The sequence below is a fragment of the Erythrolamprus reginae genome, chromosome 2 (genome assembly GCF_031021105.1).
Source record: "Erythrolamprus reginae isolate rEryReg1 chromosome 2, rEryReg1.hap1, whole genome shotgun sequence".
In the NCBI taxonomy this organism is placed as follows: domain Eukaryota; kingdom Metazoa; phylum Chordata; class Lepidosauria; order Squamata; family Dipsadidae; genus Erythrolamprus; species Erythrolamprus reginae.
The window spans coordinates 256695311-256757775 of NC_091951.1; the positions used below are offsets into that span (position 1 = coordinate 256695311).

The window sequence follows — 62465 nt, forward strand, 5'->3', positions numbered from 1 at the left end:
ATGTAAGGCTGCTGTGGACAGACTTTCTGTGATTTTAATTTCAATTTGATAAGCTTATAATTATTAGCTATAGATATTGTCTAACATAATGTGACTTTAGGATATCTTTGTTAGTTACCTTGAGTTTGGAGTAGGAAAAAATCTAAATATAAATGCATTTACAATGCCAAAATAATATTATGAAATGGCTGGGAGATATGAATCCCTTGGGGTATCTATCTGTTATCTTTTATCGCTGACAATGTTTTGCTAAAACATTCAGATTTTGAACAACACATTCTGTTCGGCCTCCCAAGAGTAATGAAAGAAGCTCTCAGCAAATCTGTTCCAGCATTTTAAAATGAAACTGATTCTCAAAATTATTATTTTGTATTATTTTTACAATTCACTTTGTAATTTTGATTCCTACAGACATTCAAACTAGATTGCAGCTAACACATATAATTTCCTTGAGCTATTTAGAGGGTACCCATCTATAATTCACTTAGGAAATAAATAACAAGTGGTCTGCATAGCTCAATGGAGAATCATTATTGCAAGTGGATGACAAATGAAACCCAGGGCTGAAAACCAACAAAACCAATTAGCGAAGATGATTATAACCTTGTATCCTCATACCGACTTAATTCATTCCTAGAGCTGCAACGAATGCGTTAGATAAGGAAAATAACATTTATGTGTTCTCATATATATATTTCAGTGCTAATGAATGCCATAGCTGTTTGCAAGAGCAATATCAAGGCATTAGAGTCTTTGGTTATAGAAATGCCACCATGTTGTAACAGGCTTTCAGATTATAGCTGTTAGGAATTGTTAATATTATTATTATTATTATTATTATTATTATTATTATTATTATTGAAATTTATGTGCTACCTCTCTCCAAAGATTCGGGGTGGCTTACAGCATATAAGAACACTATTTATTTATTATTTATTTATTTATTTTATTATTTGGATTTGTATGCCGCCCCTCTCCGAAGACTCGGGGCGGCTCACAACAAGTGAAAAACAATCCAATACAATCCAATTAATTAAAATATTACAAGTTTAAGAGAATCCCCAATACTAACATACACACATACAAGCATACCATATATAACTTCAACGTGCCCAGGGGGAGATATTTAGTTTCCCCATGCCTGACGGCAAAGGTGGGTTTTGAGGAGTTTACGGAAGGCAGGAAGAGTAGGGGCAGTTCTGATCTCCGGGGGGAGTTGGTTCCAGAGGGCCGGTGCCGCCACAGAGAAGGCTCTCCCCCTGGGGCCCGCCAACCGGCATTGTTTAGTTGACGGGACCCGGAGGAGGCCCACTCTGTGGGACCGAATCGGTCGCTGGGATTTGTGCGGCAGAAGGCGGTCTCGGAGATATTCTGGTCCAGTGCCATGAAGGGCTTTAAAGGTCATAACCAACACTTTGAATTGTGACCAGAAACTGATCGGCAGCCAATGCAGACTGCGGAGTGATGGTGAAACATGGGCATACCTGGGTAAGCCCATGACTGCTCTCGCAGCTGCATTCTGCACGATCTGAAGTTTCCGAACACTTTTCAAAGGTAGCCCCATGTAGAGAGCATTACAGTAGTCGAACCTCGAGGTGATGAGGGCATGAGTGACTGTGAGTAATGAGTCCCGGTCCAGATAGGGCCGCAACTGGTGCACCAGGCGAACCTGGGCAAACGCCCCCCTCGCCACAGCCGAAAGGTGGTTCTCTAATGTCAGCTGTGGATCGAGGAGGACGCCCAAGTTGCGGACCCTCTCTGAGGGGGTCAATGATTCCCCCCCCAGGGTAATGGACGGACAGATGGGATTGTCCTTGGGAGGCAAAACCCACAGCCACTCCGTCTTATCCGGGTTGAGCTTGAGTCTGTTGACACCCATCCAGGCCCCAACAGCCTCCAGGCACCGGCACATCACTTCCGCCGCTTCGTTGACTGGGCATGGGGTGGAGATGTAAAGCTGGGTATCATCGGCATATTGATGATACCTCACCCCATGTCCTTGGATGATCTCACCCAGCGGTTTCATGTAGATGTTAAATAGCAAGGGGGAGAGGACCGACCCCTGGGGTACTCCACAAGGGAGAGACCTCGGAGTCGACCTCTGACCCCCCACTAACACCGACTGCGACCGGCCAGAGAGGTAGGAGGAGAACCACTGAAGCACAGTGCCTCCCACCCCCAACCCCTCCAACCGGTGCAGAAGGATACCATGGTCGATGGTATCGAAAGCCGCTGAGAGATCGAGGAGCACCAGGACAGAGGATAAACCCCTGTCCCGGGCCCGCCAGAGATCATCCATCAACGCGACCAAAGCGGTTTCCGTGCTGTAACCGGGCCTGAAGCCCGACTGCTGGGGACCTAGATAATCGGCTTCTTCCAAGGACCGCTGGAGCTGGAGTGCCACCACCTTCTCGACAACCTTCCCCATGAAGGGAAGGTTGGAGACTGGACGATAGTTGTTAAGTACTGCTGGGTCCAGGGAAGGCTTCTTGAGGAGGGGGCGCACAAGCGCTTCTTTATAGAGTGATGGAAAAACTCCCCTCCCCAAGGAAGCGTTGGTAATCTCCTGGGCCCAGCTCCGTGTCACCTCCCTGCTGGCCGAGACCAACCAGGAGGGACACGGATCCAGTAAACAGGTGGCGGAACTCACAGCTCCAATGGCCTTGTCCACTTCATCAGGTGTCACCAGATCAAACTCTTCCCAGACAGGTGGACAAGTACGTGCCCCAGTCACCTCGACTGACTCGTTGTCAGCCGACTCTGTTTTACAATTGGAGTCGAGGTCGGCCCGGATCTGAGCGACTTTATCAGCGAAAAACGTGTTAAACTCCTCGGCACTACTCTGCAAGGGCTCCCCAACTCCCCCCTGGTTAAGAAGGGAGCGGGTCACCCTAAACAGAGCGGCCGGGCGGGATTCCGCTGATGCAATCAAGGCGGCATGGTACGCGCATCTTGCCGCCTTGAGCGCCACTTTGTAAGTCTTAATAAAAGCTCTTACAAGTGTTCGATCAGATTCAGACCTACTCTTCCTCCATCGCTTCTCTAGACGTCTCTTTTGGCGTTTCAACTCCCGGAGCTCCTCGTTGAACCATGGAGCTCTACGGGGTCTAGCGCCACGGAGAGGTCGCAAAGGCGCAATCCGGTCGAGAGCCTCCGCAGCAGCCGTATTCCAGGCCTCCGCAAGAGACTCTGCCGAACTGTGGATGAGTGCCTCTGGAATAACCCCAAGCGCCGTCTGGAAACCCTCTGGATCCATTAGGCGTCTGGGGCGGAACATCTTCATTGGTTCCGCCTCCCTGCGGGGAAGGATTGGAGCCAGGAAGTCAAGCCGTAGTAGAAAATGGTCTGACCATGACAAAGGCACTGTTTCTAAGCCCCTTAGTCTCAGACCATTGCTCAGTTGCTCAGAAAGGAATACCATGTCAGGTGCGTGCCCCCCCTCATGAGTTGGACCCCGTACTACTTGAGTCAGGTCCATGGCTGTCATGGTGGCCATGAACTCCTGTGCCAACCCCGAGGTTTCGCCGAGTGACGGCAGGTTGAAGTCCCCCAAGACAATGAGTCTGGGGAACTCCACCGCCAACCCGGCTACCTCCTCGAGTAGCACAGGCAGGGCTTTTGACACGCAGCTGGGAGGCAGGTACATGAGAAATAAGCCCACCTGAACCCCTAAGTCCAACCTCATCAAGAGTGACTCGCAACCCGCAATTTCCGGAGCAATGAGTCCACGTAGGCAAAGGCTCTCCCTGGCTATAATAGCCACTCCTCCCCCCCTTCCCTGGGGTCGAGGTTGATGCCATATCTGAAACCCAGCTGGGCAAATTTCGGAGAGAGGAACACCTCCCTCCGGGCCCAGCCAGGTTTCAGTGATACATGCCAGGTCGGCCTCCTCATCCAGGATCAAATCCCGGATGAGGAGAGCTTTATTTACCACCGACCTGGCATTAAGGAGCAGCAACCTGAGTCCAGGGCCAGAGTTACACTCATCACCAGTACCCAAGATTGGGCTCACAGAGTTGGAACAAGGGACCGTTATTAAGCAACGGTCTCTCGTTCCCCTGGAACGGCTAACTCTGTGACCCCCGCCATATCTGCCTCTCCCCAGCAACACAGGGATATTCCGGCCCTCTGCCACCCCAGAGATCAGTGCCCCTTCCTCCCCTGCCTCCCGAGCGTCAGGTGGGCCAATTCTGTCACTCATACTACTGTCACTCATCCCATCCATACCATATTCCCACCCACCCCAACCATCACACTCATACTCATTCATTCCATATACAGCATTGAATCTACTCCAGTCATCCATTAATTAGAAACCCCCCCCAATATTAAAAGAGGATTAAATTAATAATAGATAAAAATGCTGATAGAATATAGCACAGTATAATACATATAAATAGAATAAAAAGTTCACAAGATTAATAATTGATAAAATAGTATAAAATGTTAAAAAATGGTATAAATCAGTTCTTAATATTAATTATTAGCTAATCGTCGGTTAATCAATCGGCCCAGGTGTAGTGTCTTTATAGGTCTTCAATATAACTTAGATCTTTAAAAAGTCTTAAAAAGCTGTTGTTGTTTTTTCCAGCCGGTCCGCTAGGGGGCATGGGTCTTCTGTAAAGTGCATAGACGTGCATAGAAACCAGGGGGGGGGAGAGGGGGGGGGAGGGGAGGGACAAACAAGATAGTCGTTTGCAAAGTTAGTATAAGCAATGTCCCTGGCCAATTGGCCATATTGGTCCCAGGCAACCAGTCAACCAGTCCCAGGCAACCAGTCCCATCCTTCTCACTCTCCTCCATGGTTTATTGTCCAGCAAGCCCGTCTCCACAGTCTTTCCCACCTACTCCTCCCTTGGCACCAGCAGCTCTCACCTGCTGGTGCCATGCAGGAAGGGGGGGGGCGGGGAGGTTGTTATTCCAAATATACCCCGCCAGCAGTTATCCTCCACTGGAGCAGGTCGCTCTTCGTCACCTCCATTTCCCCTGCTCTCTCTCTGCCTCGACGCTGGTCACTCTCACTCACCAGGTCGAGGGGGGGGGGTGTCGGTTCATCAGTGCCCCCACACTCCACGTTCCACGTTCTTTCAACACGTTCTTTCAACACCATCCACTTTCCTCCTTTCCTCCTTCTCCGCTGTTTCTTAATTTTTACGCAAGGCACCGCCGCCATCTCCCGCGTCCCAATCAGCCACCTCTCGACGCTGCGGTCTTTTCCGGTGTCTACAGCACCCTCCGGCCCCCACCATCTCCGGCCCCCACCATCTCGGTGCGGTCTGCTCCCCTCTGTCAGGCCGAGTCGGGGGGCTCAGCCCGACAGTCGCTCTGTATCTTCTCGGCTGCTCTCTTCCCTCCGATGTCAAAGACTCTGCGCGCGTCGCCGCCGCCATCTTCCGCGTCCCAGCTGGTTCCGCGTCCCAGCTGGTCGCTCCGCAGACACTCACGCGCCTCTGCCCCCAGCCTCAGAGCTCTGCAGTTGGGGATACAGTCGGGGATACAGCAGCAACAGCGACAACAGACAACCCTCCATCCTGGACCAACATTTCCGACGATACCCCGTTGTTCAAGGGAGCGGCGGACCCACCATCTCCCCACCGCTCGAACCGGAACCGAAATATAATTAATTAAAATTAGAATTAAGAATTACATTTAAAAAGCTAAAAAGCCTATTAACACACACACATAACCATTCAAACAAACTCACTATACATTCATTGGCCAATGACCCCACGCTTGGTGGCATAGATGAGTCTTTAGACTCTTATGGAAGGTGAGGGGGGGGGCAACACGAATCTCTGGGGGGATCTGATTCTTGAAAGCAATCCATCTATGGGAAGATATATACTTGATACAAGATCCTTCCACTGCTCCTGCAAAGGCTATTATGGATAGTCCTTGACTTATGACTATTCATTTAACATGGACTCCCCCCCCCTTTGAGAGGCCCCCTGCCCGGCATAATGACTATAATGGGCAGAGCCAAGCCATTGCTGGCTAATAACAGCAATATCTTAAGAACTATTATTGTGGCCTCAATTGTGTTCATAAGTTGAGGACTACCTGCATTGGTTTGCAACTGCTGTTGTCTCTAAAACTGGTCTGCTGAGGGCCATGAGAGTAATAATATTTAGATTAAAAATGAGTAATTTATGGATGGCTTGAAGCCACTGTTTCCTTTCTGATGATCTCATTAGAGCATTCTTCTATTATATCCCTTACACATTATGCTTCTTAAATTTTTATTTTAATTATTTTTGTCCCCCCTTTATAATATTTTATAAATAACCCAAAAGTGGCATTCCCTGCCACAATCAATCAGGATTTTGGTGGCTTTACAAGAATACACAATGTAAGGGCCCAGAAGTTTCCGTGAACCACTGAGATCTCAAAGAGAGTGAGACTCAAGACGAGGCTTGCAAAAAAAAGCAGATTTTATTTGTGGCCATATATTTTTATTTATTTATTTATTCGATTTTTATGCCGCCCTTCTCCTTAGACTCAGGGCGGCTTACAACATGTTAGCAATAACACTTTTTAACAGAGTCAGCATATTGCCCCCACAATCCAGGTCCTCATTTTACCCACCTCGGAAGGATGGAAGGCTGAGTCAGCCTTGAGCTGGTGATGAGATTTGAACCGCTGACCTACAGATCTACAGTCACCTTCAGTGATCTGCAGTACAGCACTCTACCTGCTGCACCACCCCGGCAAAGACATACAGACACGATGCATGTAAGGAACAGGAAGGAATTGGGGAACGTATGGCATCCTTTTATACCTTCAGCTTGGTACCCAATTCTGGCCCCTGGCCCATGCCTTCCTTTGGCAGTGCAGCAATGAACAGAGGTGTTGAGTGCTTAGCAACAGAAGGGCTGAATGCTTAGCAACATAGATTGCCAACCTATGACATAACCCTGCCAACCCATGACATAATCCACTTTTTGAGATATCCATCAGGCACAGAGTTGTGCAGAAAAACAGTACAGCAGAAGTTAGGTCACTGGTACCAGTGTTTCCCCAAAATAAGACTGGGTCTCATTTTCTTTTGGGCCCCAAAGTAAGTACTAGGGCTTATTTTCATGGGGTGTCTTATTTTTCCCCCATGTATGGGAGGTCCATTTCTTCTGCTTATTTATTTATTTATTTATTTGTTTGTTTGTTTGTTTGTTTGTTTGTTTGTTTGATTTGTATGCCGTCCCTCTCCGTGGACTCGGGGCGGCTAACAACAGTGATAAAAACAGAATGTAAAAATCCAATACTAAAACAGCTAAAAACCCTTGTTATAAAACCAATCATACATACAAACATACCATGCATAAATTGTAGAAGCCTAGGGGGAAAGATTATCTTAGTTCCCCCATGCCTAACGGCAGAGGTGGGTTTTGAGGAGCTTACGAAAGGCAAGGAGGGTGGGGACTATTCTAATCTCAGGGGGGAGTTGGTTCCAGAGGGCCGGGGCCGCCACAGAGAAGGCTCTTCCCCTGGGCCCCGCCAACCGACATTGTTTAGTTGACGGGACCCGGAGAAGGCCCACTCTGTGGGACCTAACTGGTCGCTGGGATTCGTGCGGCAGAAGGCGGTCCCTGAGATAATCTGGCCCAGTGCCATGAAGGGCTTTGTAGGTCATAACCAACACTTTGAATTGTGACCAGAAACTGATCGGCAACCTCACAACATGGCAGGAGGTCACGTGGCATGCCAGTTCCACTTCCAGGAGGCAAGGGGTGGAGCTATCCCATGTGCCCCACACTTGTTTACCCCAGGGCCCCACAGTTAGGCCACCCATGCCCCAACACCTGCATCGCTTCGCAGAAGCGGCTTCAACAGAAGTGGCTCCCATCCTGCAGGCCCCCGGGTGTCTAGCCCGCTTCTTCTGCCTGCTTGCCCGCTGCAATGCAGCAGGAGGCCGAGCAATGTTCCAGTGCTGTGGCCTTGAGGTGAGATGGAGGTGGGTGGAGCTTCCCCAAGCGCTCCACACTGGCTTACCTCAGGGCCCTGCAGCAAGGCCATTCACTCTTTGACAGCTGCCTTGCCTCATGGCCACTGCACCAGCACACCACTTAGCCTCCTGCTTCATTCTGGCCATAAGCAAGGAAAAATGGGCTCCTGCTGCACATGGGAACTGGTAGTGCCCCCATGAGGTAGCTGTTGGGGCATGGATGGCATGGCTGCAGGGACCCTGAGGTAAGTCAGTGTGGGGCATATGGGGCAGGTCCATTACCACCCCACCTTGCCTTGTGGTTGCAGCACTGGGAGCAACCAGACAGAATAGATGGCCGGCCAACTGTGTAGGCTCTTAAGTAGGGCTTATTTTGGGGCAGGGCTTATTTTCAGGGAGGGTATATGCGTCTTCACTATCAAGTCATAAATTGACAAGTATTGTTCGTCTAGCATTTATTACAGGTTCTTCAGGACTGCTGATAAAACAATCTGACCACCAACGTGGGGTTACTGGGTTGGAGAATCAAATCAGTCAGGTAATGGCCAGTAACTGGATCAAATACCGCACTGCACATTATTACAGCAGTTTGTAATATTGAAAGACAGTGTGGAGTAATGGTTAAGGAATCAGGCTAGAAATCGGGAGACTGGGTTTTAGTCCCACTTAGGACAAAACCAACTGGTTGACCTGAGACTAGTCACGTTCTCTCAGTTCTAGGAAGATTGTCTCCTGATAAACCTGGCCAAGAAAGTTGCAGGGACATGTCCAAGGAAGTCTCCAAGAATTAAACATGATTGCACAGAAGAAGAAGAAAAATGGGGATATAGAACTGCAAGTGTTTGGGTGACCACAAGATGGCAGCAAAAAGATGCAGAAAACACTATTGTTTAGCGCAATCTACAATAGTAGTCATACAGATTTTTGCAATCCCCCAAAACTGGTAGTTTTGCAAAAACACACACACACACACATTTTGAAGTTCTCCGTTTCTCCATTAATATTTAGAAAATGGAATAATATAGTTGGAAGAAATTTTTGAAGCTTCTGGTTCTTCTTCGGAATCTCTTCTTTACTACTATTCATTCAGTCATCTCACTGCAATTAACCTGTTTTTCTTCTTGATGTTAATTTAGTTGATTTCATTAACCCATATTTTCTGCATTATTATGACACACCGAAATATAAACTAACTGCCACTTTGCACCAACATATTATTTGTTTAATGTGCCTTATTTTTTTTTCTTCTGGGTTCTTTTAAACTATATACAAAAACAACACAATAGAAGTCTGATTTATATTTTTCCTGAAGCATCAGATCTTCACATTTTAATGATATGCTGTAAGATTATTTTCACAGACTAATTGTTTCTCTCTACAATAAACCCTTATAAAGAATTGCAGGCAAACACCTAATTATATTTATTATAGAAAGCATATATAAACTTAACTATACTTTTTAAAGGAAACAATGGCTAGATGTAATTGAGTAATCAAGGAACAAATGTGGAAGCATTTAAACTTCTTGGTCTTGAATAATTTCTGAAACCCAATCAGGAACTCACTCTCTGTGACAAACTACAAAAATGTTCCAGGCTCCAAATGTTGCCAAACATGTACAACAACAAAAAGTGTTGTTATAGCAATATTTCTCAACCTCTGCAATTTTAAGACATGTGGATTTCAAACTTCCAGAATTTGATAACCAGCACATGCTGGCTGGGGAAATTCTGAGAGTTGAAATCCATATACCGTATCTTAAAGTTGTTGAGGTTGACAAACATTATGACGGAGGATGCCAAAAGAGGATTCAATCATTCATATCATACAATTACAGTGATACCTTGTCTTACAAACTTAATTGGTTCCAGGACGAGGTTCTTACGGTGAAAAGTTTGTAAGACGAAACAATGTTTCCCATAGGAATCAATGGAAATGCGATTGCAAGCCCAAAATTCACCCCTTTTGCCAGCCGAAGCGCGTTTTAGTGCTGCTGGGATTCCCCTGAGGCTCCCCTCCATGCGAAACCCCACCTCCGGACTTCCATTGCCAGCGAAGTGCCCGTTTTTGCGCTGCTGGGATTCCCCTGCAGCATCACAAAAACACAGAAGTCCGGAGGTGGGGTTTCCCATGGAGGGGTGCCTCAGGGGAATCCCAGCAGTGCAAAAATGGGTGCTTCGCTGGCAACGGAAGTTCAGAGGCAGGGCATCCCAGCAGCGGCGGTGGGTTTGTAAGGTGAAAATAGTTTGTAAGAAGAGGCAAAAAAATCTTAAACCCCGGGTTTGTATCTCGAAAAGTTTGTATGACGAGGCGTTTGTAACATGAGGTATCACTGTATTGTATTTATTTATAGCCAGCCTTTATCGTTTTTATAAAAATATATAATTATAAATTATAATTTATGTGAACATAAAATGTCATATAAAAAGAGGGGGAGAGAGAAGAGGGAGGGAGGGAGGAAGAGAAAAATTAAAAAATGGAGGGAGAGAATGAGAGAGACAAAAAGAGAGAAGCAATTGAGAGACAGGAGGATAGAGAGAGAGTGAGAAAGAGATGAGAGAGGGGAGAGAGGGAGAAAGAAAGAGATACAGGGAAGATGAGAGAGAGAAAGAAATTGGGGAGAAAGAGAAAGATGAGAGGGAGGGAGAGGGAGAATGTGTGTGTGTGTGTGTGTGTGAGAGAGAGAGAGAGAGAGAGAGAGAGAGACCTGTTTCCCATAGAAAACATGGGGAGCCACAAAACCTGGGCGGGCTGGTGGGGGTGTCATGTGGGAGTGATTGATGTTGAGTTGGCCATGCCCAAGCCTTTGAGTATGTAAGGTTGCAGACCCCTGATATAAACCAATAGGGTATTGTGATTGGTTTTCTATGTTTCATACTAAATTGTATCTAGTATCTAGAGAAAGTTTTTAAAAACATAGATCAATTCTATATTTATTCTTTGGAATGCAAGTTTTAGCTTTCAAACTATCTACTAAAGTTACAACATAGCTCTTCAGTTTGATAGAATTATTCCCAAGTAATAATGTGAAAGAGAGCAAGCTTTTAAATGTTATGTTTATTTTCACCTTACGTTCAATAAAAATTCCATTTATTTTGCAAGCAGAAATATAAGATTTGCTGTCTATTATATCAAAAGCAGTGACTTTGTTCAGTGATGGAAGTATGAATATATTGATTGGTACAAAGAAGCCAGTCTGAATCTATATCAAGCAAATGCATTTTTTTTTAAAAAAAAAGTATGAGAAGCGAGTTGTTAAATCCATTTCTTTCTTCTTGGATATTGGAAAGATGTTATGTTTTGATGACAGCAACTAAGAACATATTATAAAGGAAGAATTTCCCTGCAGCCAGACTTTTAACACATATTACACTCCTTTTGATTTATTTTTAAACCTATCTTTTACCCAACAATTTGTATTATTTAAGAACCTTTACCTTCCAGAATTAAGTTAGATATTATTCTGAGCAAAAGGGCAATATTTGTATGCTTTACAGCAGGGTTTTATTTTTGTCACAGGATTTTTGTGGGCTCAGAGACATAAACCAATTCACAACACACAAAAAAGCTAGTCATTTTCCCCCCTTCTGTATAAGCAGGGGTGGGCTACTGCCCAGACGGGGAGGGATGCAGTGGGGTAGCGAAAATGGAGCTCTACCTCAGGACACCCAATTTGCACTGAAAGATGTTGAAAGAAAATGCATAAACCACGCGCACAGTGTGGTAGTAAAAATTTTGGTAGCCCATCACTGTGTATAAGTAAGTCCTCAACTTATGAGGGTTCACTTATTGACCATCTGAAGTTACAAAGGCACTGAAAAAAGAGGACTTATGATCATTTTTCACACTTACGACCGTTGCTGCATTCCAAGGCTCATGTGATCAAAATTCAGACGCTTAGCAATTCGTTCATATTTAAGCTTGTTGCAGTGTCCTGGTATTCTGACAAGCTCTCTACATGGGGCTACCTTTGAAAAGTGTTCGGAAACTTCAGATCATGCAGAATGCGGCCGCGAGAGCTATCGTGGGGCTTCCTAGATTCGCCCACGTTTCTACAACACTCCGTGGCTTGCACTGGCTGCTGATCAGTTTCCAGTCACAATTCAAAGTGTTGGTAATGACCTTTAAAGCCCTTCATGGCATTGGACCAGAATACCTCCGAAACTGCCTTCTACCGCATGAATCCCAGCGGCCGATAAGATCCCACAGAGTTGGCCTTCTCTGGGTCCTGTCGACCAAACAATGTCGTTTGGCGGGCCCCAGGGGAAGAGCCTTCTCTGTGGCGGCCCTGGCCCTCTGGAATCAACTCCCTCCGGAGATTAGAACGGCCCCAACTCTCCTTGTCTTTCGCAAGTTACTCAAGACCCACCTATATCACCAGGCATGGGGGAAATAAGACATCTCCCCCAGGCTTTCTTATATTTTGTTTGGTATGTATGTGCTGTATGGTTTTTAATTGTTGGGGTTTTTTAATGTAATTTTATTATTAGATTTGTTTCATTATTATACTGTTTTTTATTACTGTTGTGAGCCGCCCCGAGTCTTCGGAGAGGGGCGGCATACAAATCTAATAAATAATAATAAATAAAGTCAATGGGGAAGCCAGATTCAATTAGCAAATGTGAATAAGTTATCAACTGCAATTGTTTGCTTCACAAATGCATCAAGAAAAGTGATAAAATGGGACAAAATTCACTTAACAAATGTCCTACATAGCAGCATATATTTTTTTGGCTCAATTGTGGTCAAAAGTTGAGGACTACCTTTATTAGTACAAGCAAAAAAACATTTAGCTCTGCGTTATATTTTCAGGTCTGGGAAAACAATTTTGTCTATATAATTCTTTTCTCTCCCGCTTTCTAATAAGTACCACAGAAGGCAAGAAACTACTTTTACTTATGTGTAGAGGTAATCAGGGGTTGGTTCCTTCCGGTTCAGACCAGATAGCCCAAACTGTTAGCGATCCACTGGTGATGTCTTTTTTTGCGTGAATTTTTCACAACTTTTCCTGGTTTTTGATGGCTTCGCCTCTTCTGCGGCTTGAAAAAGAGCCCTCCCATCTGTTCTGGTCCAACTAAGGCAATCCACAAATCTTTTCCCAAAACGTTGATCTTCAAACAATAAATCCTTTATTCTCTCTTACACAGAAAAATAGTAGCAAATGATTTCAAGCAGAGTTGCGAGATCATGCACAGAGAAATGCTTTTACAATGCTTATTCCATGCTCAGAAACTGAAGAAATGGGCTACAATTCTCTCTCTAAGCGAAGGATTCTTATCAGTGTTCCAAAAAAAAGCTCTACTCGGTTTTCTAATAAATCTAAATTAGCACAATCTGTCATGGTTTATCAAAAGCTTACTTTTTCCGGGCTATAAATCACACCATATTCCAATTACGCAGGTTGTCCGAAAGCACCGTCTTTTCTGCTTTAATGCAGGAAGTGACATGTCACCTATTTACACAATTAACAACTGCAGATTCAGAACTTTTTCCCCAAAAAACTCTTTTCTTCTTTTTGCGAATTTCTTGAACCTAGGATTAACCCATAGGCTGTCAGCTTGCCTTCTGACAAGCTTCTTAAATCAGGGTAAGGTAAACCTTGGTTTCCTAGTCCTCAGAATCTGATACTTCCTGAGGCTGACATGGGACACTCACAACATCGTCCATCCCTGGGTTAATACTGATTTTTATTCCTTTTCCCAAAGCCCAGTTGATCAGCTCCTGTGTTTGGGGGCTGATTCCAGCTACTGAGCATGCACAAAATCCAAATTGGATAAGGGAATGCAAACGGAGCACGCATGTGCATGTAAAGCATGGCGATACAAACCGCAGCAAGGTAAGTAGGAACCTACCCTTGGAGGTAGTCCTCAACTTATGAACACTATTGAGTCTGGAATTATGGTCATAAGTCATTGCAGTCTTTAAGTGAGACCGGCCACATGATCAACTCGCTGAATAACCACAATCCCAGCTCTCCCCATTGTGGTTGTTAAGGACTTTGCAGATTGAAAAGAAGAGCACTGGGTGCCTCAGGGGATGTTGGGAGACCTAGCACACATGGCCTCCATCAAGCTTTTGGGGGCCTCCCTCACCCCTCACCTCCCATGTACACCACTCCACTGGGTCCCACACAATTCGCCCTCCTCCATCACATCTTGCTCTGACAGTTATCTTTTCAAGATCACCTCCCCAATTGAGTGCCCAGCCCCATGTGTGATATGCAACTTTTTCTGTAATGACCAATTTTCCACGGTGGTTCCTTCTACAGCTTATGACTCTTAGCATTTTGCAGCTAATTAATTTTGCAGACAGAAGATGTCTAACTCCCACAGGAAGAAGATTAATTAATAGTTGAAGAACAGCACCCAATTTATTTTCTCTGAAGAACTGTGAAGCTCACTAAAGATCACAGCTATTCAATAATTGATTTTGAAGGACACACACACACACACACACACACACACACACAGGGTCTCCCTTCTCCGGCTCCAGTTCCAAAGGTCAGCCTATTGGCATGGATTCCATGTTATGAATCACTCAGTTAGTCTCTGCTTCTTATTAAAAGCCCAAAGTGGAAAAGAGGATAAAGCAAGCTGGAAATTTTCACTAACTGGCCAATAATTATTGAGACTGTTTGGTCAATAGATCAGGAGCTTTTAATAAAATAGACCGAGACTAAGAGCTTTCATTTTTCTTCTTTGACCATAAGATGTAAACTCCACATAGGACAACTTCTATAAACACCTGAAAGTTTACTTACTTACATACACAAACACACACATACACACTGCTAAAAAAAATAAAGGGAACACTTAAATAACACAATAAAATTCCAAGTAAATCAAACTTCTGTGAAATCAAACTGTCCACTTAGGAAACAACACTGATTGACGATCAATTTCACATGCTGTTGTGCCCATTCAACTTTGTACAGAACGAAGTATTCAATTAGAATATTTCATTCATTCAGATCTAGGATGTGTTATTGGAGTGTTGAGTGTTCCCTAACAGTATATATATTTAGTCAGTCAAGTATGCATTGGTAGTATACAAAGATATAACAAGGTTTATATACATGATACTAATAAGAGAGAAACAGTAGGACAGGGGTCGGACGGCACATTCGTGCACTTTTGCACATCCCTTATTGACCTCTTAGGAATCGAGTGAGGTCAACAGTGGAGTCTAAGGGTAAATTTTGGGGGGTTAGGTGATGGTCCTACAGAGTCAGGTAATGAGTTATCTACTCGTTTACTACAGTCGTATTTCCTACAGTCGAGTTTGGAACGGTTTTAAGTTTGTATCTGTTATGTGCTCATGTATTGTTGTGGTTGAAGCTGAAGTAGTCATCGACAGGAAGGACGTTGCTGGGCTATGGGCTATGCTTAGGTCGCGTTTAAGGTTATGATTGTTTAAGGAATGTCTGGTGAGATCTGAAAAAGCCGGAAGTTTTCAAGGTCATTTCCCTGGAAGAATGCCCACACGTGAAGTGACTGTTTCCCAAAACATCTCTCTTAAAATTGATTGGGCAATGAGAGATCAGCAATGGGAAATGCCTGGGAGGGGTAAGTTAACTAGTTCTGGGTTGAATTACTGTATTTCACTTGACCTTTAGTAAACTGAACCTTTCTCAACAAATGGAGCCAAGGACTGTTACTGCTTAAAGCAAAGCTGGTGGGGGAATTCTGGGAGTTGAAGTCCACAAGGCTTAAAGTTGCCAAGGTTGGAGACCCATGGCTTAAAGTTTCCAGCTGAGGCGGGATTGGCAACCAGAGAACTTGCTGCATATAGATGGCAATGTCCATAAGAGGTCTAATTTTCCTGATAAAAGCAAGAAAAATAATACAAAATGTCTTAAAAACTACACAAATTATACTACTTATACGCATGACAGAATGATGCGGAATTCTACTCTTAGATTTGTTTTTTGTTTTGCTTTAATTTTTACTCAGTTGAAACCATTGGTGGGCTGCAACTGGTTTAACAATCGGTTCGGTGATTGCGCACTTTGTGTGCTTGTGCATCTAATGCCCTTGCGCACAGCATTCAAAATACAGCCATTTGAAGCTCAGCTGCTTACCTTTTAAGGCAGACCCGGGAAGTAGAACAGCAGAGGTGTAGAAATCAGCTGTGCTGCATGAATCAGTTGAGCCAGAAAGAAGGAAATAGAGGACAGGATAGTTTTTCCGGCCTCGGGTTCTTAAGTAGAAAATGGTTCTTAAGAACAGGCAAAAAAAAAATCTTGAACACCCGGATTTTGTCTAGAAAAGTTCTTAAGTAGAGGCATTCTTAAGTAGAGGTACCACTGTACGTACTTGACAAAACAAATAAATAAATAATAATAATAAATGTGTGTGCATGCACGTGCATGCATGAGATTTGGCTTCTGCGCATGCACAACAAGCAAAATTGCATGCAAAAACATTCTTGTGCATGAGATTTTCCTGATTTTTGGCATTTTTTTTTGCTTCTGCCCATGCATGGAAGCAAACAAATCATTGAAAATAGGTGAAATCTTGCACGTGAGAGCATCCTCGTGTGAGATTTCGCTTGCTGCGCATGCACAGAAGCCGAATCTTGCACCGACGGAGGCCTGCGTGAGTGTGGCTTGATGGTCATGTGACTGGGTAGGAGTGGCTTGCCAGCCATGTGACCAGGTGGGAGTGGCTTGAACAATCATCATTCAAGTGTTAAGTCCTCGATTTACAGCCTCACTAGTGTCGCTCTCTGGGGTGACAATTTGCTTCACGTTTCCCATGCTCTCCTTTTATTTATTTATTTATTTATTTTATTTATTCATTTGTCCAATACACAAGTACACAGGAAGAAAGATAGACATGTGATAATATAAATGAGGGTGAGAGTGAACTTAGAGGAGAGGATATATGAAAGGAAGAGAATATATAAGATAGGTGGAAGAAAGGAAAGGCAATTGGACAGGGGACAAAAGGCACATCAGTGCACTTATGTATGCCCCTTACTGGCCTCTTAGGAACCTGGAGAGGTCAATCGTGGAGAGTCTAAGGGAGAAGTGTTGGGGGTTAGGGGTTGACACAATTGAGTGTGGTAATGAGTTCCACGCTTCGATAACTCGATTGTTGAAATCATATTTTTTACAGTCAAGTTTGGAGCGGTTCGTATTGAGTTTGAATCTGTTGCGTGCTCTTGTGTTATTGCAGTTGAAGCTGAAGTAGTCATTGACTGGTAGGACATTGCAGCATATGATCTTGTGGGCAATACTCAAATCGTGTTGTAGGCGCCGTAGTTTTAGGCTTTCTAGGCCCAGGATTGTTAGTCTATTTTCGTAGGATATTCTGTATCGAATGGAGGAGTGAAGGGCTCTTCTGGTGAAATATCTTTGGACATTTTCAAGGGTGTTGATGTCTGAGATGTGGTATGGGTTCCAGACAAATGAGCAATAGTCTAGGATGGGTCTGGCAAAAGTTTTGTAGGCTCTTGTGAGTAGTGTGAGATTGCCTGAGCAGAAGGGTCACTCCCTACCTCAGCTAGGCGAACGGGTGCCAATGAGCTGTTGAGAAAAGATGGGGGGGCCCCTGCAACTCCTGCCGGTGCTGGTCTCCCTGCCACTTTCCAAGGAGGAGGAGAATGGGAGGGTGGGATGGTTAGCTGGAGCTGGGCAAAAATCTTCATTTATGTTGTGAGCCACCCCAAGTCCTCAGAGAGAGGCGGCATACAAATCCAATAAATAAATAAATAAATTTCCACGGGTGGAACTGCATTCCACCCCGTCCTGCCTGCTGCCCACCCCTGCCGGTAGCGGACAATAAGTGGAACCCCCGCCTGGATAGAATGACTTCCTTATTTAGAATGTAATTGTAATCAGGGGTGGGCTACTGTCCAGATGTGGGGGACGCAGTGGGGTAGCGAAAATGGAGCTCCACCCCAGAACACCCAATTTGCACTGAAAGATGTTGAAACAAAATGTATAAGCCACACCCACAGTGTGGTAGTAAACATTTTGGTAGCCCATCGCTGATTGTAATTGTAGATGTTCTACCAGAAAGGGAAGCAATGCTATTATAGTTAGAAGCTTCAATAACTGCTGAGTGCTCATTTTGGGTCCAATTTTCTGTCTGTGAGAGTTACATGGGCTGAATTGTTCCTTTGCTTCTGAACACTCTCTAGCAGTATCTCATGTTATGATAGCACTTTGTGCTCAGCAGTAAATAGAAGCTGCAGTTTCCCTAAAGATCTATTACAAAAGCAGTCAGTGGGGAAAATGAATATGGGATAGAAGATAACATAAGGAAAGATTGAAGTCTATATCTATATTCTATGAAGGAGGCGGCCAATGTACTGCTGGCATGTGAGGCCTGTGTAATTCTTGGAACTGAAAAGAATAGAAAAAAAATCTGATTATTTCAGATGAATTCCCACCAGGTTTTATGCATCAGTTTTTATAATTTACCCGTATCTCAACAATATCCAGGACAGTTGTGAAGCATATGCCTTAAAATAATAATAATTCTATGAATTTCAGATGATTTGAAATAACAATGCACTTCAGAAGTTCCTGCATGAAGTGCTAGGTGGATTTTCTTGGTCTAATGAGACATAAATATGACGAGTCTGTATTTAAAATTCTGAATGTTTTCAGGAGGCAGTTTTAAGGTATGAATTCTGCAATAAATTGTAAAACTATATGCCCGCATGAAGAATCCTACTCTTCTTACGTGTGGTGTTCTGATAAATAGCATACAATGCAGGATAAATTTTTACTCTGAAATAGCTTCCCTGTGACTTTGATAGGAGAAAGAGTTATATTCTTTGCAGTTGCTAGGATGCAAAGTACATTTCCATAAAATGTTAGAATGCAGGTGTTACACGTCTTTAGTCCTGCCTAATTCGGCTGTGTTTTTTTTTTTCCTTTCCAGACCAGCTCCAAGTAAGCAACGCAGGCATCAGCACAAGAGCTGCTGAAAATTGTTCACCTCTTGCTTGGAACTGGCCTTAAAGGGGAAACTCCAGCCTGCTATTCCTGCCATCCCACCCCTTTGCCCATTGCAGCGGCAGTTCTCACCCTGCCACTTCCCCGGCGGCTGCGGTAAGTGGTAAGAGGCGTGTTGACCGGGGATGCTCTCTTAGAAGAAGTCTAAGGCACCAACATTTGCTGGCGAGGAGCAGTAACAGCAGCAGATCATTTGCACTGGCAAAGTTTGCTTCCAGGAGGCTTTAACGCCCCAAAATGGGCCAGGGGGCATGTGGGGGTGGCACAAGTGTGGGAAAGCATGCATATTTTGGAGCCAATCATGCGTGCATGAGCCGGTGGGGTGCACATTGTAATGTGGGTGCCAGCATGCATGGGTGCTATCTTGGGTGCACACACACACACACACACTTTTGGCATGCAATCAGACAAAAAGGGCCGACATGGTGCAGTGGTTAGAATGTAGCACTGCAGGCTACTTCAGCTAACTGCTAACTGTAGTTCAGCAGTTCAAATCTCACCACCGGCTCAAGGTTGACTCAGCTTTCCATCCTTCCGAGGTGGGTAAAATGAGGACCCGGATTGTTGGGGGCAATAGGCTGATTCTGTAAAACGCTTAGAGCGGGATGTAAAAGCACTATATAAGTCTAAATGCTATTTTTATAGCTACTGTATTGCTAAAAAGGTTTGCCATCACTGCCTTATATAGTACAGAATCCCAATATACTGTACCTTCTTCAGATAAGCAAATCACTTTTTAAAGATTGGTTCTATGCCAATTCTTTCTCTTAGGGTCTCATTTCTGATTTTATCCCTTCTGATCATTCCAACAACTTTTCTCAAACGTCTCATGGGAAAATAAAGTCATTGTGTTACTATACTTATTCTATAGGGAGTCTAATCCTAAACGGCCTCAGTTGAAAGGCTATAATGAACATACCATGAAAAATCATAAGTAACAGCTACCATTTCCACACCGAGAGACAAATGTATAAGTGAAAGCTTTATCACTGTGTTAACAGATTCATCAAAAGCATTCCTAAAATAAATCCAATTCATCTCCATCTGCAGGTGACTGTTCAACAAATGATGCTTCCTTCCTTCCCTTTCCCATGTTGACTGATTTGCATGGTGGCTCCGTAATAGCATCTAATTTCCATATAGATTAAAAATTACCTTGAAGCCTATTTACACCCTGATGAGCCAAAGACAATACAACAAAATGCTGATATATGAGTTTTATCAAGTCTATGTTGCATAAAATATTAGAAATGTCTTACGTGTCCAACTGTTCTTCTGCGGGTCACCCATACAATTTGCTCCTCCAAAGGTGTTGGTGGTGGTGATAGGCACTATCTTAAAGTAGTGGTGGAGCCTGTGTCCTAGTGGGATTGTGGGGTTTATGTGCTTTGAGGAAGATGAAAGTTATTCCAGAGTTCATCATACTGGGCAGATCTCATTAGAGGAGTCAGATTGCAGAATGTCTCTCCCATAAACAACAAGTCATGAGTTACAGAAACCCATATCTTGGGCGTCCTCCTCGATCCACAGCTCACATTAGAGAAACACCTTTCAGCTGTGGCAAGGGGGGCGTTCGCCCAGGTTCGCCTTGTGCACCAGTTGCGACCCTACTTGGACCGGGAGTCACTGCTCACAGTCACTCATGCCCTCATCACCTCGCGGCTTGACTACTGTAACGCTCTCTACATGGGGCTACCTTTGAAAAGTGTTCGGAAACTTCAGATCGTGCAGAATGCAGCTGCGAGAGCAATCATGGGCTTTCCCAAATATGCCCATGTTACACCAACACTCCGCAGTCTGCATTGGTTGCCGATCAGTTTCCGGTCACAATTCAAAGTGTTGGTTATGACCTATAAAGCCCTTCATGGCACCGGACCAGACTATCTCAGGGACCGCCTTCTGCTGCATGAATCCCAGCGACCAGTTAGGTCCCACAGAGTGGATCTTCTCCAGGTCCTGTCAACTAAACAATGTCGCTTGGCAGGACCCAGGGGAAGAGCCTTCTCTGTGGCGGCCCCGGCTCTCTGGAACCAACTCCCCCCAGAGATTAGAATTGCTCCCACCCTCCTTGCCTTTCCTAAGCTACTTAAAACCCACCTCTGCCGTCAGGCATGAGGGAATTGAGATCCTCTTTCCCCCTAGGCCTTTACAATTCTATGCATGGTATGTATGTATGTATGTATGTATGTCTGGTTTTTATATTAATGGGTTTTTAATCATTTTTAGTATTAGATTACTATTGTACACTGTTTTATTGTTGCTGTTAGCCACTCCGAGTCTCCGGAGAGGGGCGGCATACAAATCCAGTAGATAGATAGATAGATAGATAGATAGATAGATAGATAGATGGATGGATGGATGGATGGATGGATGGATGGATGGATGGATGGATGGATGGATGGATGGATGGACGGACGGACGGACGGACGGATAGATAGATAAAAAAACAAATAAATAAGCAAATAAATAAAATAAATAAATAAATAAATAAATAAATAAATAAATAAATAAATAAATAAATAAATAAATAAATAAATAAATAAATATCGGATCAACTGGAACCATGCAAGGCATTGGAATTCCTGGACATCTGGTGACAAATAGAGAGATAGAATTCTTTATTGACCAAGTGAGATTGGACACACAAGGAATTTGTCTTTGGTGCATATGCTCTCCGTATACATAAAATAAAATATACATTTATCATGAACCATGAGGTACAACACTTAATGATTGTCATAGGGTACAAATAAGCAATCAGAAAACAATCAATATTAATATAAACTGTAAGGATACAAACAACAAGTTACAGTCCTACAGTCATAAGTGGGAGGAAATGGGTGATAGGAATGATGAGAAGACTAATAGTAATAGTAATGCAGCCTTAGTGAATAGTTTGATGGTGGTGAGATCAGTGTTCTCTCTAAATTTTTTTTGGGGTGGGCGGAAAAGTATAGTGTCTGAGCGGCAGTCCCTTCGGGACTGGGCGACACAGAAATAATAATAAAATTTCCCTCTCGGCTTCTGGGCAGGTTTGGAAAACTCTGAGTTAATGATGATTTTTAAGTGAGCGATTGCTCACCTGCTCAGCTTAGAGGGAACTATGGGTGAGATAATTATTTGTTTAAAGGTGCTACAGGACTCAAGATAGTTAGCTGAAAAACCAGGGGCAGCAGCTGCAGGAATACGAGAGGAAAGAAAAGTACAGTGGTACCTCGAGATACGAGTTTAATTCGTTCCGGACCTGCGCTCTTAAGTCGAGCAGCTCTTATCTCAAACGACTTTTCCCCATAGGAATTAATGTAAATAATTTTAATTGGTTCCAGCCCTCAAAAAACTCACAAAGTTAGTCTAAATTATGCAAAAATACATTGCAAGAATAAATGTAACTTTACTTATTAATAAGATGATAAGCTGAGAGCTTTCCTTCCCTTCCTCTTTTTACCCAAAACAATCAACATGGCAAACTTTTATTTTTATTCATTAAACTGTAGTTATTTATTCAACTTCACTGCCACCCAATCCTGTAGAGGGAGGAAAGAAGGGAGGAAGGAAAAGGAAAGCAAGTAATGGAGGGAGGAAAGGAAGGAAAGAAAGGAAGGAAGAAAGAAAGGAAGAAAGAAAGGGTGAAGGGACAGGAACAGAGGAAGGAAGCAAGGAAACTTATGAAAGGGGAGAGTAACTTCACTGCCACCCAATCCTGTAGAGGGAGGAAAGAAGGGAGGAAGGAAAAGGAAAGCAAGAAATAGAGGAAGGGAAGGTAAAAGAGAGAAAGAAAAAGAGCAAGAAAGCAAGCAAGCAAGAGAGAAAGAAAGAAAATGAAAGAGAAATAAAAATAGAGGGAGAATGAAAGAAATGGAAGGAGGGAAGGAAGGAGAGAAAGCAAGAGAAAGAAAGAAAGAAAGAGAAAGAAAGAAAGAAAGAGAAAGAAAGAAAGAAAGAGAAAGAAAAAAGAATGAAAGAGCAAGAGAGCAAGAGAGAAAAAGAAAGAGAGAGAGAAAGAAAGAAAGAAAGAAAGAAAGAAAGAAAGGCAACTTCAAAGAAAGGCTCACTGAGCATCTCTCACTCTCTCTCTCTTTCTATCCCTCTCTCTTTCTCTCCCCCCTCTCCCCCCCTTTCCCTCTCTCTTTCTCTCTCTCCCTCTCTCTTTCTCTCCCCCCTCTCCCCCCTTTCCCTCTCCCCCCCCAGGCCGGCAGCGATGCTTTAAAACAGCCGCGCCGTTTGCGAGCTAACTCCTGAGGTGCGGAAGTTCGCGTTTGGGCCACTCGGAATGTGAAATTCAAAACAGCGTTCGGATCCCCCCATCCCCAGCAGAAGCCAAGGACCCCCAGAGTGGGGCGGCAGGGGAGGCGACCGCCTCTCCACTCACCAAGTGCCGGGATACGAGCCGAGAAGAGCCGGGCTGGCTTACTTTCCTTCCTTCCCGCGCTGATGCAGAGCCACTCGAACAAAGCGTCACGCCCCCCTGACGCTTTTGGTGGCAAAAGAGCCCAGCGTCGCTTCGGAAGCCGCCGAAAGCATCAGAGGGGCGCGACGCTTTGTTCGAGTGGCTCTGCATCAGCGCGGGAAGGAAGGAAAGTAAGCCAGCCCGGCTCTTCTCGGCTCGTATCGCGGAGAGGGGCGGCATACAAATCCAAGTAATAAATAAAATAAAATAAAAAAATGTCTCTCCTCTCCCAGCTCTTATCTCGAGTAGCTCTTAAGTCGAGCAGCTCTTATGTCGGGGTTCCACTGTATTTACCTGTCACAATTGTTACAAAAACTGAAAACAAAGAAATAATGATTTGTTATTAATAGCCTTGAGTATGATCCCAAAACATCTGAAGCACCACTTGAACACCATCGGCACTGACAAAAATCACCACGCCCATCAATTGCAAAAGGCAGCTTTGCTTGAAACAGCTTATATCCTGCAACAATATCTTTAACACCATCAAACAAATCTGCTTATCCCAGGTCCTTGGGAAGGTCTCAATAGGTGGACACAAATGTCAAACCCAGTTTAAACACCTGCCTGACTGTACAACCAACCATGATGCAGGTAGTCCTCGACTTACAACCACAAGTGAGCCCAAAATTTATGTGGCTAAGTGAAACATGTGTTAACTGAGTTTGGCCCCAGTTTACAACTTTTCTTCCCACAGTTAAGTCAATCACTGCAGTTGTTAAGTTAATAACATGGTTGTTAAATGAATCTGGATTCCCCACTGACTTTATTTGTTACAGGTTCGGTAAAGGTAATCACGTGATTCCAGGACACTGCAACAGTCATAAATATGAATCATGTCTGACTTGCTGCAATGGTCGTAAGTGTGAAAAATAGCATAAGTCACATTTTTCAGTGCTATTGTAACTTTGAACAGTCACTAAATGAACTGTTGTAAGTCGAGGATAGCTTGCAACAATGTAATTAAAAACAAAAGAAAAGTTGGATAACCAAAATCTCTTAGTTTAGTTTGCTTCCTCCTTTCCCAGTTTGATCCTGAATAACTCAAGTGCAATTCTTAGAAACTCTGCTGTGAATTATGATCCTGCCTTCTTCACCCTATCTTGCTGTGGCTGTGGTGCCTGACATCATTATCTTTATTTGGTTGTTGCTGAATGCCTGAGATAGCATTTCCACTATGTATCTTGTTTGTTTATTTGTCTTGCAGGCTGCATACCATCTCCTTTTTGCAAACCTGAGCTTTACAAACCCTTAATTTGGACTAGTTCGTTATAGTTCTTTCAATATACCACCCACTTTTGTCAGAATTTGCAATTTACTGCAAATTGCATTAAAACCATTAAGCCAAATAATTGTTTTGTTTTGTTTTTCTGGGTTTTTTGTTTTTACAGGTGGTAGAAACTGTCTTATTTGTTTCTATGGTCCATTTTGTACCCCCCCAAAGAAATTCTGTTTCACTTGAATAAGCCCTAGAATTCGGCTATAATTGGGGGAAGGGTTGATACATAATTTAAGAGACTTTGAACAAGGTTAAATGGAATGCTCTATGAAATCAATAGTTACCAAAGGGACACAATAGGATATGCATATAATCGATTCTCATTGAAAGAATAAATCACTTTGTTTTTAGAACTGGGAAAATTGGAAAGAAAATCTTTTCCCATATCGAAGTCAAATTAGATTTAGATGCTTATAATTATGGCATTTGTGGAAAGGAAATATACCCAAGAATCAGATGCCCAATGTTTTTGTTTCCATTATAATTATTGGTCATTGCACTGTAGCATTAGTGCAAAATCACAAGATGAATGCACAAATTGTGTTGATTTCTTACTACCCACATTTTTTTTAAATGGGTAAGAAGTAGCTCTGCAAACTTATTGCACTCATCTTCGGTGTTCATGCCACCATCACTCAATGACTCTTTTCAGTTGCATTATTTCCCACAGTCTCTCAGTCATATTTTGTTGTGGTTAGCTCTGGCCCAGCTCCTGCCCCAAGGACTGTGGATGTGGGGGAGACATCCACATGCTGCAGGCCTGTTTTGCCCCTGGTGGAGTCTGCTGATGAAGGCTCCTCTGACCAAGAAGACATGAGTGACAGGGAGGAGGAGAGTGGGGCAGACAGCTCAGAAGGAGATCAATTCTCTAGCTCCTCCTTGGATTCAGAACAAGAGTTAATGATACAGCCACGCATGCAGAGAGCGATGCATAGGCAACAACAACTGAGAGATTATTATCAAAGAAAATGAGGCCACCTGTGGTTGGGTGGGGCTGTGGTAATTAGTGAGGCTGCTATAAATAGCAGCCTGTGGGTTTGGCCATTGTGGAGGATTATCTGATCATTGTGTTTCGTGACTGCTTTACTGACTTTGACCTTTTGTGTGCTAATTTTTCCCTCGCATTGAAACTAAACCAGAGCAAAGTGTGTTTCACTTTGTGAAAGAAGAAGGACTGTGAATTGCCTCACAGCTGCAAGCTAAGTATCACAGAACTGATAAGGGACTTGCACAAATTACCAGTTTGTTTGGAGACGAGTGCTCTTTGCTATACCAAAAGAGGGCTTGGTTTAAGTGAATTTTCATTATAAAGAACATTGTTTTGAATTTTCAAACGTGTGTGTGTCTGAAATTTGTACCTGTGAACTTTTGGGAGGATTCTACCAGAGAGCCCGACAGAACATATTTAATATCATGTTTAATATGAATAGTTTTGCTTAGCTCCAGAAGAGTCATTGAGAGATTTAATTTTAGAATTGTACGGTTAGTTAGCAGATGCTCAATTCATGTGGAAGCCTAAAAAATATGTGGATTGCATTTATCTGCCTTCATAGGGAAGGACTCCGAAAACAAAGCCAACAAAAACATCAGCGCTCTGAGAAACATCATTAAAGCCAGAGCCCAGAAACATAGTACTGTACACTGAACACTGCCTTCTGACTCATCAACATGTTGAAGAGATCATGGTTATGGTTAATGCATTACTGCATATGTGGCTTGATCAGTATAAAAAGTTTTGGGGAAGATGTTTTGCAAACTATGGTCATTACAACTGTTCATTACTTCTCTTCTTATTAATCATCATTTCTTAGATTAATATAAATTGCAACACAATTACATTGTCTTTAAAAGACAGCAACAAATTTTACCTGGATGCCAACCAGTATAGAACTTGGCTCTTTCTGAAAAAGTAACCCAGTAGAAAATTGACAGCAACAAATTTTACCTGGATGCCAACCAGTATAGAACTTGGCTCTTTCTGAAAAAGTAACCCAGTAGAAAATTGAGAAACATGAATCACAAAGACACAGTTGTAGATGCACTGTCTCCTTTCATTTTGTTTCACATTCATCCTATATCACTCAGGTGTTGGTCTAAAAGTCAGTTTTCTAAAGCCACTTCTTATTATTTTAAAGAAGACTAACAACCTTCCTTGTTTGTTATGGTTTTCTTTTTGATGTAGCCTGAGTTTGATGGGGATAGTTTGGTTTCAATTTTCACTTTAATAAACTGTAAGGCTTCTGAAAGTATGACTAAAACCGTGGTTGGAATTTACCACAGTACTCATCAATTTCAGAAACAGTAACATAATAAAAGAATTCAGGATTGCTACTTCTGCAATTGAACTGTACAGTCTGTTGCAACAGCATCTTGTAGATACCAAAATGCCAAATATGCATGAGCAGCAGCCAAAATCTCGCGTTAACGTCCTTGCGGCACTGAGATTTTGGTAAAATTGCCATTTCTTGTGCAGAAGCAAAAACCCGGTAATTTTTACCGGAATCGTGCCGGCTGTGTGTGCACAGCGGCAACAGAGCGGGCCTATGTGCTCCATTGGCGCTGCCGGAATGGCGCTCCTGCCGTTCCGGGTAGTAGCACACTCTCTGGTCCCCAGGCCCATTGGCAAAAGGTCTTCAGAGTCATGGAAAAAGTGTCAAAATGGGGCCTAATCTTAGATCCACAGAGATGATGTTTCACAGGGAAGGTGCCACCCAGAGAAGGCCTTCTTTTTAGCCTAGGAAGACCTATTTGGTAGAGGGAACCTGTAGCACACCCTATCTCTCCAGTCTCTGGTGGATAGATGTGATCATAAAAAGACAGTGTCTTCAAATAACTTGGACCCAAGCCATGTAGGGCTCAAAGGTAGCAACCAACACTTTGAATTGGACTGGGAAACAAACAGGTTATCAATGAAGGCCCCCACACATGCACATTAAGATGAAACCTATACACACTGAGGGCTGCATTAAACTACGCAGGATGCTGCATTTTGTAGCTTCCAGTTACGCTCTCCTGGATCATAATCCTGTTTCTTTAATTTGAATTTACATAATTTGCTGGGCAATCTTTCCAAATGATGATTAGGGTATACAGTACACACTTTAAAACGTAAATAATTGTAGGCAAGGATCTTCTAGAGTAATCTCGTAAATCATATTCTGAGTTAGTAGCATCATATAGATTTTTCATTAATGTCAGCGTATGCAACACTCTAAATGAATGTGAGGAATTTTATGAATGTGTGGAAACAGACCTCAATGACACTGAATAAGCTAATAACAGAAACCTCTCTCTAGAAAAAAAAAGGAACTGAAATATTTGTTTAAAATGTATGTTAACACCTGGATCCTGCAAAAGGAAGTTGTAGATGTGGGGAACTTAAAAAGGAAGGATTTGTCTTACAATTGTTTTTTTTTAAAGGGTAGCATTGGCATTTTGGATTTTCTCATTTTCATTTTAGCTTTAGTTAAAACTTTGGTAATAGTAACTGAATTCTCTGTTCAATCTAAATTGCATCCAATATTTTACTAATGGTTCCAAAACAAAGCTATGGTTTGCTAGTTTCATCTTGCATACTACTTCCACTATTTAATTCTACTTCTCTTAAACTGAAGAGGATGTAGGGATTCACCATAATAAACTCATCTATTTTTATCCAAAGTCACTGCCAGACTATTAGTTTTAAGTTCCTTTCCCAACATATGTTATTTTCAGGATTGTTCTCATTATTCTACTTTTTCAGATACAGATTTTAGTTTTGCTGCTAAATAAGCGAGTTGCTAGAAAAATCTCATTCATAAGGTTTGTATTTTACGAATGGGATTTTTAAAAAAGTATTCTAGTGTATAACTGTATCTTTAATTGTGGAAAGGCTGAGAGTCCATGATACGCTACATTGATATGCTCCCAAAATACTGTAACAGTACATTCACTTTCAGTGCATTAACTTTAGACAATAAAATAGACATTTTGGGGGACGGGGAGTGTAGGAGGTGCATGCGTATGATGTGCGCCCTCCCATTCCCAGCATGCCCCACGCACGTTGCGGGCATGACAAACTTCCGGGAGGCGAGTGGCATCCCCCGTATAAAAGGGGTGGTGGAGCGCCACTCGCCTCCTCTTTCTTTGTTGCCACCAGCCTGGCTCGCAGACACAGACCGGCGGGGAAACAATATGGAGGCCACGCAGCCGGCCTCCACGGTCTGAGTGCCGGTCGGGCTTGCCGGCGCTGAGGACAATGCGGAGCCCACATGGCTGGGCTCCGCAGCTTTGACATATATTTCATTCATTCAGATCTAGGATGTGTTATTTGAGTGTTTCTTTTATTTTTTTGAGCAGTATATTTACACACAATTTGGATAGATAGATAGACAGATAGACAGACAGACAGACAGACAGACAGCATAGGTTTCAAACTTGCTGTATCCCATTGCGGTCACATGTTTTGTGACATTTTTTCCCATTTGCGGAGCTGGGATGGGCATAGCCTGAGTGTGACGCATCCAGACTCCGGGCCACCAGTTTGACAAACCCGATATAGACATGGATAGTCTGGAGAAGTAGCAAAAAGCAAGATATGGGTGTTTTTTTTAATATACCCAGCTGCCACATAGCGGCAGCAACTTTTTGACCCCACTATTAAAGCCCATTTTTTAAATTTTTCTATAATGTATTTTTTTTATGGCTTGTAGGCTGCCTAAAACAGTACTGGGTTGTTACCAGTGCAGTAGCAGACTGTGCACCAGTAGCGGCCACCAGATTGTGCAATTTACGTGCGACCTCTCCAGTGGCAGTCCTATAGGCGGCGCCATCTTTTTTCAGATTTTTGGTTTTGTGTGCATGCTGAGAAGCAAAATCTTGCAAGGGGATCTGCGAGAGAGAAAGATTTCAGTTACTTTTTTGCTTCTGCACATGCGGAATCATTGAAGTGATGTTTCATTGATTTAAAAGTTGGCAGCTGCAAATTACTTTCCAAGTTATTTATTAAACTTGGATGCCACCTGACTCTCCATGACTCTAAAAAAAGAAATTACAACAGTCAATAAACCATGCAAGAAAAAGAAAAATAAGTGCAAGAGAGTTGAAACAGAAGTTTTTATTCCTTAATACATTCCATTCCCTTGATTTCGACTTCCAAATTGAAAAATGACATGCTTAAATAACTGTTTCCTAAAAGAGAGCCATATTAGCACATCTTCTAAGATGCATGACTTTTCTCCTGGCTCTGTCAGAGGGGCCTGGACCATTTAAAACAGTGGTTCACAACCTTCCTAATGCCACGATCCTTTAATACAGATTGATTGATTGACTGACTGACTGACTGACTGACTGACTATTTATTTTATTTATTTATTTATTTATTTATTTATTTATTTATTTGTTTGTTTGTTTACTTACTCACTCACTCACTCACTCACTCACTCACTCACTCACTCACTCACTTACTTACTTATTGGATTTGTATGCAGCAGAAGGCGGTCCCTGAGATAATCTGGTCCGGTGCCATGAAGGGCTTTATAGCTCATAACCAACACTTTGAATTGTGACCGGAAACTGATCGGCAACCAATGCAGACTGCGGAGTGTTGGTGTAACATGGGCATATTTGGGGAAGCCCATGACTGCTCTCGCAGCTGCATTCTGCACGATCTGAAGTTTCCGAACACTTTTCAAAGGTAGCCCCATGTAGAGAGCATTACAGTAGTCGAGCCTCGAGGTGATGAGGGCATGAGTGACTGTGAGGGCCGCAACTGGTGCACCAGGCGAACTTGGGCGAATGCCCCCCTCGCCACAGCTGAAAGATGTTTCTCCAATGTGAGCTGTGGATTGAGGATGACGCCCAAGTTGCGGACCCTCTCTGAGGGGGTCAATGACTCCCCCCCCCCAGGGTAATGGACGGACAGATAGAATTGTCCTTGGGAGGCAAAACCCACAGCCACTCCGTCTTATCAGGGTTGAGTTTGAGTCTGTTGACATCCATCCAGACCCCAACAGCCTCCAGGCACCGGCACATCACTTCCACTGCTTCACTGACTGGACAAGGGGTGGAGATGTAGAGCTGGGTATCATCTGCATACTGATGATACCTCACCCCATACCCTTGGATGATCTCACCCAGCGGTTTCATGTAGAAATTAAACTCAGGGGTGGGTTCTACCTTACCTCGCTACCAGTCCATTTTCTCCAGCACCATGCCTCATGGGAGCGCATACGCTTTGCGCGCACACATATATGCAGTGCCAAAATTTGGCTTCTGCGCATGCTCAGAAGTTCCCATGGTACAGCCTATGTTTAACAATAGTCTATTTGCATGTGGGTGGACTCACCTGGAGACAGTTAGAGAAGCAGCTCCTAAGACCATCAGAAATGTATGTTTTCTGATGATCTTAGGTGACCCCCAGGTTGAGAACTGCTGATTTAAAACTTTTAAAAGTTTAAGCCACATTAAAAATGTGGGGAAGATACAGTCAAAAGAAATCTTCCACGGAAGGCAGACAAAAGCAAGACATCGCTGCTGCTAGGTTTTCTGCTTCAGTACCAGAATCAATCAGTTTTGGGCAAAAACATGCTTTTTTTCCTTGATGGAAAAAGCCTCTATGAAAGAGACCTCCGTCTCTTTTTGATCCAGATGGCTGAGTATTGGCTAGGACAAATCCTTCTCTGGCACTAAACTGTCTGAAATCCAGGCAGAATAAGTGGGTAGGAAGTTGAATGTGCACAACAGCATGTGAAATTGATTGTCAATCAGTGTTGCTTCCTAAGTGGACCCTTTGATTTCACAGAAGTTTGATTTACTTGGAGTTATATTGTGTTGTTTAAGTGCTCCCTTTATTTATTTATTTTTGAGCAGCGCATATGTCCCTTATTATAAACGACAATCCTTTATTTCAGGAAACTGTATTTCAGATTTTTTTAAAATTTATTTTGCTTTTGCTCTTGAACTTTTTTCCTAAAGCAAAAGTGTGTGTGTGTGTGTGTGTGTGTGTAACATATTTTTGCTGATAAATATACATATTTAATTTTTAAAATTAAGGGAGAATTAAGGGAATATACCAGGGTGATCCAACAGAAAATAACATACATACATACATACATACATACATACATACATACATACATACATACATACATACACACCCTTATGAACCTTTTTCAGATTTCCCCTTTTCTCAGACTTGTCCTTTATTTTATTTTATATACCAAGAAAATACGTTCCCTGTAGGAAATACAGTCATTGTATGTTAAATAAATTTTCTGTAAATAAAGTGACCGCAGCAATTTCAGTCACCTGACCTTCCCCACGTGTCCGCAAGCAAACGAGCTGGGAACTTCCCGAATGACCAGATGGGAAGATTTTTTTTTCAAGTCCAAAAGAAAAATGTTGACCACCGTCACGCGCCTGCGCGGTTTCCTCCTCCCTCCCTTTCGCCCGTCAGAATCCCAAGCGGACAGAACCTAAGGGTTATACTGTACAGTACTTGTAGGTTTTCTAGAAAGAGCTCAGGCTCTCAAATGACAGAGCCCGAGTCCTCCACCTTTAGAATAGAATAGAATAATAGCTTTAGAATAATAATAATAATAGAATAGCTTTGTTGTCACCTTGAATGTCCACTAATCAACATACATTAGAATTTCGTTGCATACAGCTCTTAAAGGGTCACTACTTCCAATATAAAAATAATACTGAAAGCTTTTGCTGGTTTTAATATCCAGATATCTTTCCCAATTTTTTTAAAGCAATGGTTTAGAGATTCTTACCATAAAGCCTGCCAAATAAATACACTGCTTAAAAAAATAAAGGGAACGCTTAAAAAGAAAGAATATAACTTCAAGTAAATCAAACTTCTGTGAGATCAGACTGTCACTTAGGAAGCAACACTGATTGACAGTCAATTTCACATGCTGTTGACAACTGGAATAGTTATGCAATCAGAATATTTCATTCTTTCAGATCTAGGATGTGTGATTTGAGTGTTCCCCCCCTTTTTTTGAGCAGTATATTTTCAATAACGAAACTATAACTATCAATTTCCTTCTGTGGGAAACCCTCCTATTCTGTAATATCACTTTAAAGAGATATAGAAACCTGCAACTAAGAAAAATAAATGCACGTTGGGACGGGGGGAGAGTTTGCCTTCCGTACGACTTTCAACCTCCGAGAGCTATGGATACCGTTCTTTAACTTGCTGACATTAGAAATCCTTGTGTCGATAGAGAGCCGTAGTTTAGACGGCTACTCCTTCTATCTCTACAATTTTTTACCTCTAAGCTGCATTGTCACTACAGCGCTTTAAAAAAAAAAGACTGTTCGACGCTTACGTCACTTGAACGCTCCTCCCCTCCTCTTACTCGGAGTGGTTAAGAGTTCGTCGGTGGGAAGCGCAGAGCCTTTCGAAAGACGCATGCGCGCACCGATGGGGTGGCAGTGTTTATAACCGGCAATGGCTAGTATAAAGGGAGGAGGGGGATAATAACGTGGTTTCTTGGCGGGGTTCGGACAGTTACTCGCATGGGTAAGTAGGTGACGATGATGGGGAGGGGGTATCGCGCCTTCGTCTGAGTCGTTTGCCCTAGAAGCCGAGGTCGGGTCACCTTTCGAGGTTGAGTGGTCGCTTCCCAGTGTAATAAAGCGCTCGAGGGGCTTTTCCTTCAACTTATTTGAACCGACCGAACCTCTTATAGGAACGATCTGTCTAAGCACCAATAAATGATTAAAATTTATTTGGGGCGGAGGGAAAGAGAGAGATTAAAGGGATGGTGCGTGACTGGTTTTGCTGGTTTGCTATGATTTAGAAGAAAATATGGGTCGCGGAATGGGATGGGAAATTAGGGGAGAAAACACAGTGTCTCCAACATGATAGGAAGGAAAGGCAGGAGTGGTTACTGAAGCTGGCGGAGATGATAACGAGTCCAACTCACAAACATTTTTTTCTGGTTTCCATGAAAAGCTGTTTGAACTGAGAAAATTGGCTGGTCTCCTTTTGGACCTGAAGTTAATTGCAAAGGCTGGGTTTCTTGGGAAGAAGGGAAAAGAGGTCTAGAGCAGGGTTCCCCAACCTTGGCAACTTGGAGATATTTGGACTTCAACTCCCAGAATTCCCCAGCCAGCATTTGCTGGCTGGGGGATTCTGGGAGTTGAAGTCCAAATATCTCCAAGTTGCCAAGGTTGGGAAACACTGACCTGGACCCAAAATCAATACACACACATATATATTACTATATATATGTGTGTACATGTGTGTATACATATCGGTATATTGAATGTATGTATGTATGTATGTATGTAGATTGTTGTGAGTTTGGGTTTTTTTCCATGTAATATTTTGAGTGTCTTTGCAACCTTTCGGCGAAATCACATTTGCCATCTTCAGGCTGAAGTCATTGGCTTCTGCTGCTCCCATTACATGGGGAAAAAACCCGAACTCACGACAATCTACATACATACATGTATATCCATGAAAATCTACGAAAACATGGCTTTTGAATGCATGACAATAAGGCTAAGTGCTTATTTCAGGGTTCAAAAAATTATAAGACAGGGTCTTATTTTAAGGGAAACATGATCTCTCTCTCTGAGTATACAAACACATGCACACATATTTACATATACACACATACACATATATATCTATACAAACAAACACACATATATATACTGCTCAAAAAATAAAGGGAACACTCAAATAACACATCCTAGATCTGAATGAATGAAATATTCTCATTGAACACTTTGTTCTGTACTACGTTGAATGTGCACAACAGCATGTGAAATTGATTGTCAGTGTTGCTTCCTAAGTGGACAGTTTAATTTCACAGAAGTTTGATTTACTTGGAGTTATACTGTATTGTTTAAGTGTTCCCTTTATTTTTTTTTAAGCAGTGTAATACACATACACACACACATATATATACATATACATACATACACACACACACTTGGTATATATGTGTGTATGTACACACACACATACATGCATGATATATATGTGTGTGTGTGTGTGCATAAAATATACAGCTATACAGTATTTGAAAGCCTTGATTTCTGCCCCTATCAAATTGTGTGAGGATTCAAAGTTGACACTGTACCCTGTATCTCTGTGTTGACCTGAGGTTATACTGTATATACATATTCATTTAAGATATATAGCATTTTATAAAATATTTTATATTAAAAAAATTACATTCTTATTAAAAAATATAAACAGGACTCTAGTGACATTGTGTTAAATATGATTGATTTGAGTTTGCTATATATTTTAAAGTTTGTATTATTGTACTGGTAATTGTTTTTATAACCCCCAGTTCAAAGTTGATAGCTTGTCTCTTCAGCTGAATGGTTTTGCAATGTTCGCTGACATAAACACATATTGTCTTGCAATTTTTTTTAAAAAAAGTTATGAATAATTTCCAGTGACTTCTTAAGAGCTACCAAATTTGGGCTGTAAAATTCTGCCGGACACTAAATGGTAGCTAAGAGAGTTTTCTATCTCTCATATCTGTCATCCTTCAGATCTGGTAGCCCTATTTGCCACCATGGACTACATTCAACTGAATATACCATAATAGTAACATTTTTAAAGGGACATATTTTAGATGGAATGCCAGATTTCTATACAAATATGTGATTACTTAAGGAGGTGAAGCTAAACCTTGAACTATGAGACATATTGACTAACCCAGGCTTCTATTTTCTTACGAAACTTCCTCACAATGTAGGTTTTCTTGGGCCTTGCACCATAGAAGGAAATTAGTGGAAATGCTTTGCTTTTACCCCGAACAGAAACAAAATTGGAGAAGATCGTTCTTACAATTGTTGGAAGATTTCTCTGTGTTTTATGTAATTACTATTGAAATATTGAAATTCTCTTTCAACTTCCATGTTTTTTTTTAAAAATTAGTTGCCTCACATTGAATTTATAAATAGACGTTTTCCAATAGTTTGATAATTCTTATACCACCACTGATTTTTTTTTGAGAGAGAGAAAGCAGTGTTATGCATATTAAGAACCTCTCAGTTGTTTAAGCAGTCTCTCCGTTCCAGCGGTGGGAGGAAAAAAATCAATTGGATTTCTATAAGTAATCTGTCTTGTACCTACCCACCCACCCACCCCACACCGAGTGAAAAGATTGGAGAAAAGGGGATTACAAGAGAATAAGCAGGTATTGAATGTGGAATATACCAAGTCTTTTATGTAGTATGCTGGGTTATCACTACATGTGCGGGATTACCACTGCAGCATAGCTTTTGATATGGATTTCCCATTTGAATCCCAGCGACCAGTTAGGTCCCACAGAGTTGGCCTTCTCCGGGTCCCATCGACTAAACAATGTCGTTTGGCAGGACCTAGGGGAAGAGCCTTCTCTGTGGCGGCCACTACCCTCTGGAACCAACTCCCCCCAGATATCAGAGTTGCCCCCACCCTCCTTGCCTTTCGTAAGCTTTTTAAAACCCACCTCTGTCGTCAGGCATGAGGGAACTGAGATATTCCCTTCCCCCTAGGCTTATAAAATTTATGCATGGTATGTCTGTATGTATGATTGGTTTCTTAAATTGGGGTTTTTTACATTACTTTTAATATTAGCCACCCCGAATCTACGGAGAGGGGCGGCATACAAATCTAATTAATAAATAATAAATAAATAAATTTGTGTGCCTCCTTCCTGTCCTATAATCCTTTTCTCTCCAAACTTTCCACTCTAGTAGAGAGAGGGGAAAACGGGAAGAGAACAATATATACAAACTGTAATGATGAGCACATGATTTGGGGATGCTGTAAAGATCATAAATGCAGATATTGTCCATAAACTTATGTTTTTCAGCATCATCATAACTAAATTGTCACTGAACAATGCAGTCACTAAGTAAGAATCAAACTGGCTTTTTTTTTTTTTTAAAGTGTGCAAACCGAACAGTTGCAAAGCCTAGAAGTAGGATAAGAATCTCATGTAGTAGTGTATCATGAACTTTGTTATGTACACAACCATTTTATTTATGCTAAAAATTGCACTTCAAGATTTAGGGCATCAAAATGCTTTGTATAAACATTTTTCTTTTGCTTACTTTGCAGCACATGCTTTTTAGGTTTCAATAATGTGACTGCTGAGATCATCATGTCTGCTCTCTGCCCTCCTCCTTCTCCTGCTGTTGCCAAGACAGAAATTGCACTAAGTGGAGAATCACCATTACTAGCTGCCACATTTGCATATTGGGATAATATTCTTGGTCCCAGAGTCAGACATATTTGGGCTCCAAAAACAGAGCAGCAACTTCTCAGTGATGGAGAAATAACATTCCTTGCAAATCATACGCTCAATGGAGAAATACTTCGAAATGCAGAGAGCGGTGCCATAGATGTGAAGTTTTTTGTTTTATCTGAGAAAGGGGTCATTATTGTGTCCTTAATTTTTGATGGAAATTGGAATGGAGACCGAAGTACATATGGATTATCAATAATACTTCCACAGAGTGAACTTAGTTTCTACCTTCCCTTGCACAGAGTGTGTGTTGACAGATTGACACACATTATAAGGAAAGGAAGAATATGGATGCATAAGGTAGGTTGGGGGGGGGGTTGAAATTGCTTCTAATACAATATTTCTACTTGTTTAGGTCAGAAGATCTGTTAAATATCATAAGTTCTAGCACATAGCAAACAAGACACACTAAAGCTTTTGCCACCAATCTTGCCTTTGGTGTTCTGCTATTCTCTATTTTAAAAATAAACATAATTTTTATGTTTATGAGTCCAAATTTAGTCATACTTTGGCAAAACGAAACCAGTGAAACTTGTTTATCATAATTAATCAGCATTCAGCTGACTGGCTGTTCTCATAAAAGTAAGCCAGTTCATATCTGTTTAGGAGCTGGTATAAGATAAGCAGGAAATTTCAGGATGAATGGTTTTATTTATTTAGTTAGTTAGTTATTTAGTTAGTTAGTTAGTCCAATACACAATACATATTGAAGAGGATAAACATGAGGTATTATATATAAAGAAAAGATATAAAAGTAGAGGAGAAGATATGTGAAAGGAAGAAAAGATATATGATATATGAGATAAGGAGAGACAATTGGACAGGGGACGAAAGGCAGGCTAGTGCACTTATGTACGCCCCTTACTGACCTCTTAGGAACCTGGAGAGATCAATCGTGGATAGTCTAAGGGAGAAATGTTGGGGGTTAGGGGTTGACACTACTGAGTCCGGTAATGAGTTCCACGCTTCGACAACTCGATTGTTAAAGTCATATTTTTTACAGTCAAGCTTGGAGCGATTAATATTAAGTTTGAATTTGTTGCATGCTCTTGTGTTATTGTGGTTGAAGCTGAAGTAGTCATTGACAGGCAGGACGTTGCAGCATATGATTTTGTGGGCAATACTTAGATCGTGTTTTAGGCGTCGTAGTTCTAAGCTTTCTAGACCTAGGATTGATAGTCTGCTTTCGTAGGGCATTCTGCTTCGAGTGGAGGAGTGAAAGGCTCTTCTGGTGAAGTATCTTTGGACATTTTCTATGGTGTTGATAATAATAATAATAATAATAATAATAATAATAATAATAATAATAATAATAATAATAATTTATTAGATTTGTATACCGCCCTTCTCCGAAGACTCGGGGCGGCTGTCCGAGATGTGGAATGGTATATTGGAAAATGCATTAATAAACCATGTTCAGGAAACCACTAAGAGCTGAGATTGACTTAAGAGAGATTTTGCTTTTAACTTACATAGAATTATTCAATTATTCAATAATGATTACTGTGAAAACAATTCAGGATTTCTGAAGCTGAAATAATAAACCTTCAGGACATATTTAAGAATTCATAGCCTACTGTTCTGCAGGATTATGGATTAGTCTTGATTGGGTCATTTTTATATGCATATAGCCAATATGAAACGTCTTCCTGTTAAAAGAAAACTAAGTTGGTGCTGATCAGATATTTTGGATTAGAACTTTCCTAAAACTGACTAAACATGAAAATTAGCATGGCAGTTAATGTGTTGGTCTAGTAACAGGAAAATTAAGGTTGTAGATCATTCCAAGTCACAGAAATGCATTATTTCCGCTTAACCTACTTCACTGTCTTGACATTAAAAAAACCCCAGGAGCATTCATTATACTTTGAGCTCCTGAATGAAAGGTGGGATATAAATAAATAAAATAGGTTGTTAATAGACCAGAACATCTGGAAAGTCATCCAGATGTGTCTGCTTCCTAACTAATCATACAGCATAACCATTTATCCAATAATGTATAGTAATTTTAAAAGAATCTCACTGGCTATTCATGTAGGATAGGATAGATTGTTAATTATGAAAAACATTTGTAGTGCCTAATATTAACATGGATTATTTATTTTTGAAGTGTTCATGATATGAATAAAATAAAACATACAGTGGTACTTCAACTTACAAACTTAATTCGCTCCATGACCAGATTCTTAAGTAGAAAAGATTGTAAGAAGAAGCAATTTTTCCCATAGGAATAATGTAAAAGCAAATAATTTGTGCGATTGTGGAAACCTCAGGGAGGGTAGAGGCCATGTTTCCTCCCAGGAAATTCCTAGAGAGGCCCCACGGAGGCTTCTCCCTGCCTTTTCTGGTTACAGTTTTGGAGGCTCGGGTTTGTAAGTGGAAAATGGTTCTTGAGAGGAGGCAAAAAAAATCTTGAACACCCGGTTCTTATCTAGAAAAGTTAGTAAGTAGAGGTGTTTGTAGGTAGACATACTGTACTTTGAGGGAAATGTTGGCAACATAGTTCTGAGATTATTTTGAATTCTAATAATTCTGTACTCAAATATAATTCAAATGTTATGCAAAGTGAAATATTCTTGCAATTTGTTGTTATAGTTCAATAGGATAAATGGTAGTATCCTATTTCTGATTGCTAACAATTTGATTGAAAAGAATAGATTGGAGAAAAAAATATGAATACATCATAATTTCCTTTGAATTTTATGCCTGTGCAGGAATAAAAAAAACTTACAGTATTTCTGTATTTGGTTTACCATGCATAATTTTACTTTCTTCTCATTGGTTTTGAATACAATGACGTTAATTTTTAAAATAAAATCACATTTATATAATTTGCATGTAAAAAGTGAAAAGTCTTTATTGTTTGTGAATAAATGTTTTCTATTTTAGGAAAGACAAGAACATTTCCAGAAGTCTATAATGGAAGGTGCAGAAAGAGTGGAAGATCAAGTAAGAAAAACACATATAGCAAACCACTGACTTTAAAATATTTTGCCTTCTAGTGTCTGGTGTTATGTGCAATATGAAGTTAAATTATGTTAAACCATATAGAAAGTGGAAATGTAAATATTTTAATACTTTTATTCCACAGAAACAAATAAGATCCCAACAAAGGATCTTAACATATCCTAAAAAAGTAGTACAATTTGTCAAAAGATTTTCCTATCTCATTCATCTGCCAGAAAAAGAATTGCCAATATGCATGAATAAGTTGTACATAGTAGTTGAGATTTATTGCATTATGTTGAATAGGACATAAAGCACAAAATGTTTCCTTTTTTAATCGCTTAACTATGAAGTTCAATTCTATATTTATTTCATTTTTTGCTTGCTTCCATTCTAGATCAGATTATGTAAGTTCATTATGTAAGTTCAACTGTAACACACTGATTTAAAAACTTACACATTTTCACACTGTCTCTTTGATGAGCTTAGAATAAATCTGAAAAAATAATTTTACAAAATAATTTTTAATTTCTCTTTTTTTCTTCAAAAACCATTTAGTCTCTAAATAGTCTTTTCTTAACAACATTGTTAAATCCAACTACTTCATTTAATAAAACTTGTATTTACTCTACAGGGCCAGAGTATCATTCCAATGCTGACAGGGGAGGTCATTCCTGTAATGGAACTCCTATCATCTATGAAATCACACAGTGTTCCAGAAGAAATAGATGTAAGTCTTTGAATTTACATTTTTAATACTAGTTTATCCAAATATAAAATGCAAAGGAAAAAAAGACGTGAAAAAGTAAGAAAAGAAAACTTGAGAAAAGGGATACAAACATAGAAGACTGACGGCAGAAAAAGACCTCATGGTCCATCTAGTTTGCCCTTATACTATTTCCTGTATTTTATCTTACAATGGATATATGTTTATCCCAGGCATGTTTAAATTCAGTTACTGTGGATTTACCAACCACGTCTGCTGGAAGTTTGTTCCAAGGATCTACTACTCTTTCAGTAAAATAATATTTTCTCATGTTGCCTTTGATCTTTCCCCCAACTAACTTCAGATTGTGTCCCCTTGTTCTTGTGTTCACTTTCCTATTAAAATGGGGATGGGGAAAAAATATAAAGGGAAACAATGTAAAGGCAATAGAGTGTAAAGGGAATAAAGAAAAGTTGTGGTTGTAATGTTTTTATCTTCTACTGTGCTAAAGTCTGCGGAGAGGGGCGGCATACAAATCTAAATAATAAATACATAAACAAATAAATAAATAAATAGGGTCAGAAATCAGAAGAAATAGATGAATCATATTTTTCAGAGTATAAGATGCATTTCAACAACAACACCCCCAAACAAGTGGGTGGAAATGTCTGTGCATCTTATACAATGAATATGGTGGCGGGGGCAGGGGGGTTGGTGCAGCGCCAATCAGGAGTTCTAGAATAGGCTGCGGCAAATGGGCCGTGGCAGTGGCAAACGGGTCAGATGAAATATCGGATGGATGCTGGGAAGCAGAGACAGATTTTTTTTTCTTTGTTTTCTTCCCCAAAAGTTAGATGAACCTTATTGTCTTGACTCTTGAGTGTCTTGTAGTCCAAAAAAATACAGTGGGTCTTTATGTGAAAGGAGAATCAGCTTAATGTAGCAGTCAAGACATCAGGCTAGAAATCAGGAGACTGTGAGTTCTAGTCCCATCTTTGTCACCTTGTGCCAGTCATTGCCTCCCAGCCTTAGGAAGCAGGCCAGGGCAAGAAAACTGCAGCAACTAATCCAGACAGTCACCAGAACTCAAAAACACACTTGACAACATGCATGCACACACAGAGACGCACACACAGAGCATGAAAAGACACATGACTTTTTTAGGTTGTTGTTTTTTAAACTGCAGGTAGTCCATGATTTATGACCTCAATTGAGCCCAATGAAGCAAAACAGTTCTTAAATAAATTTCGTCCCATTTTAAGACCTTTCTTGCCCCAGATCTTAAATGAATCATTGCAGTTGTTAAATGAATTTGTCTTCCCTATTGATTTTGCTTGTCAGAAGGTCACAAAAGGTAAAAAGTTGCCAAGCGTATAAATTTTGATCGTATGACCACAGGGATGCAACTGTGTGAAAAATGGTCATGCCACCTTTTTAGTGTCATTGTAACTTTGAATGGTCATTAAACAAACCGTTGTAAGTTGGAAACCTGTATTTTGAATTCCATTTAGGGAAATATTAATGTGTGATGATGTGTGATGACCAATTTATACCTTTGCCTGCTTAGAAATGTAAGATGATAATAATAATAATAATAATAATAATAATAATAATAATAATAATAATAATAATTTATTAGATTTGTATGCCACCCCTCTCCGAAGACTCGATGCACAGATTTAAAGCCAAAACATGTACTTTAAAGTCCCAGCAGATGGCTGAATATCTCTGAAACTTAGCCAGGTCAAACTTGGTTAATCCTTTGATGGTGGACATCTTGAGAATTCCAAGTCTATTAACTAGGGTATTTTGCGGAGTAGAACCTTAGTTTTTGTGGAAGAAAATAGGGGGGGAAATAATAACTACCAGGCTAGTCCTTAGTCTGTGTCAGCTTCATCACATTAGCTGGTTTTGAGCACGCAAGCTTGCTTTTTATCCCCTAATTGGGGATAAAAAACAGTTTCTAAAACACTTCAATTCTCTCTCTCTCTTGAGAAAAGCATGCAAGGGGAAGATCACTTCACTAGCAAAGCATGGAAGATTAGATTAGATTAGATTAGATTTATTGGATTTATATGCCGCCCCTCTCCGCAAACTCGGGCGGCTCACAACAATAGTAAAAACAGTACATAGTAACAAATCCAATGCCCACCAATCCAATTACAATTTTAAGTTAAGAAATTCATAAAACAATGATTGTTTTAAAACAAGATTGTTTCACTTATTTGAAAAAAGGCATAAGATCGCTTGCTAGCAAAGCATGGAAGATTGCTTCACTGGAGTTAGGGCTGAAAAAGAGCTTCTAAAGCATAGAAAAACAGCTGATTGTCAGAGGGAGCAACTGAAAAAAGCAGGCAAAGGGAAGATTGCTTAGCTGGGAAGATTGCTTCACTCATTAGCACCTCGTTGGGGCTGAAAAAAAGGTTAACAAAAGCTACATTAGGAGTATAAGAGACACTCAAATTTTCAGCCTCTTTTATGTGGGGAAGTATGTCTTATACTACAAAAAATACATTATATTGGAAATTTAAAAACATTGAAAGAAGGCAACAGCAGACAGTTTACTGTGCCAGTAAGAGCGCATTGATGCAATCTCTACCGCTTTGTTTTTTTGTCTTTTTGAATATAACTGAGCCACTTTTAGTCTGCCTTTGAACATGTGAATATCATGTCAGACTCCAAAAACCATCCCAAATTTCTTCTAAGGAGTTTCTTTCGTTATTCCACACCCATAGGCAGAAATCTTGCCAAACTAAAGCCAAATCTGCATCATTAAAGATATATTCTTAAGAACGCCTAAGAGGAGCTGTCTCAATCCTCTTCCTCCCAACCAAATTATCTCAACTTTGCTGTTTCTTGGTTTCCGGGAATACAGCACCTCCCTCCTGGTAATCAATCTACATTTCGCCACAGATGCCCAGTTTTTTCATGTGTTGATGAGAAAGGGTTAGAACAGATGGGTCAAATTCATGGGCTGGATGGGGCACATGGGGTTCTTATATCTGACCCGTGGGCCTGCGATGGAAACAGCGAAAGACTGGCCTGCGGTGCTTCCAGAAAAAAATGGAGCTGTGGGGGCGGGAGGCATATGTGGTACCCCCAGGCCGTTTTTGGCTTCGGCAAAATGGAGCTCATGGAGATCGTTTTTGCTGGCAGAGGGCTGTTGGATGCCATCACAGCTGTCCTCCTGAGCTCCATTTTTGCTGGCACTGGGCTAGTGAAAGAAAAGGATAAATGTTTCTCCCTTTCCACTTGAGTATCCAAGTTGACAGGAAAGGAGAAAGGGAAAAAGGAAAGACAAAAAGACGGGAAGATCAAAAGAGAGTAAGGAAGTGGGGGGGAAGGAAAGAGGCAGAGGAAGAAGAAAGGAAAATGAAGAGGGGAAGAAGAAAAGGAAGAAAGGGAGAGAAGATTATAATGAGAGAGAGGGAGGGTCTGAGGAAAGTCCTGCCTTAGCACCTGGCCACCACAGGTGCCCCCGACATGAGTGTCGTTAAGCTGGCCCTGCCCCCCCCAAGGTCAAACACAACTCTAATGCGGCCCTCAATGAAATTGAGTTTGACACTACTGCGTTAGAAGATCACATATGAAATTGGTACTTATTACCATACCTGGTGGACATGCCCAAAAGCAAAAGAATACTGGAACTTAATAGAAAAATGGATGAGAGAAATAACACAGCAGGAAATCAAGAAAACACCACAGGTTTTTTATTTGGTATATCCAATAATAAATATAAAAAAGACTTACCGTATTTTTCGCTCCATAAGAAGCAGTTTTTTTCCTCCCAAAGTAGGATGAAAAATCAGCCGCATCTTATGGAGCGAAGATGCAGGCGGGGGGGGGGGGGCGCTGGAGCAGAGGGGGGCGGCGATATACTCATCTGGAGACCGCCGTCTCTGTCGCCGCCTCTCCTCTTCCCAACCCCGAAGAGAGCCGCGCCTTTCGGCCTCCGGAAGTGCTGGGCCGGGGGACGCCTCCACCGCGCAGGTTTAGGAGGCGGAGCGGCACCGGAGGAGCGTTGGCGGCTCCGAGCCTTTGGGAAGGCTACGGGAATCGCTTCAGGAGGCGGGGAGGTCTCGAAGACCCAAAACCCAGCCAGTCGCTCGCAGCCGGCCGCCGCCTGTGCAAAGTTTGGCTGCGAACTCGGAAGCGCCATCCCGCCGGCTGGCTGGCTAGCTGCTGCCTGGCCCCCTCCCTCCCGGAGGAGGGTCTCCCTCCGCACCACCAGCGGCGCTCCCCCCACCAGCCAGCCAAGCCCCGCACCCGCCGGAGCCGGCTCCTCGCTCTCCCCCCGCCGCCCGCCGCGTTTGCAGGAGGTGGGGAGGGTCGGGCGGCCCGCCAAGGCCAGGAGGGATGCCGCTGTCCCCCCTTCCCTCTCTCCGCCCGCCGCTGTGCCTCCTGCTGAGCCCCCTCGGCCCCGCGCGGCGCCTGAGTTTTGAAGCCCCCTCGGCCCCGCACGGCGCCTGTCAGAGGAAGCTGCCCTGTCCCGGCCAGGATCCGGGGGTGGCGGAGGGCCCCGGGGGCGAGGGCATCGGGGTTTGAGGGGCCCTAAAGCGCCTGGCAGATTGCCCAGCAGGTTTCGGATGCCACTCGGGAGCCACGGAGGCCCCTTTCTGCTCAGGGTCTGGGCCGCACGCTCTCCGCCCACAGCAGAAAAACAGAAAAAATAAGGGAGAGAGAAAGAGAAAGAAAGAGAGAGAAAGGAAGAGGAGAGATAGAAAGGGGGAGAGAGAAAGAGGGAGAGATAGAGAAGGAGAGAGAGAAAGAGAGAGATACAAAGAGAGTGAGTGAGAGAAGGAGAGATAAGAGAGAGAAAGAAAGAGGGACAGAGAGATAGAAAGAGAGGGACAGAGAGAAAGAAAGAGAGGGACAGAGAGAAAGAAAGAGAGGGACAGAGAGAAAGAAAGAGGGACAGAGAGAAAGAAAGAGAGGGACAGAGAAAGAAAGAGGGACAGAGAGAAAGAAAGAGAGGGACAGAGAGAGAGAAAGAGGGACAGAGAGAAAGAAAGAGAAGAACAGAGAGAAAGAAAGAGAGGGACAGAGAAAGGGAGAGGAGAGAGAAAGGGGGAGAGAGAAAGAGGGAGAGATAGAGAAGGAGAGAGAGAAAGAGAGAGATACAAAGAGAGTGAGTGAGAGAAGGAGAGATAAGAGAGAGAAAGAAAGAGGGACAGAGAGAAAGAAAGAGAGGGACAGAGAGAAAGAAAGAGAGGGACAGAGAGAAAGAAAGAGGGACAGAGAGAAAGAAAGAGAGGGACAGAGAGAAAGAAAGAGAGGGACAAAGAGAAAGAAAGAGGGACAGAGAGAAAGAAAGAGAAGAACAGAGAGAAAGAAAGAGGGACAGAGAAAGGGAGAGAAAGAGAAAGAAAGGTAGAGAGAAAGAGGGAGAGATAGAAAGAAAGAAAGAGGGGGGCTTGTTTGTATATTTTCCCAATTCCCCTAGGGCAGTGTTATTGTAATAAATATTTTAGCCTACTTTTTGGCTCAAAATATTTTTTTTCTATTTTCCTCCTCTAAAATCTAGGTGCGTCTTATCAGCAGGTGCATCTTATAGAGCGAAAAATACAGTATATTACTTAATGGTCCATATATTGGTAGCAGCTAGGATAGCCTTTGCACAAAAATGGAAAGATACTGAGATTCCAAAAGAAACAGATATTCTTAAGAAAATTTTAGATTGTGCCGAGCTAGATATGACGACGAGAAGGTTAAACAATCAAGAAGAATCAGAATTGTATGATATTTGGCAGAAGGTTTATATTTGGTGGGAAATAAAGAAAAAGAAATAAAAGTATTATTTTGAATATTTGAAGTTAGTAGATAAATCGTAAATAGCTAGCGACTATTTACAATATATATTATACATAACATAAATATCAAATTCTTTTCTTTTTTATTTTCTCTCTATTCTCTCTTGAAAATTTTTACATAGATGTTTATAAATTTCTACTTATTTCTATATTCATTATATCAAGATTGACATTTATGCATACCATATAGATGATGTAGTATAACAAAATGATTTTAATATTCTCTTTTTTTTCCTCTTATTACAATGATGACTTCTACTTTGAGCGGAGCGAGTGTAGCTCCACTAAATGTTACATGTGGTGTTTGTTATGTGTGTCTTTCTTTTGAAAATCAATAAAATATTTTATAAAACAAAAAAAACATCACATTTGATAGACAGACATTTTAAAATGGCTTGAATAAGAAATGTGACCAATAGTACGCTCCTTACGCTGACAGAAATATTTATTGATGCTGGCTGCAATGCATTATTTTTTCACATTTTATTATGAGCCACGGTGGTGCCATGGTTAGAATGCAGTATTGCAGGCTAACTCTGCCCACTTACTGCCTGGAGTTCAATCCTGACTCGCTCCAGGCTGACTCAAGCTTACATCTTTTTGAGAACAGTAAAATGACCCAGATTGTTATGGGCAATAGGCTGACTCTAAATCATTTAGAGAGGGATGTAAAGCACTGTAGAGTAATAGGTAAGCGTAGATGTTATTTATTTATTTATTTATTTATTGATTGATTGATTGATTGATTGATTGATTAGATTTGTATGCCGCCCCTCTCCATATACTCGGAGCGGCTCACAGCATACAATAAGACAATTCACAACAAATCTAATAAATTTAAAAAACATTTTAAAAAACCCATTATTAAACCAGTCATGCACACAGTCACACCATACATAAATTATATAGGCCCGGGGGACGGAGGGGGAATGCCTCAATTCCCCCATGCCTGAGGGCAGAGGTGAATTTTAAGGAGTTTACGGAAGGCAAGGAGGGTGGGGGCAGTTCTAATCTCCAGGGGGAGCTGGTTCCAGAGGGTTGGGGCCACCACAGAGAAGGCTCTTCCCCTGGGACCCGCCAGATGACATTGCTATTGCGATGATAAATTTTTGAAAGATATTGAGATCTTTAAAATTTTCACTGTAATCAACTATGTACATATATTATTCATCCAACCATCCATCCATCCATTCATTCATTTGGATTTGTATGCCACCCAACTCCTAGGGCACCATATGTGTCTATGAATATTCTCAGTCATCTAGGTCACAATTGTATCAGAAGTGATTTTTATTTTTAAAAAGGCAACTGGAGTAATTTTTTTGAGGAATAAGAAGAAACGAAAAAGCTTCATATCTTGGAAGCTTCATCAGTTGTATTGGATAGTGTTGGAGATGGAAGGATAATACTGTTATAATATCAATAACTCTTGTCTTTTGCTTTTTCAAAAATAAAAGCCAGTTTTGATATGTTCTTATCTATGGTTTTCATAATAATTGATCCTTGTTCTTCTTTTCATTATATTCCAGATAGGTGATACCATGCTTAGCGATGATGACATTGGTGACAGTTGTCATGAAAGTTTCCTACTTAAGTATGTTCTATTTTAATTACACTTTTGTGAAAACCCATTGAAAGTGGTGATTTAATGGTAGCCCCAAAGACAGGGGACTTGTTGGAATAGAAATTGATTAATTTTTGTTACAGAATGTTAAAGCAGGTTTTTAAAAAGAGCCTAAATTCTTTTTTTTTTAAATTGATAATTTTTTTAAGCACAAAAGGTTATAATTCATGACAATTGTAAATGTTTACAAGCTTTTTGTGGAGATTGTTAAGGGAATTGCCACATTTAGTAAGTGGGCGAATAATTTGCTGTGTGTGTATTTCACCAAAAGAAATAAATAAATGTTGGTTTTGGTAAACAAATATCATAAGATTTCATGCAACAAATGGCAAATGTCATGTGACCCTGTTGACAAGCTTTTGAAGTAAAATCCTGTGAATGGGGGTGGGGTGGGGGAGAGACAACTATTAGATCTTTGAATCTGGGTTATAAGTAACCCCCCCGGGTAGAACTGTCAGAACTTAGAACAGTCATTGAGTGATAAGTCGTAAGATGAGGACTATCTGCACGGAAACTTGCGTATGATAAAATTTAAAGGGGATGCACTACGTGCCATTTGTGAAGAGAAGGAATAACAAAGAGGATTTGCAGTTTTCTTCTTTCACGCTTTCTATGGGGGAACCTCCCCTCCCCTCCAAAGAAATGAAAAGCTTCAGGCTAACTTCTGATCAGGGTGGATTTGATTTAAATCAATTTGATTTAAATCATAATTTTTAAAGAGCAACTGTCTGTCCCACAGCGGCTCCTCCTCTGACTTGCTATTGATTCACCGACAGTCCCAATATTGCAGAATATACAGCCTCATGCTACATAACTAAGCTCCATTTCATGCTGAATAAACTAAATTATTAATATATCTTAAATACAAAACTTATCTTTATATAGATTTTTATTCCAAAAGCATTTTATTAAAATAGATTTGATACAAATTTTAAAAATCTGACATAATTTTTTTAAAAATCTGATTTTTTAAAAGGTTTTTTTTAAATCATAGATTTTTTAAAATTCACCCTGCTTCTGATGTACTTATGATAGAAGTTCATTGTGCAATAAGCAGGAGCTCAGAGTATATTTTATTGTTCATACCTTTCATTTTTAGAATTCTGCTTTCAAGCTAACCATAAAATATAATTAATGGAACTGATGGTAAGTTTATGAAAGGATTTGGTTTTTTTTTTTTTTTAAAAAGAGAGATTTAATCATGGCTCTTATGAACCTGAGCCTAGCAAGAGCTCCTTTCAGTGAAATATGGGTCTTCTCCAAAAATATGGCTAGCCATTCTTTTCCTTACCCAATTTTCCTCTACGCAGGTGGTCCTTGACTTACAAGCAGAATGGAGCCCAACATTTTTGTTGCTAAGTGAGACATTTGTTAAGTGAGTTTTCCCCCATTCACTGTTGTTAAGTGAATCACTGCAGTTGTCCAGTGAATAACATGATTGTGAAGTGGATCTGGGTTTTCCATTGACTTTGCTTGTCAGAAGGTCTGACAAAAGCAAATTGCATGACCTTGGGACATTGCAATTGTAAATATGAGTCAGTTGCCAAGTGTCTGACTTGATCACATGACATGGGGCTGCTGCAACAGTCATAAGTGAAAAACTGTCATAAGTCATCTTTTTCAGTGCTGTTGTAATTTCAAACCATCACTAAATGAACTGTTCAGTCGAGGGCTGTCTTTAGATGTACAGTAGTACCTCTAGATACAAGCTGCTTCACATGCTAGTATTCCAAGTTACGAGCCACGACGGGAGCGAAATTTCTGTTCCAGACCCGAGCTCAAATTCAAGATACGAGCTGAGCTTCTACTAGGTGGCGCAAGAATCCTTGCTTCTGGTTATCTCCGCGGGGAAAAACAAAGTCTAAAGCCATTTGTTCCAGATACAAGTTAATCGACATGCGAGCTCCATTCTGGAACGAATTAAACTCGTATCTAGAGGTACTACTGTACATGGTACATCTACTTACAAACTTAATTTGTCCCGTGACCAGGTTCTTAAGTAGAAAAGTTTGTAAGAAGAAGCATTTTTTTCCATAAGAATCAATGTAAAAGCAAATAGTGTGTGCGATTGATGAAACCACAGGGAGGGTAGAGGTCCTGTTTCCTCCCAGGAGATTCCTAGAGAGGCCCCACGGAGGCTTCTCCCCACCTTTTCCAGCCCTGTTTCCTCCCAGGAGACTCCTAGAGAGGCCCCACAGAGGATTCTCCCTTCCTTTTCCAGTTACAGTTTCGGAGGCTCGGGTTTGTAAATGGAAACTGGCAAAAAAAATCCTGAACACCCGGTTCTTATCTAGAAAGGTTCGTAAGAAGAGGTGTTCTTAGGTAGAGGTACCACTGTACTCTTGAAATGTATATTCAAGTTTTATTTTGCATATGAATACTTGTGAAGTGTCAGATTCTGGATTAATAGCAAAGACTCTGAAAAGACTATTTAAAAAATGAGATTCTGAAATATGCAAAAATTTGTTCCAATTTATAAAACTTTTTTTTAAAAAAATATCACTTTTAAAATCTCTACTTAATATTCAGGGCCATAAGTTCACATCTGCAAACCTGTGGTTGCTCAGTTGTTATAGGAAGCAGCCCAGAAAAAGTTAATAAGGTATGTATTTTCTTTATGGTGATAAAAACTATTTCCCGGATAGGGTATTTTAATTAAAATCATAGAAGCAATCATTTTATTGTTGTCTGGAGAAATATTCAATGCTTTAGCAGAAGTTAGGGGGCGAAGGGGAAACCTGTTTAGTTAAATTTTTAGTATCAATGTATTCAATTTACATATAAAAATCTGGTTTCTAAATCTTGTCTTGAGTTTGAAATTCAAGAATTCCCAAAATAATTTTAAAAAGTAGTGCACAAGATTTGTATACGAGTAGTATTTATATATTTCATTTATATCCTGCTTTTTGTTTAAGAACTCAAGGTGGCAAACATTTATCTCATAACACAGTGGTTCTCAACCTTTCTAATTCATGACTCCTTAATATAGTTCCTCATGTTGTGCTGACCCCAACCATAAATCTAGTGCCAATTCTCCGAACAGAGTTTTAAGCTGATTGGCAGGAAGGTCAGAAGGACACCCCCACCACTGTTCCCTGTAAGCTGTGCGCGCGCACCCCAAAATACCCCCCGTGCAGCCTTTAACATGGGCGCACGCTCCCCATCCCCCTGCCAGCCCAAGCGGGGGGAGCGGGGAGGTGCGGCGGCAATAGGAGGAAAGGGAGCCGCGGCCGCCCCTGCCTCCCCACGGTGCCTCTGGCCAAACGCGCCCCTGGCTTCTCAGCCCTGCCCCCCTCCCGCCCGATCCGCCCCCTCTCCTCCTCTGCCACCTCCTGCCTTGGGGCGCGACTTCTGCCGCGGCGGTGGCGGCTGCGGGACAAAAGCGCTGCCAGCCAGGGGGCTGCGAGAGAGGGCTTTCTCTGCGGGCTTCAGGAATGCCCGCCCCGCCCCTCTCGCAGCCCCTTCGCTGTGGGCGCTTTTGTCCCAGACTTACAGCAAGGGGGCTGCAGTAGAGGCAGGGCAGGCATTCCCGAAGCGCTCGGAGAAAGCGCTCTCGCAGCCCCCTCGCCGTCGGTGCCTCCGTTCCGGAGCTCCGCCTCACAGCTGATCACCCTGCCGCCGCCCCACGCCGCTGCTGAGAGAAAGGGGGGGGAGAGAGATAGCAAGAGAGAGAAGAGAAAGAAAGCAATAGAGAGAGAGAAAGAAAACAAGAGAGAAAGAGAGAGAGAGATGAAAGGGGGGAGAGAGAGATAACAAGAGAGAGAAGAGAAAGAAAGCAATAGAGAGAGAGAAAGAAAACAAGAGAGAAAGAGAGAGAGATGAAAGGGGGTGAGAGAGAGATAGCAAGAGAGAGAATGAAAGAAAGCAAGAGAGAAAGAGAGAGAGAGAGATGAAAGGGGGGAGAGAGATAGCAAGAGAGAGAAGAGAAAGAAAGCAATAGAGAGAGAGAAAGAAAACAAGAGAGAAAGAGAGAGAGATGAAAGGGGGGAGAGAGAGATAGCAAGAGAGAGAAGAGAAAGAAAGCAAGACAAATAGAAAGATAGAGTGAGTGAGAGAGAAAGAAAGCAATAGAGAGAGAGAAAGACAGAGAGAGAGAGAGAGCAAGAGGGGGAGAGAGAAAGAGAGAGAAATGACTCTTGATTTAAAGCATATGGTAAAAAGCACCCAAATAATAACAGAGGGGAAAAAAACCAGCCGGAGGGAACATTGACCCCCACTGTAAATGCCTGATTGGTTGTATTATAAAAATATGTTCCAAGGAGCCAGAATAGAAGCTTTGGTTCCTAACACCATGAGAAATTTGTCTTTTCCCATGGTCTTAGGCGCCCTCCTGTGAAATTTAATTTAATTTGTTCAATTTATATGCTGCCCAATCCTGTAGGACTCGGCGCAGCTTACAACAGTAAAAAACAATTCAATAATACAACAAAAAGAAGTTGAACAACAATAATAATTAAAATCCTATAACCCTAATAATCCATTAAACCAATATAACAATATACACACCAAACAGACATGAATTTGGGCACGTCTAGTTGACAATGTTGACAATGCCAGGTTTTAATAGCTTTTTGAAAGGCCAGTAGAGTGGGAGCAGTGCGACATCGGGGTGGGGCTGGGAGTTGGTTTCATAGAGCTGGGGCAGCAACAGAAAAGGCCCTCCCCCACGGTCCTGGTAACCTACATTATTTAGTCAACGGGATCTGGAGGAGGCCAATTCTGTGCAATCTAATAGGCCTCTGGGAGGTATGTGGCAGGAAATGGTCATTCAACCCCACAAAGAGGTCCCGACCCCCAGGTTGAGAACCACTGACATAACACTTTAAAGTTTGATCATGACAAGTATCTTGGTTTTACCTCTCTTACAAGGAATTTTCTAGGAAATCCAGGGTTGTAAATTCGGTTGGCAAGTTGAAAATTTAAAAAAAAAAACACAGATTGTAAATTTCTTCTGTAATTCTGCCATATATAAAAAGTAACCTTACAAACTGGCAAGTAAGAGTTGCTCAATCTCTGTACAACAGAACTGTCAGTCTACAAAATTTCCCTATATTATTTCAGTATATATACATATATATTTATTTACAGATAGTGCGGACACTGTGCCTCTTTCTTACTCCAGCAGAGCGAAAATGTTCTCGCCTTTGTAGAAACGAAACATCTTTTAAGTATGAGTCAGGTCTATTTGTACAAGGGTTACTGAAGGTAAGATATTTTCATTCCTCATGCTTACAGGGAGGTCTCAATTATTGCTGATAATGAATATAGTCTAATTGTTTCCTGCTTGATGGATTTAGGTATTGAAAATTTTCAGATATAAAATTTTATATGGTAATGAAATACAAAGTCTTACAAACTTAATTGGTTCTGGGACGAAGTTCTTAAGGTGAAAAGTTTGTAAGACGAAACAATGTTTCCCATAGGAATCAATGGAAAAGCGATTAATGCGTGCAAGCCCAAAATTCACCCCTTTTGCCAGCCGAAGCACCCGTTTTTGCACTGCTGGGATTCCCCTGAGGCTCCTCTCCATAGGAAACCCCACCTCCGGACCTCTATGTTTTTGCAATGCTGCGATTTCACTGAGGCTCCCCTCGCTGGGAAACCCCACTTCTGGACTTCCGTTGCCATCGAAGTGCCCGTTTTTGCGCTGCTGGGATTCCCCTGCTGGGATTCCCTTGTAGCATCACAAAAACATGGAAGTCCGGAGGTGGGGTTTCCCAGGGAGGGGAGCCTCAGGGGAATCCCAGCAGCGCAAAAATGGGTGCTTCGCTGGCAACGGAAGTCCGGAGGTGGGGCATCCCAGTGGCAGCAGTGGGTTTGTAAGGTGAAAATAGTTTGTAAGAAGAGGCAAAAAAAATCTTAAACCCCGGGTTTGTATTTCGAAAAGTTTGTATGACGAGGCGTTTGTAAGATGAGGTATCACTGTACAAGTATATTAAAAATATACTTACAGTTAAAACTTATTTTAATGAAGAATAAAGTAGTTATAGAAAGCAAAATAGCAACAAAAGTTTTAAAATGTTCCTAAAGATAAACTTATGCTGACAAAATGTCTTTACTGGCTGTCGAAATATTTTACCAATCAAGACAGATTGGTTTTCTCTTTCTTTAAATCTTCATTATAACCTGCCATGAGGCCTTCTGGACAGATCTTACAAATAAATAAATAAGTGAATAAAGGAGAATGGTAGCTTTACATTTCATTCATGCAATTATCTAGTTTATTCCTTTCATTTTTAATGTTACAACTTCTAGAAATGAAGTCTGAGAGATCAGAATCTAAAGCAAACAAAGTTTAGCTTTGTTCTTCGTAAGATTAGGGTAATAACATAAGTAAAAAATTAAAAATAGAAATAACTGTCAATAGCATTCTAAACTGTAGAGAAAGTGTTCTACATATGAGAAGAAAAGACGAAGATGTCAATTTTTTTTCTTCAGTCGAACAAACTGTAATGTACATTAAACTAAGAAAGCAGCAGGCTTTACTAATTAGATAACTGAATAATTTATGTCATTGAAAACTATTTTCTTGACATTAGGAAAAAACTTGCTAAGTTGAAATATTTAGAAATCTACTTACAAGAAAAAAGCAAGATGGAAATAGAAAATAGTGTAACCATTTACTTACAGAGTTGTTTTGATTAAAAAGGGGGATTTCTAATTGCTTGGTTTTTAACAATACACATAGGTTTTGATTAGTATGAATGGTTCAATACTCAATTTAAGTGTAGAATATAAATTGATACCAGGTCACATTTAATGCAAAGGTAGCACACACATGGTTTGGGACAGGTGGGGGTTACTGCTTACCTCCACTACCGATGCAGTTGCATGCGCAGCTCTGGGTGACTGGTGGGCAGATGTGCGCATTGGAGTGAGATTTGGCTTCTGCGCAGGAAGCAAATCTCGCAAGAAGACACGATTTCGACGTGTTTTTTTCCTTCCGTGAATGCACCCAGAGATACGCGCACAGCTTCATTTTCGCTACCGGAACGCTGTTCCCCTCCTCCCCCCTCCAGATAGGAAACCAATACTGGTTGGGGATAGCACGTGTACCCTTGCTTTTGGAATTTTAGATGTTAATTGTTGCATGTGCAAAATGAAGAAAAAAAAGATTCAAGCTAAGGAAAGCTCAAAAAAAGAAGAGGATTATTTTGAAGAACTACAGGAGAATATAGGTAACAGCAGCCTTGATTATGGGTCTATTCTCCAGCTATTCTAACCATGTTTCTGACCAAGATAAGAAGGGCTAGTTGTATCGTTGCCTCGAGGAATTGTGTGATGGTTGTAACTGAAAACCTGCCCAGCATAAAGTCTACTTCACATTTGGGAGTCATGGCCTGAGGCTAATGTGTGTGTTTGGAAAGAGGTTCCAATTTTTAATTGTGATCAACACATTGTGAGTTTCTGTAAAGTTGCTTTCAATTTGACACATACTGTGCAAATGTAGAATCTTCAGCACTTACGGATGACTAAGGATAGAGTTTAATAACTGCAGAGTTAAGTTGACTCAACTATTCTGTATTTAATACTACAATGTTTACTCTGAAGATGTGTGTTTTGTGTTCACTAAAGTATAGGGAAGCAGCAATTTAAATACTAGCAACTGTATTCCATTGAATTGAAATAAATTTCATTTCTGAGTACTAATGCATATTTTAAACAATAGTATCTTGAATATTCTCAGAACACAAGCCAAACTTTAAAGGGCAGCCTTACTTTTATTAAAGCAAAGAGTGACATTCGTTTGTATATTATCTTCAAAATAAAGAACTTGGCAAAGATGCATTTTTAATTTTTGAAAATTTTATTGTGGCAGGATATGACTGGAAGCTTTGTGTTGCCTTTCCGTCAAGTGATGTATGCTCCATACCCTACCACGCACATAGATGTAGATGTTAACACAGTGAAACAGATGCCTCCATGCCATGAACATATTTACAATCAACGACGGTATATGAGATCCGAACTAACAGCATTTTGGAGAGCTACCTTGGATGAAGAAATGCCTCTAGATACCATCATCTATACGGATGAAAGTTTTACTCCTGACTTGTACGTATTTTTGAGGAGTTTACCAAAAAGTTATTTGGTACTGTCCGTTATGAGTAAATACATTTGAGTAAATACAGTGAGCAGGTGTTTGAATATAGATGTGCATTTTATGTTGGTTATCATGGTTCAGATGTAGTATCTATCCTTCTCTCAGCCCTCAAGAGCACTCTGCAGGCCTCCCAAACCCTCTGTGCACCCCATTTTTCACACACACACACACAAAAATCAGCCCTTTTTTTATGAAAAACAGGGCACAGAGAGAGTTTGGGAGGCCTGCAGAGTGCTCCTGGGGGCTTGGGGAAGGCAAAAATGTCACAATATTTGCAAAAAACAGCCCCCCTTTTTTTTTGCAAAAATGGGGCGTGCAGAGGATTTGGGAGGGCTGCAGAATGCTTCTAGGGGCTGGGGTTACTTGCAGGGAGTTTGAGAGCCTTGCAAAACACCCCAATTTTTTCAAGAAAAGGCTACAAGATGCCTCTGAACTGAATGGAGATTAGTCCTCTTTTACAAATGTTCTTCCAGAACTGCAGACACACTGTCCCCAATTTGTAGACAATATTTGATTCTCAAGAGTAATAATCCCTCTTATTAGACTTGTTTTCTGAATTTATCAAATCCTTTAAAAAAAAAAACTTTCCAGATTAATAGCTGCCACTTTTTGGTGTAATGAATTCCAACTGATTATTCTCTACTACATGAAAAATATTTATTTGTTTCTAAATCTCCCTACATTTAGATTTATTTCATGATTCCTAGTCTTGGTGATTTGAGAGAGATTATTACTTCTTGCCCACTTTCTACATATTATGCATGATTTCTAAAAACCATTTTTATTATATCCTCCCTCGTTCGCCTTTTTTTTTGCAAGTTAAAATAGTCCCGAGTGTTCCAGAATTTTATCTTTTTATACTTTATTTTGTTCCTCTTTATTTCTCCAGGAATGTTTTCCAAGATGTTCAGCACCAAGATACTTTAGTAAAAGCTTTCTTAGATCAGGTAACTAATGTTTCAGTTTACTTAAAGCTAATAATGTGGCATATTGCTTATTAAATATTCCTTTTGTATAATTTTCCATGAAAAGAATATTTTTTTAGAAAATATGCAATGTATTTAGGGCACATAAAGCAAGGCTGGGCAATTCTCCAGGTATTTGGGGATAAAATTTCATAATCCCTGGACACTGGTCATGCTCGTTTGGGTTTAATGGGGATGTAGTCCAATTTTTTTTTTTTTTTTAAAAAGGTTATTGCCTACAGCAATCATATAAGTTTAATAAATAAAAATAAAGGCAGTGTTTGCAGGAGAATGGGAGAGCACTAAGAGGACTCCAGTTAAAGGAGACTTTTCAGGGTTTAATTTTTGTGTGTGCCTTTTTTTAACAGGTCTTTCATTTGAAACCTGGATTGTCTCTAAGGAGTGTATTTCTTGCACAGTTCCTCTTAGTCCTTCACAGAAAAGCCTTAACTCTCATCAAATACATTGAAGATGATACGTGAGTTATAAAGTTAAAGGGAACTCTGGGGTTGGCTATCTTGCTGTCTTGACATAGTTTTAAAATTTTCTGGTTAACCACATCTTTATTCTTCAATTTACAGGCAAAAAGGCAAAAAGCCTTTTAAATCTCTTCGTAATTTGAAGGTAGACCTGGACTTAACAGCAGAGGGCGATCTTAACATAATAATGGCTTTTGCCGAAAAGCTGAAACCTGGTTTACATTCGTTTCTTTTTGGTCAACCTTTTTATACCAGTGTGCAAGAACACGATGTCCTAATGTCATTTTAAAGACCTTTTAATATGGGCTGGTTGCAGCCACATGATACTATTTGAAAAAAAAAATTCTAAAGGGAAAACAATGCTACTCTTCGTAATCACATGCTGCTCTCCGCTGCAACTGAATGTAAGTTTACACTACAGCCTGTAGAAGGAGGAGGGAAAAGAATTTGCTTTCAAATCTATTCAACTTAGGCCAGGCTCACAGGCTTTATTTTGCTTACTGTACAAGGCAATGTCATGTGCAGTCAGAATGCCAACTGGAGATTTCAAAACAATAAATCAACATAAATGTTTTAAAATAGCTTTTGTTAGAGCACAAGGATAGTTTTTGTTAGAGCATTATCATTTTTGTTCTTGCTTTTGGCATTGGGCAGAATGAGACATTCACTCCTTCTCTATTTTGAGATACTAAACTACAAACAAGTGACATATGCTGACAGAAGACCATAATTTCCGTGGGGTATTTGCTTTAGATAGTACCAACATCCTTCCTTCTGTCACACTTTTCAACAGCTCCTAGAAATTGTGGCATTATCTATTTAAATATAGCTACAAAACACTGCTTAGAAAAGCCACTTCTTAGGTGGAATTGGACATGACTGGAATTGGACATGATCCTAGAGAGTAAATTAATAAAGTATCACTAATCATACTAGTGCCCTATGAATCTACTCTGTTGCTGGTATGTTAGCAGTATGTCACACTGCTTAATAACTGACCACAGTTGTACCTATTTAGAGAACAAGGTGAATACAAAAGCTAAGCTTTTGCTAAAGAGTGCTTAAGTATCGGTAACTCTTTTGTGTTCTGATTGAAAGCCAAATAAATATGCTTATTCAATATTTATGAATTGATGGATGGTAACAAAATTCAGCTTTTTTCTTAAATGACATCAGCTTCCACTTGTTTTGTACATGTCTTTGTGTCTGCATGGTATTGAATATTTATATTGATCTTATGCAGGTTTCATAAAGTAAACAATCTGAATATCTGCTGTTACATGTTTCAGTGCATTTTATTATTTAATTATAGTGAAGGGAAGATGCCAAGGGCGGATATTTATGTGCAATATAATAGGTGTTAATAATATGATTTAGGAACTGCACTTATCAAGCCAAGGTTTAATGCTGTTTTTCAACATTCCACAATATGAACTGGTGTTCTTATGGAATCCTAGTCATTTTTCTTGATCAGTTTATCAGAGGTGACCGAAATGAAAACGTACTGTTTTTATAAAAGCTTTTCCCCATTAACTTTTTCACCTTGTGAATTTGAAACTTTTTCTGTTAAAAAAATGAACAAGGCTGTCTTTTTCAATCTCTGGATGTCGTAGTTTCCGAGATCTCTGAATCTGTATTCACCCCCCCCCCCAAAAAATATATATACTATTTTGCATTGGAAAAGCTATCAAAGTAATTATAACTTGATGGGCTGGGGGGGATAGAAGGGAATTCTTCCTTCCTCTTAACAAAATGTGGAATAATCCCAAAGTGAATACTAAGTATCTTGATGTTAAGAATACATTTTATCTCAGAGTAAAAATTTCAGGTCATAGTTGTGCTCAGCTAAAATTGAGAAACCCAGTAGTTGAGAAGTTGAAACTGCTGTATGTAGCATTCTACATTAATGAATCAATAAATTGAGAATATTGAAAATTAGGAGGTGGTGGGTTGAAATTTTACTAGTGATAGCCATGAGTAAGGAATTTTAGAATTTGTACAGACACACTTGAAGGACGTACTTTTGATCACATATTCTGCTAATAATGCTTGGAATTTTCTTGAATATTGGCATAGTAAATATTTGAAAACTACAGAACATTTAAAAGTTTACATTTTAAGAAAAATCTTCAGAAAAAAAAATCCAGGGATTAGTTTAAATAAGTGTATGCAACAATATTTTACTGTTGAAATTATCATTAGCTAATTCATTAACTTAATCAGCATTCACTGTTGTTCATGCATTCAGTTTAATTTGTATGAAATAGACTTTGAAAAAAGTATCTGGCCACCTCTTTATTACTGGTTTGAGGAGGGGTTTGTAGGTCTAAACATCTGATGGGCACAGGATTAAAAAAATGTTGATCTAAACTTGATGCATTGTAGGTCTTTATGTATTTTTCATGTTTCAGTCCTTCAAAAAAAATAAGAGAATACATCAGGGATCCCCAAACTTGGCAGTTTAAAGACTTATGGATTTCAACTCCCAGACTTCTCCAACCAGCATAACTGGCTGGATAGTTCTGGGAGTTGAAGTCCACAAGTCTTAAAGTTGTCAAGTTTTAAGACTTCTGATATGATCCCATTTTTACCTATTTTGTAAAATGGCACTTTGAAAGTTGGCATACAGCATTTAACTTTGTTTCAACAGTTTACATAGTTTTACGTTATCCTGAATATGGATAGAAGAATGTTACCACACTCCGTCCACATTATTCTATGTCTAACTGTATCGTGATGCATTTTGACCAATGGAACTGGAATTACAAAAGAGAACAAATTACAATATCATCTTTATTACAGTATCATCTTTATTCATTATGGAATGTAAATACTAAAATACTAAAAACTTACCAAATTTTGATGCACTTTTGTCTCGCATGTTTATGTAACAAAATAGTGATGTGACCATTATCTGTGTTCCATGTGTTATGGTTAAACATTAAATTTAGCTATTAAAAGTGTTCTGGTGGCATTTTTAACATTTTAAAGCAAGGCTATCTTTCCTCCTGTAAACTTTAAGCTGCCACAAAATTCTCTCCTCTTCAGGATGATTGAAACAATGATCTTCAGCAACAGCAAATTAGAGTTTCACAAAAAGTACTTCATTGGGCATGTTTCACTACAGGTAGCCCTCAATTTATGATGTATTTCCCTGCCCTCAAAAAAAAAAGAAGCTATTTACTGCCCATTTTGAAAATTAACAACCCATACGCAGTCATGTGATTCCATTTTGGGTGCTTGGCAACCATCTTACCATTTCAGAGGTTTTCAATGTCCCACAGTCATATTATCACAACTTGAGTCCTCTTTTTGCTAGTTTCCAATGTAAGTTCGGGCTCAAGGCAAAAATCATACTTTAAATAATATTCTAATACCTATAATCAATGAGAACCATACAAATAAAGCTGAAATAATGGTCCCAAAATGTATCTACAGATAAAACCAATAGAATCAGAATGTTAAATTCCCGAGAGAATAAAACAACCTTGGTGTAAAGTTACAATGGCGAACTCTGCACAGGGTTTAAAAAAAAATCAGTCTGCATGAAGAACAAACTATAATCAGTGATGGCGAACCTTTATTTTTTCTTGCGTGTCATAAGTGCCCACACCCATAATTCAATGCCTGGGGAGGGTGAAACAGCTTCCCCCACCCCCCAGAAGCCAGAAACAGCCTGTTTCCCAACTTCTGGAGGGCCCAGTAGGCTTGTATTTCACCCTTCCCAGGCTCCAAAGGTTTCCCTGGAGCCAGGGAAGGGTAAAAACGCCTTCCGTCATCTCCCCAGAGGCTCTCAGGAAGCCAAAACCACCTTCTGGGAGTCTTTGCAAGCCAAAAATCAGCTGGCCTGCACACACATGCATGTTGGGGCTGAGCTAGGGCAATGGCTCATGTGCCAGCAGATATGGCTATGCATGCCACCTATGGCACCCATGCCATAGGTTCGCCATCACTGCTTTATATCATCTTTGGAAAAGACATAAATTGCAATAGATACTGTATACCTCAAGTTTTAAAGTGATGACCAAAACCTGTTCAAGTCTGAAATGATTTAACAAAGTTTAACAGATGATACATTCCCTACATCTACCCATATCAACAAACTAATTCCTTGCAGAATCAGATCAAAGTCAAGATGGACTCAAGGTAGCACATTGTACTGATACCCACTAAACTCCATAGATTATATTTAGATACGCACATCCCAGGTTCTATCTGTTGGATGACAGAATACATACAAACTCAAGGAGACTCAGTTGTGGAATTCATTGCAGATTATTAGAGGGAAGTAGCATTCAGGTTAATGACTTCCTGGGTTGGTCCCTGCAGTATTCTTAAGATTTTTAGAAATGATTTGCCATTGATTGATGCAGAGAGCTGAGAGAGTGTGACTGGCCCACACTTGCCTTGATGGCTTCATGACTAAGGGTAGAAATAGAACTTGGTCTCCTGGTTTCTAGCCCAGTTCCTTAACCATTACACCAAACTGGCTCTCATTGCAGATACAGGTACTGTGCTTAAAATGATAATTGGGAGTTGCATTGCTAAATGACATGGTTGTAAGGTATGATTATCACATAATTGTGTCAACTTACAGCATTTATGGCAGTCTCATTTATTTGTTGGATTGTATCCCACATACTCTCTTCCTGTTTTCCTGACAACAACCCTGTGAGGTGAATTGGACTGAGAGTGACTGATGGGCTCAAAGTTACAATCTGATGGCTAAGGCAGGGATTTGAATTCATGGCCTTCCCTAGTTGCTCTTGTCAGGCGAATTCTGTGCTGTCATAGCACACACACACACACTCCATTTGTGATCTGCTAGCTTACCCATTGACTTCGCTGATCAGGAGTCAACAGCAAAGATTGTAAATGGTGATCATGTGACTGCAGATCGCTGTGACAACATCAGTCTGAAGCAGGATCACATGACTACAGGG

At 41.0% G+C, this 62465-nt stretch overlaps 1 protein-coding gene across 2 annotated transcripts; it reads left to right on the plus strand.

The window, feature by feature from the left end:
• Nucleotides 1-32984: 32984 nt before the first annotated feature.
• Nucleotides 32985-60485, plus strand: C9orf72 (C9orf72-SMCR8 complex subunit). 2 transcript variants are annotated; one of them, XM_070742469.1, is made up of 11 exons: nt 32985-33146; nt 36702-37188; nt 39778-39837; nt 40469-40564; nt 47880-47944; nt 50504-50576; nt 53063-53179; nt 55794-56029; nt 56968-57025; nt 57412-57521; nt 57625-60485. In XM_070742469.1, the coding sequence occupies exons 2-11, from the start codon at nt 36745-36747 to the stop codon at nt 57809-57811; spliced, it is 1446 nt and encodes a 481-aa protein (XP_070598570.1). In that variant the 5' UTR covers nt 32985-33146; nt 36702-36744; the 3' UTR covers nt 57812-60485. The 2 variants fall into 2 exon arrangements, with proteins under 2 accessions (XP_070598570.1, XP_070598571.1); XM_070742470.1 differs by lacking the exon at nt 32985-33146 and adding an exon at nt 35253-35793.
• The last annotated feature ends 1980 nt before the right edge of the window (nt 60486-62465 follow it).

Bases quoted from the DNA above. Each gene is read 5' to 3' on its own strand.
- C9orf72 (XM_070742469.1), top strand. From the start codon at position 36,745: ATGTCTGCTCTCTGCCCTCCTCCTTCTCCTGCTGTTGCCAAGACAGAA. The intron at 37,189-39,777 runs GTAGGTTGGGGG...TTTCTATTTTAG, and splicing joins GAAGAATATGGATGCATAAG to GAAAGACAAGAACATTTCCA. The intron at 40,565-47,879 runs GTAAGTCTTTGA...ATTATATTCCAG, and splicing joins GTGTTCCAGAAGAAATAGAT to ATAGGTGATACCATGCTTAG.